The 71,186-nt window shown below is 46.2% G+C and overlaps 1 protein-coding gene and 2 long non-coding RNA genes across 4 annotated transcripts; 2 read left to right on the top strand and 1 right to left on the bottom strand.

Annotated features, from left to right (window-relative positions):
* Positions 1-13,462: 13,462 nt before the first annotated feature.
* Positions 13,463-17,600, top strand: LOC125164236 (uncharacterized). Its single transcript, XR_007151692.1, has 2 exons — positions 13,463-14,138; positions 16,160-17,600. It is a non-coding gene; the product is annotated as an uncharacterized LOC125164236 (long non-coding RNA).
* A 6,345-nt stretch (positions 17,601-23,945) lies between these two features.
* Positions 23,946-26,743, bottom strand: HAND2 (heart and neural crest derivatives expressed 2). Its single transcript, XM_047857323.1, has 2 exons — positions 26,072-26,743; positions 23,946-24,711 (listed from the first exon to the last, which is right to left on the bottom strand). The coding sequence occupies exons 1-2, from the start codon at positions 26,624-26,626 to the stop codon at positions 24,613-24,615; spliced, it is 654 nt and encodes a 217-aa protein (XP_047713279.1). The 5' UTR covers positions 26,627-26,743; the 3' UTR covers positions 23,946-24,612.
* Positions 26,744-38,421: 11,678 nt separating this feature from the next.
* Positions 38,422-44,230, top strand: LOC125164089 (uncharacterized). 2 transcript variants are annotated; one of them, XR_007151636.1, is made up of 3 exons: positions 38,422-38,701; positions 39,769-39,819; positions 42,426-44,230. It is a non-coding gene; the product is annotated as an uncharacterized LOC125164089 (long non-coding RNA). The 2 variants fall into 2 exon arrangements; XR_007151637.1 differs by having other exon boundaries at positions 39,765-39,819.
* Positions 44,231-71,186: the final 26,956 nt, after the last annotated feature.

The raw sequence follows: 71,186 nt of genomic DNA, 5'->3' as shown, positions 1-71,186 counted from the left end.
TTGGCAGCTGTTAGATAACTTCCTGATCTACAATAAAGTTCATGTGACCTAGAGGATGTTTTCCGCAATTCTGTTGCCTGGCTACCTTCCTCTCTCTCCAAGTCTGCGAGTTTGAGAGATTTTTCTGGGTCCGCGTTGAATGGCGGTGCTGGCTGAATGCACGCCCTTGAAGGGGTCCTGACAGATGGCAGCTGCTCAGGTTGGACAGGAGCAGTCCAGGTCTCACTGATCCGTTGCCTCCTCAGTTTTCACCTGCAAGGTGACATAGAGGCTCCCCTTTTTGCGATGGGGAATCCAGGTGTCCCCCATTTCTGGCACCCAAACTGTTTGTTCCAGACCCTACCCAGATGGTGCAAACTAAACTTTTTTTTCCCCCTACGTAAAGTTCCAAGTGCCTTACTCAGTCCCAGTGTCCTCAGGCCACAACAGCCAAGTTTCTGCAAGGCAGTCTCCCATAATCAGTGCCTAACCACTATGGAAACACATGCAAGATGTTTACTTTCTTTAGTGGGAAAAAAAAATGCAAAGGGAGCCCGGCTAGCTCTTCAAGACTCCCTGGAAAGCGTTGTGCATTGAGAGAGTCCCAGATCCTAGCAAAGGATCAAGCAGGTGTTACCTCTCAGTCCCTGTGGCCAGCTAGTCCTCACATCCTCCCACTCCCAGAATGCCTAGTCATGCATGTGCGGACTGGCCCACAGGCAGGTGAGTAGGAGGCCGTGCTCCATGGGCATCACAGGTCTGGATATTTGCACAGGTTCTGGCCTGTTTGAGGGACCATCCTTTGGGTCTGTAGAATGTGGGCTTCCCTGAAGTGCAGCTGGAGGGGGTAATAGAAGTAAGTGAAGAGCAATAGCAAGAATGCAGAAATCAAACCTTGCCAACTAGGGTCAGAGAACGTACATGGGGGCAAGTTCTCAAACTTGCACTGGTGAGATGCAGAGGTCAGGGTTTGGAATTTTGCAGAGCTGCTAGTAACCGGTGGGGGGAGGGAGGTGATCAACCCAGCAACCATACCTCGCCGTGGGAAGGGGAGCTGGAAGTTTTGTCACATTTCTTCTAGAAAGAAACTGCATCTTTTCTCTAAAGATGAATAAACAAATGCACTATGATGGGGATCATCAGGGCTAGGAACGGCACTTCCAAACCCCTTATTGGGCAAATGTCCCAGTTTTGCAAAGGCAGAAATAAACTCTGAGGCCAAGATGCCAGCTCCAGTCTAGAAGCTAAGACCCAACCCAGGTATACCTGGCCTCAGAAATGCACTAAGCACTTGCCTCTGACAGGGAGGTCAAGCGGGATCTTCTCCGGGAGCTGTGGATGCATCCAAACTCCTGATGGATTCTGGGGGCAAGGTTGGTCATCATCAGCAAAGGAGAGACTTACCTTAAACCTACCGCTGGGAAGGAAGTGGGAGTAGTAAGTCTTCTTAAGTACGCCAGGAATGTCTCCCATTTTCTGCCAACCCATAAGCACATTATAGTCTAATTGTTACCCATAAGTGCCTTCCAGCCCTGCATAACTACAAACTCTGAAGCTCAGAGCCTACCTGTGTGCTCAACTTTGCCTGACATGGAGTGGATGCCAAAGAAGCAGCTATGGGCTTTATCATCGGTGCAATCCCCAGCTCGCAGCCATCTCGCAGAACCCAAGCTGTCCCAGTTTTCTCATTTGGATCCATTTCTTTTTGCTCTTGGCATAAGAAATCATTCTGGTCACTAATGACTGTAATAAGATCACTCTGGCTTAAGTCACCCAGGATGGCCTGGAGCCCAGAGGCTCCCCTGGGGTGGTGGATGCTGGGCCCCTCCGTATGGGTGGGGGAAGGGCCTCCATCTGACGTGGCCACACCTCCCAGGGCTCTTCTCACCTCCCTCTCTGCTGCCACCACCACCTTTCCCTACCCACCGCCAGTAGGTAAAGCCCTGCCATAGGCCAGACCATGTGAATGTGCCTTTCCCAGGCAAAGAACCCCACAGATCCTGAACAAGGGAATTGGGTTGGAGAGAACAGTGGAGGAACCCAGTGGAGACCAACAAGCCTTAGCTTCAGTTGTTAGAAATTGAGGCGGGGTTCCAAACACCCTTCCAATTTTGTGTACGAGTATTTTCCTTTTTCTTTCCCTCTCTTCCTACAGTTTTCTTGCTCTTTTCATTTCTCTCTTGAATTTACTGATTTTGTTTTTTCTTTTTATACTTTCCAGACCGCCAGAGTCTCTGAGAGGAGAGGAGATTTTATACCTGAGTCATGCCATTCTGGTTGGAGGAGGAGAAACCAAGTTCAGTTCAAATTGGCGACCTAGTCTCAGTCTCATCGTCAGGCTCTTCCACTTGGCATTCCTAAGGTCAAGTGTGGTGCCGCCAGGCATGAGCAGCAGCAAAAAATGTAGCAAACTATGATAGAGGAGAAATACATGGATGCAGGGAGGCTTTCTTAACTCCAGAGGGAGGAGGTAGAGGGACTTAACTAGCTGGCATTTAGGAAATCACCATAGTCTCTCCCTCTCCCACCACAAGGACTATAAAGTGAGTTAATATACCCTGATGGGTTGTTTTTTTTTTAAATTCTATTAAATGATCATTCATTTAGCCGCCTCCAGGTTTGGAACAGTGCTCCAGGGGCAATTAGGGCCCAGAGGTCTTAGAATAACCAGAAAATGAGGAAATGCACCTGATACCCCTGAATTTCCCTTCCATGCCCAAGGGGAACAGGGGGCTCCACAAGGGTGAGTATACCTTTAGGGACTCTTTAAAACAATTCATCCTGAACGCCCACCTGGAGTCTGTGCCCCATGCAGCTGTACTGACCAAAAGAGAAGAATGTGGGCATCTGGCTCCCTAATTCTCCTCACCCAGGCCCAGCAACAGGAGACTAAAGGAAAAAGAAAATAGGGAAGTAAAAAGACAATGGAGAGCATCTGGGCTAGGACTGTGCCTGTGTAGGAGAGGAAACAAAAATTTCCCTAAGCGAGTCTCAAATCACAATTGCTCCCCCTGCCCCTGGCCACACACAGACCTCTACACCCTCCCTCCTTGCTTTTTGGCTTTGCCTGTTCTGTCTGTCCCCTCTTTCCTTCTGCAAATGCCTCAAATTCAAACTCTAAGGCATTTTCTCGAGGGTAGGCGAGCAGTCACCAGACAGCCTCTCTGTGGATGAAAAGGAAGTCCATGACACCAAGAAGCAACTACTGAACAAGTTCTGGGAAGTAGGGGTGCCAATAAGAATGTTTGGGTGGTGGAACCCCCAGGGTTTCACTGCTAGGAGTTGAACCATGGGTTTCCAGAGCCCACACTCAGTCCTCCCCCCAATTTAGGGGCAAGTGGTCTTTTCTGCTCGCTGGACAAAGCCTGGCCCTGACAGGTGGAGAAAGGTCCGAGGCGGCACTTGGAAGTTTAGGACCATGTTAATTCCTTCCTAGGTCTCCCGGGGCTTCAAAGCCCCAGGCTGAAGGGGAGTATTTGGGCTCAGTTCAGATGCTCGTGGCATGAACAGAAACTCAGGTCCAGTGAATCTGAGTTTAAATCTTCTCAACCGTGGTGTGATGGGGAAAGAAAAGTGTGGGGTAGACTTTGGACTCTTCTGGCTGAGTAAGAGATTCCTGGCAACTGACCTTCTCATGAATATTTTGGGGGAATAGGTACAAAGGTGCTACAGCTTAAAATGGTGTCCAAGGCTTCAAGTCCTTAGAACCAATTTCCCACCACTTACATCACTCTCCAGGAATATATATTAGAGACACATGGAAAGCAGCTCATCTCTCTCTTCAAGGTCAACCAGAGACCTAGCCCAGGCTGCAGGACCTTTCGGTGTGTCATCAACTCTCAGGACGTTGCTAGAAGCAAGAGGATGGTAGTAAGGATCCCTAAAATTTGTTTGGATGCACAGATCTATGGCTCTGATCAGGTCCCTCCTCTCTGCACCTCACTGTCCTTGCAGGTACACAAGGTTTGGAAATACTCCTCTTACGGTTTGTCAGGATCGAGCAATGTACAGCCTATAAAACGCTGGACCCTTAATAGGCTCTCACTAATAGTAGTTCTTTCTCTCATGTTCTGGAAGTAGGGGCAGGCAGATTTTATTACTTCTCTTTAAAAAAAAAAATCCTTTTTTTTTTTTTAATTAAGTAAGCTCTACACCCAAGGTGCGGATCGAACACCCCACCTTGAGATCAAGAGTTGCTTGCTCTATGGACTGAACCGGTTGGGCAGCCCTACTCGTGTTTTCTTGATGGAAGAACCCAGGCCAGGTCCTGGAAGAGCAGCAGAGGACCACCCATAACTTCCCTGACTTAGATTGAGCCCCTTGGCCACCGGCCTGAGTTCTGCTGTGGTGGTGGACTCTCAGCTCCTCCCCCCCCCCCCCCCGCCATCCCCATAGCAACTAGGATCCCAGGCCCAAGCCTAGGGGAGGGCCTCGTGCACCAAAAGGGTCCCCCCCCCCCCCCCCCCCCCCCCCCCCGGTCTGCTGTAATCAGACTCTGAAAAGCTCCTGCCATAGGTTGGACGTAACTGAGTTCATTTGACAGCCAAAGGGCAAGCAACTCTTGGTGGAGAGAGCAGTGGCTTCCCCAGGCCAGCCTTGCTGCCTTGTCCTCCCCTCCAGAGCAGGCACACTAATTATGCCCCACCGGGCGCTGGGCTCTAATTCCCCCTACCCAGCGCCCACCCCTTACCCAGATTTACAGAGCAGCCTGGGATTCTCAGGACTGCTGAGTGGCTGCTAGAGGAGGAATGAACGTGGGGAGCCCTGGGCTCTGCTGTCTCTGAATCCCTTGATGCCCAAATGCTTGTCCAGGAGAAAAGGCAAGGAGGTGGTGCCTACTACCTAAGCCAGGCCCTCCTCCTTGCTTAAGGGCTACAGGCAGGCCTTGTTTTTTTTTTAAAAAACCCGCCACCCTAAACCTATACAATTACCAAAAGCCAAAACAGTCCCCAAATCTTATTTTTTCCCCCACAACCGCCCCGCCACACCTGAGGGCCCCAGTCAGCGGCAACCGCCATGGGCACCACCTTACTAACGTTTGGAGGTAGATCTAGGAAGGAAGAGAAGAAGCAAACTGCCCTTCAGGATGAGAGAGCAATATTCATTCCTATCACTAGGAGAAGGCGGATGATCTGGAGCTGTCGCCCGGAGGGCTGGCTTGGTGCATGGAAGTATTTAGCAGGTTCAGTGCTATTACTGCCTAACAGGGTGTGAAAAGGAATATGAATGTGAAATAGTGTGGGAAAATGGAGAGTTTCCAAAGCAGGGAGCGAGGCCCCTCCACTGCCCCGCCTGGAAGGCTCAGAGTCCCTGCTGCCTCACGTGCAGCGCCAGGAGGCGCTGCCACTGGCCTGAGACCACTGGGGGAACTTGTGGACAAGAGATTAAGGACCCGACGAGCGGGGTGGTGTGCAGAGTCTACAAAAGGCGGAAGGTGTGTCGGGAGTCAAGCTGGCAGCATAGGGGAGAAACCTAGGCAACGCCTTATTGGCTCTCCCTGCCTGGCTGAGGAGGCAGACCGCTGGCAGCTTCTCGGAAATTCACCACCTCCCTACCGAATGCACCGATAAAGACGGACTTCTTACTAATTTTTTAATTAATTTTATGAAACAGCCTATCAATCCACTGAGTAAAAATGACAAGAAGAATGCGAGTGCTTTCTGCAGGAGGTGGGAGTAGAGGTGAAATGGAAAGGTCCTCGTTGATGGAAATTTCTCCAATTCCAGATCGAGAGCGCACAAACCCGACAAGCATCCCTACACTACCTCCGGAAGACAAGGACTCCTCCCCGCCGTCTGACAATAATCCCCCATCCCGGCGCACACAGGGGTTTAGACTCTCCCACCTCCCAGGCCTCGGCAATCCCAAATCCCAGGCCTCCCAAACCACTGAACGGCAACAGGGGGAGCCAGACCCCAGGCCGCGCCCCCAGGCTAGGTTGGTGCCCAAGCGACTTCCCCTGGAACGGGAGCGGGGCCTCCAAGGACAGCACTAGAGAAGCCTGGGACCAGGGTCTCCCTGGTACAACGTAGAACTACCTCTCAACCCCCACCCCAACTCGCCCCGAACCGGGCTCTGGACCGTCGTCCAGGTCTTTTCCAGACGTGAACTCTGCTACCAAGTGACGCCTCTGCGCTCGGGGCCGTCTGGCTGGAGTAGCACTCACAGCCCGGGAGGCCGAAGTGCGAATGCCTCCCTCTGGGACAGGTACCACTGCATTTGTGGGGCGCATTGCTAGTCTGGAAACGCTTGGGGTCGGGAGAGATAGCCCGCCTCCCTTTTGAGAACATTTCCGCAGACCAGACTGCACCGGGGCAGTTGGGCGACGGGTGCAATTGGCCGCAGATAGTACCAGGTTTGGAAACAGACCCCAGCATATAATTCCAATTCCCCAGTACTAAGGCCTATTCCAGAATCGGTGGCCGCGGTCACCCTGGTTTTCTCATGCACACCATTCAACGTTCTAATCGTAAATCAAAGTTCCAGGACCTGATTTTGAGAGGGGCACCCATGAGAGAGGAGGTGGGGGGGGGGGCAGGACAGACAAGCAAACGCTCGCGCGGCGGGAGAACGGGGAAGCACCCCGGTACTCGGGGACCTCGTCAGCCTGAAAAAAAGCCCTCGCAAGTCTCCAGCCTCAGGTTTCTGCCCCCCGAACCTCCGGAGTCGAGCCCCGCGCTCCTCGTCCCGGGAGCGGGAAGGACGGGACGCGCGGCCCGAGGTGGAGTCAATGCCTGCGGCCCCAGCACGCGGCCAAGCCAGCCTCGGCCCCCGGCCTCCTCCACCCGCGCCGGCGGCACGACCCGAGCTCTCAGCTCCTCCCCCGGGCCCCGCGCACCCCTGCCCTGCGCCTCGGGCCTGGCGGCGGCCGGCCAAACCGCCTTTCTTTTCCTGCCTTCCCCAGTGAGCTCACTTCCTCCCCGCGCCGCTCCCTTGCGTCAGCCGGAACCGGCTCCCGGGCCGGCCGCAGCGGCGGGGCGCACAGACTCCGGGCGCGGCGCCTTCTCCGCGCCCCTGTCCTTCCCCGAGGCGACGTCCGTGAGCCGAGAGAGGCTCCACTAGCAGGAAAGGGGAGGTCGAAACCTCTGCGAAGAGACGAAATGGCTTCATCCGTCGCCAGACTTCGCGCGGGCAGGAGCGCCGAGAGAGCGAGGCCCGCCCGGGCAGATTCGTCGTGACACCGCCTTGACTCGGGCCCAGCAGCCTGCGGCTGTCTTCTTTCCTTCTCCCCCGCTCCTTGTCCCCTTGCTCTCCTTTAGTCTTCACGTGCGTTAAAAAATTCATATGCAAGCACGTTGAAAAAGCGACTTCGCATTTTAAAGTCGGCAGCAGCGGAGGGAGAATTACAAATAGGATTGGGTTTAATTAGCTGGTAATTCTCTCCGCTTGCCCCCATAATTAAACAGAGATTCTAGAGCGGCTTCAGGGCTCACAAGTGATTATTACAAGCATATTTTACATTTACATTAAAGTGCTGTCCCCGGGGTGTAATCCAAGATCTGGCTCCATTTATTCGGATTTCGAACCTGAGCGCTGAAGCCAGAATACTGCTCCCCAGCTATGTTGTGGGATGGCGTGGGGGGGGGGGGGGGGAGAAGCTGTTGTTTAGTTTCCCTGGCTGATTTTCTATTTTGTCCAGTTCTGTTTCCGGGGCGAAAGAAAACACAGCCGAAGGCTGGAGAGCCTTCAGCCTCAGATCCCACCGACACTCACGCCAAAAGAATTAAAAAAAAAAAAAAAACCCCATCCTTTTTTAAAGCATGAAATTGTGCAAAACTCAGAGCCACCTCGGTGGTTCCCCACCACACACACACACAGGGGCACATCCAGCCCAGACACTATCGGCCCCACAGCGGATGGGGCTGCCCTTCGCGTGGACTGTCTCCCGGTAGAGATCCGGAAGCCCTGTTTCGTGACTACTCAGTCCCTCCACTCCCGCGCTCTCTTCTCCCCCATTTCATCTTTGTCGTCGCAGCGATCTACCCACCTTCCTCCCTCTGCGATTCCCTGCGAATCGGCGCTACTTCCCTAGCCGAGCCACCGCCTCTGTCGGGTCCCGGGACGCGGCCAGCCCGGAGCTCCAGAAAGGCACTGGAGAAGGCCTGGGGCCGCGCTCTCCCCGGTACAGCGTAGAACTATCCCCCCCCCTACACCCCACCCCAACCCCCGCCCGCTCACCTTGGAACCTCGCAATGCGAGTCGTCCCCCACCCCCACCTCCGCCGCCTGACAGTTTCCAGGCTCCAGGCGAAGCGCGTGTCCGTGTTGTCACCAGATCCACGAGGGCTTTTGATGAGAGCTGCTTCCCTTTTGAAAACACCATTCCCTTTCCCCAAGAGAAAAGGATCTATTTTCCTGGACTGGTTTAAACACACACACATACGAAAAGTATCTATGCTGTGAAAACATCGGCCTTTAACAGTTGTCTTGGAGTGGAGTAAAGACTTTCAGGAAATGATGGAGATAGGCCTGCTCAAGTAACCCATCCCCCAGACTGTCATTTCTCTGGCTACCTCTGCTCTTGCCTGGCCCTCTGCATCATTTTTTTTTTCCTTAAAACTTTTCCAAACGTAGCCTCTTCCTTATTTATGCCTTTATCTTAAAGAAAAGATCCCTGGGAATAACTACCAAACCAGAGGAGAGGCTCTCACCACTCCCAGTTTCACCAATTAGGGGCACAGGCTGGCTAGGTACCAGGAGCATCTTTGAGCCCAAGTCTACTCATCTGGAAAGAAATGCTTAGAAGAGATGAATTCTAAAGGCTGATTTCCACTCTTAAATTCAATACTTTTCGGACACAACGTTTCTTCTTACTTCTGAACTATTGAAGATATACACGTATGTACATTCCAGGAAGGTTCTGTGACAAGGTGCAGACGAAGGGGACATTTTAAACTTGTGACGTTACCCTCTTTGGCTGCTTCCTCCCAAACCAGCTTTTCCCTCTGAGCGCAGAAAGAGAACACCAAGGATAGGTCTCCTGAACACAGCCAACGTCTAAGTCCACTTGTGGTCACATGATTCATTAGGAACCTCAATCCTCATCTGACCCTGCCAATTCAAGCACGCCAGTGAAACCCCATAAAACCAGCCAAGAGGCTGGCCAACATATGCACACATTAATTAGAGTTATGTGGGCCTTTGGCTTGCAGCCTGATGAACGGCTCCAGGACTTCAGGGGGCAAAGGGTTTGGGGTCCTTTTCACCTACCAATGCCCTTTGGTCCTGCCAGGGCATCAGCTGAACATAGTGGGTGATCTGAAAGCCAACCCCCTGAAAGTTAACCACGGTCACTAAGAGTAAAACCTGGCAGTGGGTCCCTGCAAGGGACAGGCAAGAATTTGTTCAAAGAAGATAAAGAAAACCAGTAGTGAGCCTTTTTGTTATTACCGCATCTGGTTTCATTACGAGAGAGAGAGAGAGAGAGAGAGAGAGAGAGAGAGAGAGAGAGAGAGAGATAAGAGAGAGAGAGAAGGCAGGGGAAGCCCAAAGTGAAAGAAAAGAAATTTTTAGCATTTATACACTTAACCACACTCTCTGAACACACACACACACACACACACACACACACACACACACACACACACACTGTAATGACTCTAGTTTATCAAAAACCTGAAGAGGCTTCCAACCCCATTTACAAGGATAATGGAAGGTTTGGTGAGGAGGAGCACGTAGGCTTGAGCCAATTTAGCAACCACAATTCTGGCCAGGTACCAGAAAGTCACAGAACATCCTAGATAGCAGAACTGGCTCCATCCCTGGCAGGGGGCCCCACGCATGGTACTTTTCCTACAAAGGGTGTCCTTTTTACTCCATCCACATCTGACTCCTTGATAGAGCACGGTCAAGGTCAGTCACTGCCAGCCAGCAAGACCTCTTAGGCTCTCTGAGCACTGCACTGATATATATCTCTCTGCTCTGTATTGGGAGCGATCACCTCTGGCTTTATCATCGTCTCTTGTTGAATTGTAAAGGACAAAATGCCTGGGGTCTCTCAAGTCTGCATCTGCTTACTTATTACACTGCAACATGTATCTGTTGTTTTATGATATGTGTGCCCGTCCCAGTCCCTTTCCCCATTAGTTATAATCCATACAAAATATCTACAGGCTAGAACATGGCAAAACCTCTCTTATAGGGGGAAGGAATTCATTACTTATCTGACGCGTAACAATTTAGTCCTTTCCAATTCATGTTCCAATGTGTTTTCCTCCAGCGATGAGGAGCCATATCCCCACAACTCTAGAATGTTATAACCTCACTATTTCTGCTTGCTTTTCTTCCTTCCCTTTTTTCCTGTTTCTTTATTCTTTGGACTCAGCCACAGAGAAAAAACAACCCAGTTTGGAGCTTTAGAAATCGTTTGTTCTGCATGTGCCCCGTCTTTTCCTTCCCAGATACTTTTAATTACAATCAGGAGGCATCTTACACCCTGGCCAGATTGTATTCGGTTGGAGCCTCTTTATAGTTCTTCAAAGCTTCTAGGGGCGCCTGGGTGGCTCAGTCGGTTAAGTGCCTGACTCTTTGCATTTCGGCTCAGGCTGTGATCTCACAGCTCTTGTGTTCCAACCCCACGTCATGCTCACAGTGAGGGACCTGCTTGGAATTCTCTCTCCCTCTCTCTCTGCCACTCCGGGTGTGCCCCATCTCCCTCTCTCAAAATAAGTAAATAAACTTAACAACACAAAGTTCTTCAAAGCTTCCAGGGATCTCTCCCCACCCCACCCATCTCAAGCCCTCCAGATCAGCAAAACGGATACACATGTAGTAACTTGCATCATTCTAGATCCATAGAGATTATATTCCTATTGGCTTTTCTATGGATTGGGGAGCTCAGGAAAGATATGCAACAAATGTACAATGGGAGGAGCACCTGGACAGATATTGACAGTAAGACTATTCACATGTGCCTTTTGGTATATTTTTGAGCCATGAGAATGTACTGCATAGTCCTTAGAAATTAACCTGATCAGGACATATATGAGAGATGCCAGATGCTAAATATATGTAGGCATAATCTCACATATTAGGGAGGAGGATCTAGAGGAGATCTAGAAAAACATGCAATAAACTTGCTGTTTTGCTTCATGGGTCATAAGCTTGAAATAGGACTAGAAAATAATATTTTGTGCAGATGTATGCAGAAGTATAAAACTTTAGGTGAGCAACATGCACAGTACTTGTCTCCTCAAATATTCCTCTCCTATTCCCAGATGAGAATATTTGTCAGTTTAAAGCTATTTGCTCCTCCCATTAAGTCAGGTTTCACATACTTGTTGGACTGGCTGAGCCCTCAGTCCTAAGTACAAAGGTTAAGCTAGAACACAACCGAAAAAAGACTGAAATTTCCTAATAGGCACTTGAAAATGGACAATTTGCCTCCCTTGGATGAAGAGGACAAGATCCTTCCCTGGAAATGGCTGCCCTAGGTGGCTCCCCCTCCAAGCACACCCTGACAGTCTTCTGAGGTGGGCTAAACACCTTGTCCTAGGACGTCTACTCCTTTCCCTAGGCTTTAACCAGGTGCAAAAATTTTTATTAGGCAAATTCTATGCAGGAAACAATATTTTCAGGCTAAATTAAAAAAAAAAAAGGAGAGTATAAATTCCTTTAGTGATGTTAACACAACCAACCCAATCCACCCCCAGGTCCTTAGATGGCCCTTGAACGCCATAAAGACTTGAAGTCCAAACTGCCACGCTCTTTAAACAATATTCAAACAAACCACTCCACCCTACTGGGGGATGCAGTTCATCAGCTAACATTAGTGTTTACATCTCCTGCGGTTTTTCTTGTTGCATAGCCCCTGCTAGTAAACAACCGAAACCAATCTCATGGCAAAGGTCAAATTGCAAAACAAAAGGGGCTTTTATTTTTTTTTAATTTTTTTTCAACGTTTTTATTTATTTTTGGGACAGAGAGAGACAGAGCATGAACGGGGGAGGGGCAGAGAGAGAGGGAGACACAGAATCGGAAACAGGCTCCAGGCTCTGAGCCATCAGCCCAGAGCCTGACGCGGGGCTCGAACTCACGGACTGCGAGATCGTGACCTGGCTGAAGTCGGAGGCTTAACCGACTGCGCCACCCAGGCGCCCCCAAAAGGGGCTTTTAAAAACTCTTATTTCAAGGTATGGTATATAGAAAACGAATAGGGAATAATCTTAGCTCTACCCACCTGTGTTGATAAACAAATCCTCCCGAAACACACAATCAGATCACCTTTCCCCACAAAAACAGGTGGTTAACTACGTGATTTCCAAGGAGGTATTCTTTTATTAGAAACCAAGAGAGATTTCAGAACATGGACCAGGAGAAAGAACTGGTCAATGTTTGTGAAACCCCAAAAGGTGGCATTTGGGGAAAGGGGAGGGGGTAGGAAGGAAAAGGAAGGGAGTTGAAAGAGCCCTTGGTTTCCCCAGCTGTTCCCAGAAGTTGGAACATATGGTGCCAGGGCTTTCCAAAGATGACAAGGGATAGGCAGTAAAAAATTTTTCCCCCCTAAGGCATGCCTTTACCCAAATAAAGATACATCTTCAGGCTGGAGACATTTCTTCCTTCCATAGTGGAATGGGCACAGGTCGCTTAGAACCAATTCTTATCATTTAGTGAAAATAATAGTGATTATGGAAGCAGCAGAAGGAGTCAAGGTGTTCATGCTAAAAAAACTTCAAGATCAGGCCTGGCCCGGAGTGGAAATATCCAAACTGGTTCTTCATATTTCACGTTTTATAGACAGAATTTTCCCTCAAGGATATACTTTCATTAGGTCATAAATGCACCAACAGAGGAAAGAGAGCGCAAGAGGTGTGTGTGCGTGTGTGTGCGCGCGCGCGTGCGAGTCCGGCGGCGGGGCGTGGGTGGGGGGGAGTTGGGAGGTAGGGTCTTGGGGCGGAGGGGTATGCCACCCCTGAGGAGAGCAGAGTTCAGGGACAGGCGAGTAGAAACCATCCTCCGTGAGGCTTCCTAGGGCTTCTGCTTCGTTGTTTTTAGTTCTTACATTTCTTTTGGGTTCCACCGGAGCACCTAATTGCCCCAAGTCCAAGTACTTGCTTGCCTAAAGACCACAAGAAGTGGGATGGGGGAGAGAAACGTGGTTTTCAGAAGTTCATTACAAATTTAACTCGTGGAAGATTTTTAGTTGGGGCCTCAGTACCTGAGCCTAGGTGGCAGGGAAAGAGATTGTCTGACGACTTTCGGTTCCCGCTGGACCCCATTCCTGGACTGGAAAAGTTTACCTCCCCCAACATCCAAGAGATGCGACTCCGTGCTCTCAAAGGCGAGGGCTCGCCTCGTCTGCGGCCCCTGTTGCAGTCAGGAGAGAACGTTGCAGACTGGGATTTGCCCTGCCTCAGCTTAGCTAGCCACGTTGGTTTCTTCCAGCACATTTCTCAAGAGTGAGTCGGAGTTATGCAACCAGCATCATTAGCCTGTATCGAGTCCCAGAGAATACTTAAATCCACGGCACTGATTTCACACCTAGAAGGCTGTAGAAGTTTCGAAATTATTGTAAAACACCACCCGGATGTTATATTGTCTGTTTAGGCCAGATTAGCAAGACACACGCGCGTATTCTACGTTTAAATCACACCCCGAAATGCGGAGACGATGTTTCTATGGGATCTACACGCGACAGAGAAAAACTGGAACAATTAATTATTGCTCTCTTTTTTGATTTCCTGTTTCTAAAGAAAGCATTGGTATCAAGGACGAGTTAGGTAATGTGAACTAAAGAGCAAGCAGGTCGCTGTCGTTTAGACCTAATCACAATTCGTAGTTCAAGCAAAACTGCCTCTGACACCGTGTATATTCCGCAACTCCTCTCCGGCTGCCCCGGCAAGGACGCCCCCAGGAGTATTTATTCCTAGGGCTGGAAACAAAACAACTAACCCGGTCTGCTGCGTAAGAGAGCGCTCCAAGATGGACTGCCGGAGAAAGGCATTTTGACCCCGCTGGAAATTACTCATATTGACAGACGCCCAGGGAAGGTAAATTACCCAGCGCGCTGACGTTACGCAGAAGCGCGCCCTGTTGCGACTCCGCCGCGGCGCCCAGGGGCCAGAGGCTCCTAGTTCGCTCCCCCAGATTCCAACAAAGCCTCGCTTTGCTTCGCTGGGCCTGGGATTTCAGCGTGAAGGCGACGGAGAGAGCGGTAAAAAGGTGCCAGAGAGAAATCGGGCGAGACAAAACCAGAAAAGCAATGGGAAAGAGACGTTCTGCGCTGTAGCGCAGGAGAGCTGTTGAGCCGGGGAGAAAACCAGCAAAATCCGCAGGGGAGGGAGTGAGGGAGGAGGCAGGGAGGGAGAGTACCGCGCAGCTCTGGGCTCCCAGGTCCGCCACTTGGGAGGTCCCGGCCCCAACGCAGGCCGGGCCAAACGTCCCCCCGGGAGGCTCGCTGCTCGGGCGGGGTCACAATTACACCTCGGCTCCAGGCGAGGACTTAAAAACCAAGTGGCGGGGGGCTGCAGTCTGGAAGCAAGGCCCTGCGGTCATCAGAGGGGGGCCGGGCCAGTGCGCAGGAACTTTTTACAAGGCGTGTGGGTACAAGGGGGGAAAAAATCAAAATAAACCACTTTCATCCAGCGTGGGCCGTGAAAATAAAAGCTGCCTTATAAAGGGGGCGAGCGGGAGTTTTGAAATTTAGTGTGTGTTTTGCTTTTATATAAAGAGTTTTGTGGTTTTACCTGATAACCTAGGGGGAACTGTGGGGAAAATAACTGCTAGATTTTTTTTATTATTATTATTATTTCGGAAGAGGGCTGCAACAGGAGTTCACAGGTTTCTCCCAAATTAGCTTGTGTCCCCAAACTGGAAACAACTGCATGCGTCCGTACAGATCATTATACAAATTGGGGGACAATGCTCGCGTGACCGGATTATTGTTGACGTAAAGCGGGATCCACTGGTCTCACCTCTTTTCTTTTTAAAAGTGAGTCTTGAAAACTGAGTCTGCAGAGGAGGCGGAATGGAAAGCGTCAGAAAGTGTAACATCTCATTTTTACTGGCGATTGGACTGGAATCCTTCTCTAAGAGCAACCCGCATGGCTACAAAATACCCTGCTCAGGGCGCAAAGACCGGGCGAAACTGGCCGGGCGGCTGCAGGGAGGGCGCCCAGCCAAGCCCGGCTCTGGCCCTTGGCTCAAAGAAGGGGACCTGACAGCCGGTCCCCTCCTGGGCAGGGTAGGGCTGGGGGAGGCGGCTACCTCCTCCCGGACTTGGGCCTCGCGTCTGCGGTATTTTTAGCTTCTCTCTCTGGGTTCCCTAGAGGCTCTTTTGTAAACCGAATGGAGGCTCTCCAAACTGCCCTCACTTGGAGGGGGTGTGGGAGGAGGTGGAGGCGGCTGCATGGGTATTTTGAAGGGGAAAAAAATTGCTTACGTTTACATTAAAGCCAAAGTCTCTAGGTTTTTGTCCTTCCTGCCTTTTCTCTTTTTCGCCCCCCTCCCGGCCCAGGCCCAAGGGAACACGGCAAATTCCATACCCCATACCGTGGGGGTATGAATGGGTAGGATCTAGACATTTAGAGCAGAATCAGAGTGTCGTGCGCCCTTCCTCTCCGCCTTTCATCCCGGCTTTCCCGACCACTACTGCTCCCGGGAGCCGGCCTAGGAATCCTCGGGAAGGGTAGGGAGGAGAGGAGGACTCTCTGTCGCCTTCGAGGAAGCAGGGACACGCGGCATTTGTTTATTTTTAAAATAAAGGCTTATAAATAAGTCCAACTGTTTCTGCAACTTAGTTTCCAACCCAGTGTGGGCCCAGGGATGCGAACCTCGAGACCCAGACTGGCAAGTCTCAACCGGGCAGATGTTTATTACTTAGAACTCCAGGTCTCCCTGCGCCCCCTCTCACCTTGGAGATGCCCTAGTCCAGGTTCCCGGCTGGGGTCGCAGCCAAGACTTTCATGTCCCGCTTCTCCCCATCCCGGATCCGGCTGGGCCCCGGACGGCTCCTGTACCTGGCCTTCACACCGCCTCGCGATCCCTGCAGACAGCGCCATCCCCCCCCCCGCCGACCCCCCCCCCCCCCCCCGTTCTTACGCTCGATGCTGCCCCTCGAAATTGCCCAGGCTGGCGGGACGGCGCTCCGCTGTGGAAAACAAGGACGGGGAGGCAGGAGCCAAGAGCTGGTACTCTCTGCTTCCGCCTTAGAGTCAATCCTCTCCCCCATCCCTTCCCCACAGGGAGTGTTCGGCCTTGCGGCGCACCCCAGCTGCCTGGAGTGCTCCACGTTGCCCCCACGTCCCAGACGCCGTGCCTCTACCCACCGGATTGCCTTCGGGGCCCCTCGGTGCTGTGTCGACCGCGCGGCGCCGTGGGTCGTGCGAACAGGAACCGCCAGGCCCACCAGATCTGCGCTCCTAGCAGCCGGGTAGCCTAGCGTGTCGAAGATGCTCGGAGGAGGAGGAAGTGCAGAGAAAACAGAAGAGGAAGGAAAAGGGGTGGGGGGGGGGGCTGACATACACAAGCACGCAAAACTGACTTTGCTGATGGACTTTTTCAGTTTCACACGAAGCGACCTGTAGTATCTGGAGAAGGTTTTTGAAGACGTTTAGGAGGGAGGGTGAGTTTTCTGCTGAGAAACTCAATCTGCCATACAGTAGCGGCCCCATCTGGGATCTGTCACTGCTGACAGCACCACAGGGCACAGACGTGATCTTCTGCACAGCCTGCACTCCCCGAAATACCCTCCTTAATCAAAGGATGTCTGCGCGCCGGAGCTCAGCTGACCGCGCCGGGAGCAGAACGGTCAGCAAATCCACCCCCCCCCCGGCCCGCCCCCTCCCCACGGACACAACAACGGCCCCTCTCCTCTAACTAGCACATTAATTAAAAGCGGAAAGGAGACAGAGGCTGATGTCATTGCTCTCAGAAGATCATAAACGTAAAAGAGTCATCCTGTGAGAATCCCTGAAAATGACTTTAATGAATAATTTCAGAGACAGTTATGGCTTTGGGTAATTACTGAGCGAGAATATGAAAACCAGATTTGCAAAGCAAAGGCGATGGTCAGGCGGCCCGGCGGCGGCCACTTTCTCCCCTTAAAACCGCACCAGCTTTCTTCTCTGCCAAATTCTAGTTACAGACTTGGGATGCATGTTCGTCTTTAAAAATAAAAGCAACAAACACGCATTTTTCTGTTCCTGCATTTCTTCCTTATCCTAAAGGCAAACGGGTCAGCTCAAGGCAACCACAACCCACTTTGGGTAGAAGCCAACCAGGCACTGGCCTCAGTGGCCATGGGCTTCCATCTTTTCAGGAAGGAGCTATTAACCACCACTTTGGTTTAGAATGATTTTTTTGGTGGGGGGGCTCTTCCGTAGGTGACTTACAATAAAAGTTGAAAACTCTGCCCCGAGTAAATAAAAAACCTGTTTGTTTCAAATCCTGTCAGCTGTTGGAGCAGCAAACAAGTGAACAGCGAATGACCCCACTTCTTACAGAAAAATCTGCAGGTCTCCCTAAGTCTAGTTCTTGTTTGCCATGATGATTTCGTTCTACAATAAGGAATGATGTTTTGAAACACTCCATCTGGTCACTGGGATGCATCAGGCTGGGCTTGGTTGTTCATGATGAGTTGTGTGCAAGAAAGTATTAATAAAAAGGTATTATAGGCAAAAGTAATGTGGGTGTTTGTTGTTAGTTTTGTTTTTTAATGGTCTGTATGATTCGGAAAACTGCCCACTTGTCCGAGTACTCCATCATTAAGGAAGATCTTGGAGAAGCCACTTACCAGCACCCATGGCAAACTGCAGTATGCAGCTATTATCTGCCCCTCCCCCCTAAAAGCAGTTAGGCCCCTCCTCCTCCAGTCATTAAGGATTCAGTTGTCTTAAAGTCCCTTTCTCCATTCCTAGCCCCCCAACTCTCCCACTCACTGCCCAGCTGAATGTTTTCTTCCCCTTCTGCCAGGAATAAGGGTGGGTAGAAGGGGGAGCCAAACTCTCTCAAATGTGACATTTTCACTGACTTAGGAGGAAATGGTCCTCATCCGTTGTAGATTACACGAAGACACTTTGGAATTTAGTGTACTGAGTTGCCTCAAAGAATTGAAGAGGGGTGAATGTTTGGGAAATTTTCTCTACCAGATTCCCTGTTTATTGTTGATATCTCCCCCCCCCCCCAACAGATCTTCTTGTCACTACCTTCAAATCATGGGCTATGAATTATTTTCCCTCTAGCTAAATTCACTGTAAGCACTGGCTTGGGCTTTGCAACCTGTGTGTAAATAAATAACATCTTCTGGGTTTGCTTTGAGTCCTTGCATTGCCCGATTAAATCGAGATGTAGGACTGATCCATGATGTGGCCAGTTCTCTCCCCGTGGAGACTCTGAATCATGCAGGCCTTGCCCTCCCCTCCCCCATCCTTGATAAAGCCATCCTCATCCCCAGGGTCCAGTGTTTCACAGCGGTGGTTGAGAGAGAGCCCAGACTGAGGAATCGGCTGCATGCCATAGGTGTGTGTGGCCTCAGGCAGTGGTTCCTGAACACCAAGCGGTGGGGGGGGGGGAGGGGGGAGGGAGTTTTGGAAGTTTTGGAAGCTGAAGCCTTCATTTCTCTGACCTGACCTGCTGAATCAGAATTTCTGGTAAAGGTGGGGTGAAAATGAGGCCTGAATTTATAATTTTATCAAGTTCTTCAGAGATTTTGGGTAACTACTGTGATCAGCTCCAACCTAAAGTGCTCTGGAGTTGGATTCATCCTAGAGATCAGACGGTGCCGCAGGACGCTAAAGTCGGAGGTCCAGGGGGTCGTCTCCCCTTCTGGAATGGTACAAATGAAACCAGCCTCTGCTCTGGGCACTGGGACATAGTAGGAGACAAGCTGCTGCCAGTCGTTGTTTCAGCCCAAACCACTCGCACTGGGGAAAGCGGGAGGGTAGACAGAAGAAGGTTTAGGGTCTCTGTCCTTTGGATCCATTGGCCTTTAGCAGCAGGTGCAGAAACAAAGGTTCGGAGAGGTGACCTGTTTGGTAGATAGCGTCTGTCCGGACACCTCAGTAGGCAGAAACTCCTACTATTTTGGCCTGAGGCCTGTAGGGCCCAAGCGGGTACCGGTGCGGAAAGGGCAGCCCCAAGAGCCGCCTCTCTTGCCTCTTGCCGGCACGGGCACCGCGGCCCTGGCCGCAGCTGTTGGTGTAGGAGAGCGGCACCCTTGGGGCAGGGAGAGAGGAGCGCCCGCAGGTCAGGGCCCGCTGTGGGAGGCTTTTCCAGGCTGAAAGCACCAGACGCAGCGAGTTGGAAAATTTAAACTGAGGAGGGGGCCAGTAGAAACTGTAACTGGCCCCTCCTTACCTCCAACAAGAAAAACAAAAACCTCTTCTGGGCTAAAAATACATATTTAGAAAGTCCCTGTGCGCAAGCAGGCGGCGCGTTCCAGCTGCCGGCCTGGCCCAGGGAGGACTTGGCCGCGCGGCCGCCGATTACACCCAGCTCGGCTGGGATGGCTCCGAGCCGTCTGCCCTGACGTCAGCGAGGCTCCGGGCCCCGCCGCGGCGAGATAGGCAGCGCGGCCGGGCGCGGGCGCGGCGCTAATCACTCCCAGATGTCCCTAATAGCGGAGATAAAGACGGACGGAGCGGCCGGGAATAAATTTGTAATCAGGGCTCTACCATCTGATCATCAAAGCGGCCCAAATGCCGGGAGAATTTGAAGGGAATGTGTGCGTAGGGGGGTCACGTTTAGGGGAGAGGCGGGGGACGGGATCCTCGAAGGAAACTGACTTGGGCAGGGTGGAGCGAGAACAGGGAGAGAAGTCGAACTTCTGTGCGCGTGTAAGTCAGATACAGTGCACTTTAACTTCCACGAGCCTGACTGGCCGAAGCCGCGGAGCTGTTAGAGGCCAATTAGAAGCCGGCAGACAGTAGCTGTGCGGAAAGTACGCGTGGGGCAGAAGCTGGAGGGTAGAGCTGCGCGCTCCGAGCTGTCCAACCCCCGGAAATGTGCGATTCGTTTCCTCTCCTGGAGTTACCCCCTCTCCCCTCCTCCCCTTTCTAAACAGTTAAAAAAAAAAATGCTTCTTTTTCCCACCTCCCCACCCCCCTCCCCGCTACCCTGTAGACATAAACCCTACACCAAGGTTGAGCTTGCTCAGGAAGGGGGATACTGGAGTTTCGAGCCGAGGTCTGAGGGCGGCTCTAAGGTCTTTCTCTCCGAGGGATCCACGGGCTGCTACAGGCCAGGAATCCAGTGCGTCGCTGAGACTCGTTAGTGCCTATTCCTCGCGCAAGGGGATGGACCGTAGGTGTTGGGCTGCGTGGAAGGAATGGGTTTCCTCAGGTCAACAGATCCAGAGAAGACCAGCAAGGCCAAGGGTCCAGATTCGGCCCTCCACGAGGCCTAAGCCGTAAGCCTCCTTTGCAGATCATCTCCGCTTGGCACCTACCACCAGTTCTTTTTCCAAATCCAGGCGCGTGGGTGGGACTCGCGCGCAGAGAGAACGAAAGGCGGCTGTGGAAGAGAAAATTGCGATCCGCACGCGCAGTGTTAGACACAGCATTTCTTTAAAGCTACAGGGATAGTTGAGAGGTTTCCCGCGCTTTGTAGACCCGTAGCGCAAATGCAGTTCTGGCTATTGTGGCATCCTTTGGCCAGTGCATCGTCGTCTGCGCGCACACCTCAAGCCCTTGCAACCGGCTGTGGTTCTCTCTGCAAAACTGAAGTCTCGGAAGTAGCTTACAGGTCTCCTTCCGCTCCCGGTGGCTTTGATTTTGAGCTCACTCTCACCCTAGGCACCCCTTCCTGCGAAATCGGCACACAGCTCCCCCTCCAGCTTCCTTATCAACCGGTGGGATACCAGCTCTGTGATCCTCGCCAGCAGCAGGCAGCAGCCAGTAGTGGCATAGATGAGGAGGAAGGGATCGAGCCACCCTCCACCCAGACTCTCGCCCACTTGCTACCCTCTCTGGCGACAGGGCTGCACCCACCTCGTCGCGGGGACGACCAGACCACCTGGTCCTGAGATGGGCGGCCTAGGCCAGGAGGCCCACCCTCCCTAGGTGCCCAGACCTAAGGGCTAACCCACTCCGATTCTAGAGCTTCCCACCGAGCCCCCAGAGGGTCGGGCGGGGATTTAGAAGGCAGGAAGAACCACTAGTGACGTTGCTGTCTTATTTTCATAATTTCGACCTGAAAAAAAGCTCTTAAAGCTGCCGTCGGTGTCCCAGCTGGGGGAGGGGGCGGTGAAAGTCCTGGAAAATTGGGACTGGGAGCAAGGAGGGTGCTCAGGTCCCACTCTGTTGAGTTTTCCAGGTTACTTCCCAAGAAGTTGAGAATGGGTCTGTAGGAACACGCGCGTGCGCCCCCCCCCCGCGCGCGCCCGCGCGCGCGCGCGCGCACACACACACACACACACACACACACACACACACAGCGGGCGAGCCCTCTCCCCGCCAGGGCTCAAGGGTTATCAGGCGTTCGGCCTGCGAGGCGGTCTGGGGCCGGCCCCTGACAGCCAGATCTACCATCAATTTACCTTCCGCCGCCCCAGCTTCCCATTTAGCTTTTAACGTCAAATCCTGCATTTTTGTCGGCTCCGGCCTGTCTAGAGAGCTTGTGATTTCGCTGCAGGAGTGATTGCTTTTAACAAAATGGCAGCAACCACATTATCCGAGCAATTAAAACAGAGGCCTTTTAGCCGATTCTGCAAGGCAAGAGGTTGGAAACTTTTTTTTTTTCCTTTAAGCAAAGAAGAAAGGGAATTAAAAGAGAAATGAATGCGTAGAAGAGAAAAACATGGAAACTCGGAAGACACTCCTGCCCAGCACAGCACTCACTTCCCGGTACTTGACAACGTGGGGTAGGGATGTTGGGTAGCGGGGAGCATTGGAAAGGTTGGGATGTCCTGGGAGACCGTGGAGATGGAAAATCTGGGGTGTCTTGACACTTAGGGTGTGCATCCGGTCAGTGTTTCGGCCCCCGGAGGCGTTGGGTCTGCTGGACGTCTGGCCGGTTGGGATTTCCCACAGGTTGCAATGTCGAGATGGTTGAGGTGTCGCGGCCGGGTGCTGCTGGGCCAGAGGAACTGCGCCGGCAGGCAGGAGAGGAGGCGGGCAGAGCCTGGCCCGGGCCAGACAAAGAGGACGGATTTCTGCAGCGCGGGTTTTAAAGCATGCGTAGCAGCAAGCTGCCCCATAGCGATGCCGCTGCCAGGGTCTTCTGGATCTCCTCTGCTGGTGTTTAATAAACCAGAAAAAGTGTTAGACCTGCAAAAGTGCATTAAGGCCCAGATGGTAAAGGCAAGCGCAGGCACACTTGCGTGTTGAAGATAACTTCTCTCCAGTTCCTGTTTTAAAAACCTCACCACCTCCGCCACCACTCACTCCACTGTTTTGGTAATCTCTTTTCTTCCACCCCTAGGATGTTGAAGTCTCTCTCTCTCTCTCTCTCTCTCTCTCTCTCTCTCTCTCTCTCACGGATTATAGTAAAGATGCAAAAGGCCGCTGGAGACAGGGAAGGGAGAGAGCCACTCAGTCAAACCATCAGGAATCCCGAGAGTAATAGAAAATCAGGGCGCGCCTCCCTACGCCCCCCCACCCCGTGCTATAAACAAAGGCAAGTGTCTGTAAACACATCCCGCGCCCACCACGTCGGCCCAGCGCCGCCTGACCCGAGGGGAGAAAGTTCAGATCGCTTTGGCCGAGTTGTTCTAACCCCTCGCCCTCGCGTTGTCAGCTGCCCGCAGAAGGAACCCACAGAGCCACTTGCTCGTCTCTCTCCCAGCACTTGCGAATTTGCCCGCTGCAGGCGGCCGGCTCAAAGTGGGCGCCCGCGAGCCGTGGGAACCTCTGGGGTATCGGGGGGAGGGTCTGTGCCTGGAGCCGAGGTGCGAACATCACCCGGAGGATGGGTTCCAAGATGGAAACCCTCTGGCAAACCTCCCTAACACCAGATTTATATACGTGGCGTTTCATGAAACAAACCGCTTTTTAATACGTTTCACCTTTCTCCACTCCGCGCCCCCCCCCCCAACTTCATCTCTCCCCTCCTCCCTCCCCTCCCTGGCCTGCGGAGTCCTTTATGGCACTTCAGTTTCTCTGGTTCCTAGAGCAGATTCCGGCTCTAGCCGAGACTACGGGCAAAGGAGGCCTCAGGGACTTCCTTTCGGGATGTGCTGGGACTCCTGGAGACCAATCCTCAGACGGGTAAAGTCCCCCGCGGCTGGTAGCCGAGGGAGGGAGCCTCTTGCTCGGCTGGCCTGGGGCCGGGAAGACTTCAGTCACCGCACAGTTAATATTGAGTTCCTTGTAGCTCCTTGTAAATCCAGACCCACCCTTCACCCCCCTTTAAATCCTTGGTTGTGTTAGCGATTTCTTACTTGACGTAAAATTCCTTGTTACCTAATCATGCACCTTCGCCCCCCCCCCCCCAAAGCTCTTCTCCTCCCCTGGCCGGCTCAGAGGAGAATCCCCCTGATGAAGACTACAAGCAAAAACCTCCTCTTTTCCTCTTTTTTCTTTTCCTAGATGAAAACCTTATATTTTGAATGAAAGACTTTAAGACTATTTCCTGCGGCTGCAATAGCGCCTGGGATCTTCCTCAAACCTCCTCTACCTAAAAGGTGCTCCCCAAACAAAAACCAAAGTCCCCACAGAATGGCATCTGGTTGATTTCAGGAAAACAAGGACAACTTTCTACCTTTCCAGAGAACTGCCAAGGTCCCTCGGCCCCAGATCCTCCTACTACAGACCACTCAACCTTCTCCAGGCGGCTGGGGGCTGGGGGGTGGGGGGAAGGAGACAGGACTTGCAAGGAGCCCAGGTCCTTTAGTAGGATTTTCACCAAGGCCACTTCCCTGGGAGGGCGGGAGCTCACGTTGATGACTGATCGGAACTACCGACTCTTTCAAATAAAGTTAGAGGCAATCATGATAATTTAGTTTACTTCTGAATATTTTAAATATTATGAAAACAAGTATAACAGTTTTGTTTTCAAAACTCTTCTGAGGTATCAACCATTAAAAGATTGGGGTTTTTGTAAAAAAACACACAGTGGTTTATTGAATACTTACAACGTTTACACCTTCAATATTAATTAAATTCCACTTAGTTTTAGAGGACGGAAGTGCACAAAACAAGTAGCTGTTGGAAACATCTTCGAATAGGGAACGACCACAGATGAAAAGACAGCACTAGATACCGACCCCAACTGAAATGTTAGCGGCCCCGTTTTCTGCTTTGAAATAAAACTTTATAATCCCCAGGAATATTTATATCCAAAGGCCAAGTATTAAAGATACACTTTACATACACACTATTGTCTGCTGTCTTTATCTGGAAGGGGTTGGGTAAGTGGGGTGGGAGCAACGCTGGTGTCTACACAGCCTTGAGGGAACATTCACACACAGAGAATCTACGAGACGACGGGATCCCTTACCACGCGGGAGTGTCCTCTTCATATTAAAATATGGAATGCTTTTCTTCAAATATCCACTTTTTTTTTTTTTGGAGGGGGAGGTGGGGAGCGGATGCCTCAAAGGGGGGCAAAGAGAGGGGAGGCAAATTGCACATAAATAAACCGGATGATTCCAAATGCAAGAAGTCCTCAGAGCGGAGCGTGGAGAGCTTGCCCGGAGTCCTGGGTCTGCTTCCGGCTCCTGGGCCCCGGCTCACTCGCGCTCTCCTCCTCCTCCTCCTCCTCACTGCTTGAGCTCCAGGGCCCAGACGTGCTGCGGCCAGCCCGTCCGGCCTTTGGTTTTCTTGTCGTTGCTGCTCACTGTGCTTTTCAAGATTTCGTTCTGGGCAGAGGAGAGGTGAAGGAGAGAAAAGTGGAAAGAGAAATTCAGAAAGGAGACCTGGTTCCACGCCACCCCCCGCACTTTCCAGGGAGAAAAGGAGAGAATGAAAGAACGAGTAAGGGATGAGAAGGGGATGGTTTCAAGTCAGCCCCGGCAGGAAAACGACGAAGGTTTGCGCAGCCCTAGCTACCGCCCAGGCCTTCCACGCGCCTGCAACGCTCAACTACCGGATAGGCAAGCTTATAAACAACCAGCCGTTTCCAAGTCGTTTATGGAGGGGCTGGGGGCCTTTTCTCTGACTCCAGATGTAGGGGCGCGAGCGGGGGTCGGCGCTAAATCTGGTTTCCCTGTTTTCAATCGCAATCCCAGATTCGAGCTCTAGGGTAGATGGGGGAGACTTTCTTCTGCCCTGGCCTGGGCTGGCCGGCAAGGGGCTCTGGGCCACCAACTCGGCAGTGCCTCTCCTCCAAGGCCTCTGAAATCCCCAGTTATTCCAGAGGTCACTCGATTATGCACAGACTAAAGCGCCACAGGCCCCAAAGAAGAAAAACTAGACAAATGGGATTATTTCCCAGGTCCTGCATGGCACTAGCCCTGCTCTGAACACCACCAACCTGTGGGCACTTGGTCGGAACTGGAGAAAACTGCTTTTCAGTTATAGTTCTGTGTTCCTGATAACAACAATGACAGCGACCATATTAGTATTTACTGTTTGTCTTAAAATGCTCAGGGGAATAAAACAAGAAAGACCCACGAAGTACACTCATCTGGGAAGTTTCAGTACAACCTCATCGCCAAAGAGAAACCGGAGCTGCATTTTGAAGTTAAGAGTACTTATTATTTACGTTTACCTCTATGTCTTCTGAGCACTGCGATGAGAACAGCCTTAAAACTCTCTTACCATCAGCGGTGGCCTAGTTCTCCAGGGAGGGATAAGGGGCCGATAGTGGAATAATTGGAACCTAGCGCTTGCAGGCGACTTATTTTAGAAATACCTGAAAGCAAGATCGGATTGGAGGCCAAATGAAGGCTCTAAAAGACATGGAATGACTGGGCCAGTGCAATCGAAAGATCAGGGGGGACCCTGAGTCCGAAAGGCATGCCCGAAGTGCCTGTGGGAACAGCGGTAAACCGGAGGGAAGATCACCAGCGCGGAGCATCCCCCTTAACCTCCTCCTCCTGCTGCCGTCCGTCCTCCCCCATCTCCTCAGCTTCTTTCCATAACCTGGTTTTAACAACTTTGGCTTAGGATGCTGGCAAAGGAGGGGGGATGTCATTGCTCAGCCCAACTGCAAGGAGGCCGGTGGTACCGCTCCCCCGAACCCCGCACCCCCTCTGCCCCCTGCCCCCTGGTACTGACCAGCTCCTTCTTCCTCTTCTCTTCTTTCACATCTGTCTTCTTGATCTCCGCCTTGAAGGCCTCCGCCTCGCCATTCTGGTCGTCCTTGGCCAGCAGGTCCATGAGGTAGGCGATGTAGCTGGTGGCCAGGCGCAGCGTCTTGATCTTGGAGAGTTTGGTGTCGGCGGGCACGTTGGGGATACACTCGCGCAGTTCGGCGAAGGCGCTGTTGATGCTCTGAGTCCTGCGCCGCTCCTTGCGGTTAGCAGTGCCCCGGCGCTTCACCGGGCGCGGCCCCCCTAGGCCCGGGGGCCCGGCGCCCGGCGGCACCCCCCCGTAATGGGAGTGGTCCAGGCCGGCGGCGCCGCTGGCGTACTCGGGGCTGTAGGACAGGGCCATGCTATAGTCGGGGGGCGACATCTCGGGGTGGCCGATGAGCCAGCCATGGAAGTAGGGGTTCTCCTCGTGGCTGCAGCGGCTGGCGGCGGCGGCAGCGGCGGCGGCGGCGGCGGCGGCGAACGGATAGCCCTCATGGTGCACCACCGGGTGGTGGGGGAAGCCCCCCACCAGACTCATATCGCCCTCCGCGCCCCTCCACGCGCCCCAGCGTGCGCGCAGCCCCGCCGCGCCCTCGGCCGGGGCCCCCGCTTCGGCGCTGGGCGGCCTCCCCCACCCCCCGCCCCCCAGCCCTCGGGCGCCCGGGCCGGCCCGGCAGCCGCAGAGGGGGCTGCTGCAGCCCGGGCCCCGATCCCCCGCCTGGCCCGCCGGGCCTGCCTCAGCAGCACTGCGGCCGCCGGCTCCCCATAGGGCGCGGCGAGCTGGTCCCGGCACCGTGCGCCCCTGGCCGCGGCCGCCGCCGGCTCCCGCCTGGCTCCCCGGCCCGCGCGCCGGCTCCTGCTTCCCGGGCAGCTGCGGGGAGGCAGAATCCTCTCGTGCTCATGCAAAGGTGCCCGGGCTCCCGCGAGGCTGCTTCGCGGAGTCGCCGGCCTCCACCGCGGCCGCGATCCCGGCACCGAAGCTAACTCGGAATCCCAGGGCGAGTCCGAGCCGCGGGTGGAAGAGCCGGCCCGGCTCTGCAGGGAGGCGGCGGGGTCGGCTGCTCACTGTGAAGCTACCTCCGTGCGACCCTCCCCTTCCCGCCCCTTCCCCTCCCCCCACCAGCCCGGTCTGGGTTCTTGGGCGCTTATTGTTTTAATGAAATTTTTGGTTGTTGTTGTTTTTGGTCCTGGAAATGTGATTTTAGCAGCGGGTAACGTGTCCTCACTCCTCCCGGGCTCCCTCGGAGGGTTTTCAGAGAGGTCTCAGTGCATCCATTTTCTCAGATCCTCTCCTTCTTTCAGGGGAAGGATCTGGGGCCCTGCGGGCGCCTCGGAGCGCGAAGGCGGCGGCTCGGGTTCTCGGCGGGGTCCGCGCAGTGGCCGAGGGAGCTCCTGGGTGGCGGCGGCGGCGGCGGTTCTCCTGGGCTGGACGCCGTGAGGGGAGGAAGCGGATTTTCCCAGCAAGATCTCCATGTACAGCTACATCTTTAGGGCTGCTCGGGTTAATATATGTCGTCAGAGGCTCCTCACGCCAATCCCGGGGCGGCAGGGGCGGTGCCTCTCGCTCTCCGCAATAAAACTTTTTGATGTTCTCGTTGCTAATTGTCGAAGTCCTCTTCCAGGATTGGCTGCCCCTTCATAACCATAAGATAATTAAAACGAGGGGGGGGGCAGGGTTAAAAAAACTTTTTTATCAGCTAGAGGTTAATGCAAGTGTTTAACAGATGCTGTCCTATTAAATTATCCCCCCCCCCCCAAGTCTGAAATATTGAAGAATCTCAAACCAGGTAGAGTATCACTCTGCTTTCTTTTCTGGTTAAAAACAAACAAAAAAAGGTGGAGGGGACGCAGATATTTCTCTTGGAGGTGTTTTTGTAGGTAACCGAGGCAAGAAAATCAGCAGGCAGCCGCGTGCTATTTTTGCGCGGGGGCCGAGCGCAGAGGCGGCGGGCGGCGGGGTCCCTGCAAAGGGGCGGTTGGGGGCCGGCGCTGTCTTCTCGCCGAGGCGCGCAGCGAGCGCGGCGCGGAAAGGCTGCGTCTCCGACCTGGGCGCAGGCTGGGAGTGCCCGCCTCGAGGTCTCCTTACTTACCCACCACGGTACCCTGGCCAGGGCCGTCTGAGGTGGCTCCTGTTATCGTGGCTGCTTTTGAGGATCATGGTTAAGACCACCGGACGGACGGTCAAGCCGGTTGTAAATACCCTTCTTTCCATGTTCTTCAGGGACACCAGCCCCAGCGACGACCTTGGACGATTTCAACGCGCAGGCACCTCGATCCCCCGAATTCGTGGTGTGGCCGGTATCACTGTTCCCCTGGTTTAACTAGCCTGTTTGGTAAGTAACTGAATATTTTTTACAGCGTGTTCAGAGCTTATTTTCCAGTTTTTATGAACAAACATATAAATATATCTCTGCATTCCTGACTCTCCCATAAAAGCGGGCATCTGTGGAAAGCAGGTTTAGTTATCGGAGGGGAACCATTAAACAGCAGTTTAAGAGGCAGAGCGGGAGGACGGCTCGTGGATGTTTAGACTGCTGGCCTTAGTGATCTTGAACGCATTATAACGGAAAATGGATCTCCATTTGTAAGTCAGCGGGCCGCGCGGGGCACCAGGGCCGCGGCGCCCGCGTGGCGTGAGCATCTTGAGGAAGCTGGAGAGAGGCTGGGGCGGGGATGGACAGGGGCAGGAGCTGAAACATCCTCAGGACTTGGTTGGGAGTCGCAAAGGGAGCCGGCTATGCAGATCAGGATGCGGCCCGAAAGGAGTTTGGTGTGGAAAAGGGTGTCAACCAGGACCCCACGCGGCCGTAAATTAGAGGAAGCCCAAGGCAGGGTGCACAGAAGCGTGGGCCGGCCAGGGCGGCCTGGGACTCGCCACTGGGCCTGGCTGGGGTCACCCAGGGGAGACCTTTAACTCCACCTTGGATATTGTACTTTGGAAGCAGGCAGAGTCAGGCCCCAGGCCGCCAAGGGAGCCCCACCCCACAAAGGGAGCCCCACCCCAAGGACTCGGAAAGGACAGTCCATTCCTTTCCCGCTGGGCGCTTTCGGCGGCGGCGGAGTCCACGGTTGGGGATGGAAAGCGAGGTCAGTGCTAATGGCGGGAGGGGTGGTGGGGGCGCCCACCTCGTGTGCTGCGGGGGATGCAGGGCCGGCTCCCTCAGCCTTTGCAGCCCTGGGCAGCAGCGTGGAGAAATACTGTTTACATATTTCCGTGGCTGGGCGTTAGGACAGGGGAAGATCCTCGGAGAGGGGCTAGGAAACCCAGTGTGGGAGTGAAGTGTCCGTTGGGGCCCTTTCCCTCCCCTCCGAAAGGGGTCAATTTCCCTGGATTCGCCCAGCGTAGCATTTTAAGGCAGAGAGCAGGGGGTGGGGAGAAGCTGAAATCAGATTTGTTGGTAAAGTGCCACTTGGGCATGGATCAAAATAGCGAGCTAGAAGCCCTCGACCCCCCAACTTGGATGGGTCTGAGATTTTAGCACAAGCAGGGTGTTTTAAAGACCTTGTTCTTCAAGGAAAGAATATAGGTAGTGTGATGGGGTTCTGTTTACATTTTCACCAGGGAGGCAAACCCTGAATGTGTAAATAACTGGTAGTTCAATCCTCTGACATGTGATACTTTTTTTTTTTTTTTTTAAGTCTGTTTATAAGAACACATCCAGGCCCTGGAAGCAGGTAGACAAAGTATGATGGTGGCACCCAGGCTAGCAACAGATAACTGCTCAGGGAAAGAAGTTGGTAGGCTGCTTTCAGACCCAGAGGGGAGTTTTGGGAACTGAAAGGAAGAATGGCTGAGTTGGGGACTGGGATGCTCTGTCCATCAGAGGTGAGTGGCCTCAGTGTCGAAGCCATCAGACTTGGCCACTTTCAGCCTTCTCATGCTCTTTTAATTGAAACCAAAAATGGGCAAATCTCCTCATGGCCCCAGATATCACGGCAAGTGATAAAAGAGATGGAGAGCACGGGACAGAAAAGAAAAAAAAAAAGTCGTAAAAGATGCTAATCTGAGCATCAGTCCTCACTGACAGTGTCATTATCAGTTAATTAATGCTGTGCAACAGTCTGGGGCTTCATGTAGCTCAGAGACCCAGACCCAGAGACCACATACTGCCTCAGAAAGGCAATTTGGAAGCAGGGGACAAATGGGTGAACTCCAGCGTCCTTAACTGTAGTTATTAACTCACAGAGACCAGACTGGCTGAGGGCCATTCTCAATTCACAACCAAACGAGTCCCCTTTTTTCTCATAGAGTCCTCTTTTGTACCTTTTGCTGCGGGTCTAGTGGGAGTGCTGGGTTAGTCTGCTGCTTTGGAAAGCTGTGAGGCAGATCCACCTCAAGTTTGCCCCCTCCCACCCCCCCACCCCCCAGTTTAGACGATTAGACAGTCTTTGCTTTCTGGTGGTAGTGGGGGAGGGGGGAGAGTGATGGAGGAGAACAGTGGGAAAAGAAAGGGAGGAGGGTGAATTTCCCAGCTGAGATGTCAGCCAGGGACTGCACTACTGTGCACGCTGCTGAGCTGTCCCCCTAAGGGCACAAGTTCCAGTACTCAAAGGGCGCAAGCATCTGAGATGCTGCAGGCTGTTGGCCACCCTGGGTGCCTGCAGGAGGAATCCTAGTGAGGGTGTACTAACTTGCCTCTCCTTTTCTGAGGCCATGGGCTGAGTTGCAACCAGTCTTACCCAGGTGGGCAGCCCCCCGTTTGGAGACATGCTGTGATTCCTTGTCCAGTCTCCACTGTAGCTGATGGTCTACCCCTGTACCGCGCGATACGTCAGCCTCCAGCTAAACAGACAGAACCGGGTTCAACAATTTGTTTTGCGCCCATGTCTCTTGGCTCTTTCCCTTCACTCCCACCCCTTCCTCTGGAAAAGACTCAAAGAGCCTGGGAGAAGCTGAGAACTAACTCCCTTGCAAACGTTTTGGTCTTGTGAGATATTCCTTTTAAAATCAATCTGCTTTAAACTAAATATTTTTTTAAAAAAACTTCAGTCTGTTTTTAGGGAAAATACAGATCTCTCGGAGGTATTTATTATTACAAAGGCAAGGGCAGTTTGTATCTTATGTTTTGCTCATGAGAACTCAAAATAAACTGGACCTGAAAAGAACCAGGCCAGAGGGCCATAAACACACATTTTATGTTTACGGGAATTATGGCTCAATTCCCTTCATCGTTTTTCAAATCTCGTTTCACCTTATTTTCCTGACCAACATAGTTGGAGCGATGGGGCATTCCTTTAAATATCTATAACGCTCTTATATAAGGTGAACCCCAGAAAGTGCCGAGAACTCCAGAAAGAACACCAGACCCAGAAGATGGCAGAAAAAGAAATGTGTTCTCGGAGAAGTAACCTCAGCCTCACCTGTTCCAAGGAAGTTGTTTCTTACGACACCCTGATGGCTTTGCATTTTGTCTGAATTAGGGTGGGATTGAGTCATTTTATAGGCTAGCCACTTGGTCTTAGAACCTTCAGGACATGAAGAATAAGGCATACTGTCTGAGTGGCGGCAAAGGGTCTCCCAACTCGGGTTCCATGGTCCCTCCCTTTCTGGTTTGCCTTTTGGGAAATGGTTGTCTACAGACATGGCAAGTGACAGTGACTCCAGAAATGTGGGGGTGCTCAGAGGATACTTCTATAATGCAGGATCACGTTCAATTGGACTCTTATATCTGTTTCACAAGAAGTTGCCCATGGCTCTTATGAGATTTTATTTGTTCTGAGCACTTTCTTTTTGCATTTTGGGGTGGGGTGGGGTATTTGGGGAGTGATCCCTCTCCCCTCTTCTTTCCAGAGCAGATCTGTGGAGATGGGGGGGGAGGGGCTGATTCAGCTGCAATGACCGTGGAGGGGCTGATTGCTTACGCCTCCCTTCAGTCCAGTGTTTTTGTTTTTGTTTTTGTTTTCAGTCCAGTTTTGATTAGGAAACATTTAAGTCAGTGGAGAAAATGGGACTTGTTTGGTGCCTCCCCTCCATTTAGCCTTTCTTTCATATTCCCTTCTTCCCTGCCAGCCCTTTCCTCTTTCTCTCTCTCCCTCCTTCCCTCCTCCTCTCTACCCCCCCCCCCACCCCCTTCAAATTTGCCTTTGAGCAGTGCTTGGATTTCTGAGGTTTCTGATCCCTTCAGGTCATTGAACCTGAAACTGGTGAAGAATAAGATACTGGCTTCTCCTTTAGTCCTTTAAGAAAAATAAGTATTTTTGTAAAACACTGAGATATAATTGACAAATAACGCTGTGTAAGTTTAAGACATACAATGTGCAAGAAAAATGTCACTGTCCAGTCTTACAGGTAGTGGGAATTTGCATTTTCTTCAAACGGTCCCTGACGAGATCTTCATATTAACTGGCAGATGAGCTGCTGCTGTGGGAGGTTTTCACTGATACCTGGCCAGTTATCCAAGTTAAAATACTTATTCCGACAAAAGGGAACAAAAGAGAATGCACCTGAAAGGGCCTCCCTAGAGGCAGCAAGATGTGTATATAGGAGGTGCTATTGATGTTGTTATAAGAGGTAAGGTAGATCTGATCATTGCTGCTTTCTAGTAAAGCATAGATAGTTTAGAGCACCAGTGGTGTGAGAAAATACATGCCACAGGATTTCTCCTAACTACTTTGTTTCAAGCAAATTACATACACACTGGCAATATTTTCTTCCAAGCTGGAAGGAAAGCACTCCACATTGAGATGACGAGGAAGCAATTGTATTGCATCCACGGTCTATGGGAAAATAAGCAGTCGTTAACTTCAACTAGTCTGCAAGAGGGTTCAGAATGAAATACAAAAGCGAATGGCAACTTAAAATGTGGAGCTTTGGACAAGCCATTTAAGTGAGCGAAGGTTTTGTTTGTGACTGGAGGCCCCATGCATTCCCAGTTGTAACTGCGGTGTAGCGAGAATTCTTAGGAAGTTCTGTTCGGAAGCTTCCTTTGCAAATTCATGTCGTGTTTGTTTGTTTGTTTGTTTGTTTTGTTTTGTTTTTAGCCCTGGCAGTTTCTTGCAACCCTTTTCTACTTTATTCTAGGGCCTTTGCTTCTAGACAAGGGACTTGAGCCAGGATGGTTAGGTTTCAGGTTAACAAAAAGAAACCCTTTTATTGTCAATATTAATAGCAAACCTCGATTTTTACAAGGTTTAGGTTTAGCGGCACGAGCAGATCAAAAGCAGCTTAGCTTGATTTCTCAATATTCTCCGGAGCTTAGACAATTAGCTGCAATTTTGCGTCGAACGAAACAACACAAAAATGTTAGTTACCAAAATGTTAAAGTTAGTCTTTCGGCAAGGATTTTACCTGTGCACAACGTGTCAGAAGCTAATAAATTCGTCCACTGAACCTGAGTTGAGTTTTGAAGGAAACGCCTTTAACAAAATGTGTGAGCACACTGTCTTCATTTGCAATGCCACGGAGACCTGTTTCAGCTGTGTGCATTCCACACTTGCCTTTCTGGCTGGGTAAGGATCCGGCAGACTGAGGTCTCTCTGGTAATTTGGGTACACCGAGTCTCCAGTTAATGATAGATAATCAGCCTTTGGGTCATTCGGTCATTCTCTTATTACAAACCCCTCCTGCTCTCTCTGATCTCCTTTCAAACTAAATTTCACACAAACAAATAAAGCAAGACAGGGACAAGTTCCTTAAAAAAAAAAGAGGGAGAAATATTAGAAACTCCTGATACAGAACTCTAAACAAGGAAAGGCAAGCTAAAAGAGGATAGGAAAGAACATCTTATCAAAATGAACATGCTGTGTACAAAACATTAGAAGAGAAGGCTCTGGTTTCTGTTAAAGTGACAGAAAATTAAAATAAAAATAATTGCAGGCAGAGAAGTTATAATATAAACAGAGAAGGCAGGATGCTTGCTGGAAATGCGCAGCACGAGGAGGCTAATTTGTTGTTACAGATTATATATCTGCACCGTGATAGGAGAGGCGCTACTTTGTTCTATTTTCCAGAAAAGAATGGCTTTCTTCTTAGTACTTGTGTGAGTGCTCACTTAAGTTAACACAGGCCAAAACCTCGAGGAACAAAAAATGGAATTGCATTCTGCTTGCGAAGCATCCAACTTCAAAAGAAGGAATTGGTTGCATACAAAAAAAAAAAGCAGCATTCCATTCAAAACACATTTAGAGGGTTCACTAAATTGCTATGACTGATGCTTTTTTGTTTTGCTGACAGAAGGTGCAGATCATTCTCGGGGAAGTCCAACCGTAACCAGCCCTCCCCTGCCCTCTGGAGTCTACGTTTTCCAGCCTACATCTGCTTGTGACTCCAGAAAGAGACTCCAGATTGGCCAAGGTACATCTCTGACCAGATCCCTCTAGGAAAATCTCAGGAATGCGTGACTCTAATTGTTCAGAACTCTGGTGAGAGTGTCCCTAGTGCCATTTTGCTGCCCCTGTCTTTTTGACAATCCCTTTTGGCCCAAGTCCAGGTCTCCGGAAGGGTCAAGGTCTAGCTGCCGGTGTCAAGCCCCAGCCCCAGCTTTTCAATCCTAGGAGAGGTTGGAACTTTGGCTCAGGGCTTGAACAACTCACAGTTCTCCAAGTTAGAGGGGCAGTCCTGAAACAGCAGCAGGTGGTGAAATTGTGACTCCGAGATTGTCCCGGACTGAAGTCTGGCATTCCTTGACTTGCTAGCATAGCTATCAAACAATCCATGTCTGTCCCATTTTAAAGAATCCACACTTCACTGTGTTTCTTCTAGGCCCAGTTTAAATGCCACCTCCTCCAGGAAGCTTTTCCAGGTATTGCTTTCCCTCTCTCTGCTCCCCCACATTAAGTCCCCTCTCCAGTGCACCCCCCTCACATATTCTCCGGTAGACTCCAGTGACTGTGGGTTCCTTGAGAGTCCAGTCAATGCATTGGGCCCAGCTTGTGATTTAACGGCTGGTGTCAAAGGGATGACTTAGAGACAGTGGGTGAATTCTGTGTATCCCAATTGCAAGTGGATTGCTTTTCTTTATTTTGAAAGCGACCAGAGCTAGGAGGTGGACCTTAGGGAACGGACCTTCCTCGGGATAGATCCCACTTGCAGTGGGTCTGAGCCATCAGCATCAGCGCTGAGAGTGAAAAACCCAGCCCCAGCCCGGACCTCCCCGGGTAACCCCTGTCAACAACTTGAGCGCCAGAGTCACAGCTGGGCAGGGCGGACTCTCAGGCACCCAAATACTGGCTGCGTGATCTCGAACCAGGTCATCCGTCTCTGTAACCCTTAGTTTCTTCATCTGAACAATGGGTTAATGACACCTCCTTGAGGGTGTGTAGGGAAGATTAGATGAGATCAAGATGCACTGGAGAGCGAGACGCCTGACACACAGGCTGCGCTCAATAATTACTTATGTACTGTCTCTTCCTGCCTCTTCAGCTTCCTCCCCTCCCTTCCAGCCTTCTCAAGACCTAGCCCGACGACGGCGACGGGCCAGGTGGCGTCGGAGGTCACCGCTTGCCTGAATGCCCCGAGCCAAGAGCAACCGCGGTTCCGCGGGGATCGCAAGGGCCTCAGGCCTCGCAGGACCGTGGGCGCTGGAGAGTGAGATGTGGGGCTGCGGCCGCCACCCGGGAATGTTGGGGGACAAGGGGCGCTGCTCCAGATTTAGGCCGCCGGCCCTCCAGCCCTGCCTTGGCTGTTGGGCCGCCTCCTTCACCTTAGTTAAGTTCTCCTTTTGCTCCCCATTCCCGCTCGGGGTGCCCGCCACCAAGGAGGCCGGTTCGCCGCAGCTTAGGCCAGGGGAGGTCACTGTTCTGGGGCGGGATGGATCCCCAGCTTCCCCCAGCTCGTCTCCGAGGACTTTTCGCCGGAGGCGGGCAGGAAGGGGTTAAGAGCACCCCTCCCCCCGCCCCCCGCGGCCAATCCAGAGCCCTGGGCTGCGGGCGAAGGCCGCCGCTTCCCTCCTGAGGTCTCATTAGGGAAACCCTCACCGCTATTTTCAACATTTCCTCAATCAAGTGCCTTTAAATAGAGCTGCACAAACAAATTGGCGGCAAAAGCGTAGATCTTGTCACGATTGAGACCAATCCAATATTTCAGCCTTGTTTGCTTTGCAATTACGGCTTGGCTTGTGGCTGCGGTGCCACCGGGGCAAATCTGCAGCCGCCCGCTTTCTCCTCGGCACCCTCGGCGGGCGGAGGAAGCGACCCGCAGCGCCGCCGGAGGGAGGGGGGTGGCGCTGGAGGAGGTGGCGCGAGGGCGAGGGGCGGGTGGCGGAGCCCTCCCGAAGCCCGCGTGCGAAGGGCGCGGGCCCTGGGAAGGAGGCTGGACTTCTCAGGTTCCTGGCCGAGCCCCTGCGAGACATACAGTAACAATAAAACGTGCGGTACGCCTGCAGAAACCAGTGTCGTGTCCTTATCCGGCTCCTTCCCCCCCCCTCTTCCCTTGCCCCCCACTTCCGTCTCCATTGCATCTTTCTTCGGTATTTGTTAGCGGTTACCGGTTTCCCCTTCTTTCTTGCTGTTAAACTGCAAGCATGATTTGTTATGTTTTCCATAGCTGCTTATTCTTGACTTCTTGTGCAAAGGCACTTTAAATCTGCTGCAGGAAGAGCAAAGCTCCAAATGGTTTGGATGGGCTCCTGCAGGCGCCTGGCTGCCCCCCTGCCCTCCCCCTCCCCCACTCTGTTCGTGCGGGATGGCTCTGGTGTAAATCTGCCGCTGCGTGCGTTCGGTCACCGCGCCGGCCAGCAGAGTTTGTATCAGCAGAACAGTAGTTAACTCAAATCAGGTCCTAAGCCTTGTATTTCACAGACAATTAAGTCTTGGCTGCTGTTGAGCAAAATTGTAATATTTACTCTGCTCTGTGCTGAGGAGCACTTTTAAAGTCAAAAACAAATACATTTCAAAGAGAAAATATGATAATAAATCTCTTTTTATGGATTTTCCCTGCATAAGTGGAAACAACGTGATTTAAATTCCGACGCCTTCACCCTCCTCTCAGGCACAGCTGAGGTTGTACAGATACTGTCTTTTAACACACACTCTTCAGGTCTGGGGGGCGGCACCTGCATTTGTGACATTCGATTTCGTTTCCGAGGTTTCACACCCCACCCTAACCCACGTAGGCAAATGCAACGAGGATTATGGAATAATTAGGTCTGGGATGGGAAGCCCATTTCCACACTGATTCCAGAGAGGTGCACATGACTTGGGTCATTATTTTATGACTTCATATTACCTTATAAATGACTACCCATTTTCCTCTCCTGTTGGCTTCTGAAGGAGGTGGGAGAGTTGAGGCAGAGAAATATTTTTAGGGGACTCTGGGGTACACGTTAAAATATGCTTCTTTATTATTATGTCAAAATGCATAAGGTATGGACCTACATTTGTTTGCTGGTGGGCATAAAATAAATTCATGGCTATTCTAGTTAATCAGCAATCTCTTTAAAGCTTTACTTTTTTTGGGTTTATAATCCCACCTAGATTGTAGCGTCATTCTTCAGGATCACCCTCCTATGGTAACATTTTTCATTTTCAGTTTTATTTAAAGCAAACCTCAGAAATAATGGTTTCATAAAGTTGTGCAATGTCAAAGCCACACAATAATATTTCAAGTTCATATGTCATGCATGCCCGTGTATCTCTCTCAAGAAATAGGAAGCGGTAGCTAGAAAGGGTACCATTTCATGAGAATTCTGTGTTCACCAAAAAAAAAAAAAAAAAAACCAAAAAAAAAAACCCCAAAAAACCCCAAACTGGTCTGGCATATTATCCAATGCACAAATTATAATATTACTTTCATGTGTGTTAATCTGTTTAGTATTAAAACTGCTATGTCTTAACCATTAACATGTTTTACCACACTGCTTTCAAATGGGTGATCTCAGATAATTATGAAGATTTTGATGTTAATCCCATGTTAAGTGAACAACCATGAAAATAACCTTAAAGCATTATTATTCTAATATAAACGCCAACAAACACAATTATAGAGGGAACATGATTACTTTTTATCTGGCATTATCCTATAAGGATATGGCTACATTCATTTCTCTTTAAATCAGAGCAGTTTTCAATTACTTTTTAATAGAATTTTTTTCAACACTGCATTTCACAGTATCTATAAACCACAACAACTTTGTGCTGACAGATACATATTTTTTCAACATTGTTATTCATTAGCTTCTTTGAAAACTCACTAAAATAGAATAATATACAAAAAATATCAAAATATAGAGAACAATTATTAGGTTCTACATATTTATTTAGGTAAGCCAATGTTATTAAAATTGAAAACATGTGCCTGGCATATAAATGTTTCTTTAAGAATTCTTTTTTTGGATGCACAGTTATTATTTTTTAAACCAACTCAGATTTTCGAGTACTGAATTTTCGCTCTAAACAGGCATTGCATTGTTTTAGACAGTAGCGCCTGGAACAATACCACTCTTAGTATTTTAGACTTCCAAACAACAATTGGAATTGGATAAATGCTTTCAGCTGGGAGCACTTTCTTAATACCTTTGTAGGTAATAGGATTCCCTATTTGTGTGGGATGACAGATGGACAGTGGGATGGACAGACTGCCTACCCGTTGTGGAATCTACCAGAAAATGAAGTTTTTGAGTTCGTTTGTGGTCCGTCTAAAAGAAATTCTGCTAAAATGCGAAATCAGGAAAATCGAGTGAGTGCTTTTTCTAAGTACTTTTATGCATGATGGTTTGAAAAGGGGGATGAAAAATATAAAAGGGAATGCAGAAACATAAAATCTGGAAAAGATAATTTCCTTAGACGGGATCTGGCTCTTTTTCTTTTCTTTTTTTTTTTTAAATATTCTTTTTTCAACGTTTATTTATTTTTTGGGACAGAGAGAGACAGAGCATGAACGGGGGAGGGGCAGAGAGAGAGGGAGACACAGAATCGGAAACAGGCTCCAGGCTCTGAGCCATCAGCCCAGAGCCTGACGCGGGGCTCGAACTCACGGACCGTGAGATCGTGACCTGGCTGAAGTCGGACGCTTAACCGACTGCGCCACCCAGGCGCCCCCCCTTTTTTTTTTTTTTTAAATATTCTTTTTTCAACGTTTATTTATTTTTGGGACAGAGAGAGACAGAGCATCTGGCTCTTTTTCTATAAACAGGAGGGTGATGAATCGGATCCATATAATGAAATAGATTGTTTTTGTTTTCTTCAATTGGGTGATTTTTAGAGTAGACTTTTCACTGGATGAAGAAGCCCAATTAAGGAGATATATGTAGATTTTTGTATATAGGGAAACGCTAGCTTCCATGATTTTTAAATATTGCTTTAAAATATAAAGACCTTTAATCCACTGTACCATTGTTCTTTCTTAAGGAATACATGTCTAAAAGCAGTGAATTTTTTCAAACTGGTATTAAACTGGAATTATGAAGTATATTCATGAGATGATTTTCATAAACTACCAAGTTGCTGAGAAAAAAACTGAAAAACAATTTTTTTTTCAGGAACAAACCAGGGGACTTTCTTATTATTCTGGGATAAATAGAGCAAGAAACTGCCTCCTTACATTCCTAGTAATTATTTTCGTTTTTCCAAACATTGTTCAGTTCTATGCATTTTTTTTTTTACTATTCAAGTAAAGATGATATTAACAACAAAATTACAGAATCTGATAGAGTGACTATTTTTGCTTTAATACAAATATAAATTATATATGGGCTGTTTAAGCGCTTAGTTGTTTGAATGCTGAATTTTTCTTTTTTCAGATAGAGTGATACTTAATGAAGTGTTTATAACGATAAATATGACGGCTCGTCAAAGGTAAAACAGTCATGAGACCAAAGTAGTTTTTGAATCTGTGGGGTGTGAGCTGCACTTTGTAAATTTTAGTGCCTTTAAATCATGACCTAGGTTTTTTTTTTTTTTTTAAGTTTATTTTGTTTGTTTGCTTTTTTGAGAGACAGAGAGAGACAGAGGCAGAATCCCAAGCAGGCTCTGTGTTGTCAATGTGGAGCCTGACACAGGGCTCCAATTCATGAACTATGAGATCATGACCTGAGCTGAAATCAAGAGTCAGGTGCTTAACCGACTGAGTCACCCTGATTCCCTGTGACCTAGGTATTTGTAATGAGGATATCTTGAAGGGAACGTCAGGAGTCCTCAAGGTACACAGGCAGGAGCACACAATCATATAGAGAAACTTGCCTTCAGAAGAACATTCCCAGCCTGCTCCCTTACCCCCCAACCCCCTGCCCTGCTATGTTTCTACTTGCTATATTTTATTAAAAGTCACAGAATTTTAAGGGTTGCTGTAGTTCAGTGGGCTTTTCTCTCCTTAAATACTTTAATATCATATGATATTAATATAGCTACGTTAATGATTGAAAAGCTCACTCAGCTGTTCCTGTTTTTTGTCCTGTTGTTCACTCTCTGAACCTGTGGGAACAACTGGTTTACGCACTGAATTTTTCTCATTGCCTTGAATAATAGTTTAGCTTATAATCTCAGATACATATGAGTAAATAGTAAGCCATATACCTTTTATTATATTATTGTTTATGCCCTGCGTCACGTTAGAAAGAATCTAAAGCCATATTTTCAAGAATTGGAAAGATACATTTAAAAAAGTCTGGCAAAGTAATCCCTGTAAATCTAATCGTAACTAATTTTGATGTTTATTACAAGATCAATGATGTGTTCTGGCGAATGTTCGATCCCAAGATGGAGCAAAATCACATTTAAAATGAGACAAATTTTTAAAATGAATTTTGAGTAAATTGTTAATAAATCATCATAATAATACATGGAAATTAAGCTATTATTATGCATGGAAAGCTGCATAACACGGTGATTAAGGGCAAGTCTCCGGAGTCCCGAGGCGGTTTTGAATCCTGACTACAATATGTTTCAGCGTGTGATCTTGGGAAAATAGCCATTCTCTGCTTCAGTTACCACATCTACAGAAGGTGGATAATGACTGTAGACTGTTACAGAGTCATGATGAACATGTGGTGAGATGACTCCCACGAGGCTCTTAGTTGAGGGTCTGGCATAGAGTAAATGCTTAATAAACATTAGCTCTTCGTTTTGGCGTAGCTCTACAACATTGAAAAGTGGCATGCCACAGGTACCTTTCTGAGTTGACAGCCCACAGATTTCACGGGGATTTGTATGAGAAGCCTACATTGGTTTGCAGACCTCGATGTCGACAGGGTAAAGACAATGACTTCTGTCTGTCTTCAGAAGTTCTAGAAAGGTATGGCGAGATGGTCCTAGGGATAGCAATGGCCAGACTGGAAATCTAGCTTACTGCCATCTTGGCCATGTGTAGTGTGGTCAGCGGGTGCCTGACACAAAGGTCTAAACTGAGGAAAATGACACAGGAAGGAAATGAAATACTCTAGGCCCAATGGTCTCCCCATTGTTTTAATTGAGCACTCTAACAGTAAAACATTTAAGTACATATTTATTTGCAAATTATCTATCTGCACTACTCTACTGATATATACATTATAAACCCACTCAAAAAGTGAACTAAAAATGGGCAAGATAAAGAATTGAACAATAGGTTTAAATATTTGCAGGTGAGATAAAGTCAGTATCATCAGGGGAGATAAATTTAGTATCATTGGCAGTAGATGCAAATCCACGTAATAAGTGGTCTTGGTCATTGGAAAATGCTTTGGTTGACTTAATGGTTGATTTGTGTTGTCATTGTTTCTGCCTTGTTTTGTGGCTGACTAAAGCTCTTCCAGTGTCTGTTCTACCACTTTCTTGATGGTTTATGTCCGTATTTGAATTATCTTTAATCCGAAGTTCATTGTAGGGCTCTTTTTCTTCAAGTTTTTGAATCTGTGGGGTGTTTAGTTGTTTAGAGAGAGCATGCACACACACAAGAGAGCAGGGGAGAGGCAGAGAGAAGAGAGAGAGAGAGAGAGAGAGAGAGAGAGAGAGAGAGAATCCCAAGCAGGCTCAGCATTGCCAGTGTGGAGCCCAATGCGGGACTTGAACTCACGAACCATGAGATCACGACTTGATCCGAAACCAAGAGTCGGAGGCTTAAATGACTGAGCCACCTAGGCACCCCTGTAGGGCTTTTTAAAAAAAAACTTCTGTCCATTTGGTGAAGATGAGTTTGGTTAAAACTGGATTATGTAATCTGCGTCCACCTAACTGAGCCATTTAAGCCATAACACATCTCGGTCTATGTGAGCTTGTGTGGAGGCCACTATAAACTCCTCCATAGTAGAGACTTCCTCCTTCCCTAAGGATACCACGTGCGCCTCAGGAATATATTGTCCAGGACCAAGTGAAGGTGTTGGTGAACTCATTTCTAATTGTTTACATAAAAACATACATTAAGAGAATTTCTAATATGGTCTTCTTACGCCCCATTCTTATGGTTCCTGGCATTTCTCTCCTTTGAGGTTCTACAGCAGAATGAATGAGACCCTTAGGTGCCCTGGACTTTGTTTTCGACAAACAGGGTCTGATTCTGTCCATTCTGAAGATAGAAGAGATGAACCGTCGGTGGCATTGACTGGAGAGGTGAACTAATTGTCCCAAGTTCACACAGATTGTAAGCAGCAGAGCTGTGTTTGAACTTGTTTTCTGCAAGCAATATCATGCTATTTCTGTCCCATTGTCTTAATTGACTGTGGAATTGTATTCATATTTGTCTGAGCTGAAGGGAGATGGAGCTACAAAACTGGACAGACGCAATGGTTCTAAGTGGTGCTGGGAAGGGATGAAGAGGAAGCAGGTACGTTGGGATATATAAGGATCAAATGGAGTAATGTAAAAAAAGGACTTTGCATTTATTGAGCACTTATTTTTCCCCTGTGCTAATTACACACACTATTCCTTTAAAACAGTTCTTTACCTCAAGGGATAGGTTTTACATATAAGGAAATGAAAGCTCAGAGGTAATTTGTCTTAAGTAATTTGTCTAAAGCGCACAGGTTTTAAGTTGTAGGGTTCAAACCAAAGACAGTGGCCATTAAAAATACATATTTTCAGTATCTGGGCAATGTTGACATAACAACATATATTAAATTTGAAAGCCTCGTGAACTGTTTTTGTCCCAAATTGGCTTTCTGTCTTCGGCTAAAAATCAACCGTGACAGCACCAAATGCTGGCGAAGATGCGGGGAAACTGATCACAAAGACGCTGCTGGTGGGAATGTAAAATGGCACAGCCAGTCTGGGAGAGAGTTTGGCAGTTTCTTCAAAAGTAAATGTGCAGCTATCATGTGATTCAGCAATTGACCCCTGAACATTTATCCCAGATTGATGAAGACTTCAGTTCACAGAGAAACCTGTACGTGAGAGCTTATGGCTGCTTGTTCATGACAGCCCCAAACTGAGAACAACTCAGAGGTCCTTCAAGGGATAAACAAACGTAACCATTCCGTTAACAGTGAAGCATGTAGGGCTCATCGTGGAACATCCATAGCATGGAATACTATTCAGCAACAAAAAAGGAATAACTTATTGGTAAGGGCAACAACCCAAATGGATCTCCAGAGAATTACACCAGGTTAAAAAAAAAAAAAAGGCCACCACAAAAGGTTATACCCTGTATGGGTCCATTTCCATAACATTCTTGAAATGACCAAGTTTTAGAAATGGAGAAAAGATTAATGGTTTACTAGAGGTTAAGCAGCAGTGGGAGTTGCAGGAAGTGGGTGCAGCTAAAGAAAGGCAACAAGAGGGATCCTTGTGGTTATGCAAATGTTCTGTATCTTAGCCATATTAATGTCGATATCCCGGTTGTGATATTTTACTATAATTTTGCATGTTACCATAGGGAGAAGCTGGGTAAAGGGAGCAAGGGGTCTCTATTATTTGTTACAACTGCATGAGAATCTATAATTACCTCAAAATAAAAAGCTTAATAAGAAAGTCGGCTGACCTTCAGTGGCTTCCAGAACTGACCTGAAAATAGGGGAAAGTTGGGATTGAGAATGGGAGTTGTGAACTTTAAGAATTATTTTCAGTGCACCACTCAAACGGGGTCTGAATTTTTTCCTTCTGATCTTTATTATGGATTATCATGCAATTCTTACTGCTATTTTGGGGAAGAAAAAAATGTCGCCTCTTCATCGTAGGACTTCTAGTTTGCAAACCATTGTTATTTTTTTTAGTCCATCAGCTGTCTCACTTACATAGTAGAATATGAAACTAGATGGGCGCCTGGCTGGCTCAGTCAGAACAGCATGGACCTCTTGGTCTCCTGGTCATGAGTTTGAGCCCCAGGTTGGGTGTAGACATTACTAAAAATAAATAAATAAAACAAAACAAAACAAAACAAAACAAAATAAACTTAAAAAGATGAAACTAGGTTACATTGGGTCTTATTGTCACATCTATTCTTAAAGTCACAGAAGAGTATTTATTTATTTTTATCCTTCTTTTCTCTTTGTCCTTTTAAATTTATTTTTTCTCTTTTCCCCCATATTCCATTTGAACTCATATTTCCTGATACTGTACTATTTAATCAAAAAAATCCAATAAGTGCACATGTTGTAGATGGAATTAGTGATGTCATTCTTAAGATGCAGAATATAAAGATATATTGATTCTCCACACAGTACTGCGTACGTGCAGTAGGCTTGGATGTTCTGATTTTTGGAGAGGTATAGTGGAAATTCTATGTGTGAATAAAAAAACAATGATTTGTTGAGAAGATAAAGGCACAGTCACAGGACCCTCTGCAAACACCTGCCAGTGCCATAGAGTGACTTAGTCATCACAGAGGAGATACCGTCACCGCAAATAGGGGTTCCATCGTGAGAATTTCAGGACATATTCTGGGGAAGGGTTAAATAAATCAGGGGACTTGCTGACAGCAAGAGGTATCTTTGAGTGGCTGATTTGTAACACAGCATCAGAGAATTGAAATGAGTCCCAGGTGGTCTTTGGGAGCTGAAAAAAGTCCCAATGAATTGGCCAACATCAGCCCAGGATTCATTTCGACATCATTGAGCAGTCTCTAAGTGATGGTTTATCAAATACCACGGAGGGGCAGAGAGAGGGAGACACAGAATCCAAAGCAGGCTCCAGGCTCTGAGCTGTTAGCACAGAGTTGGACGTGGGGCTCAAACCTACCAACTGGGAGAGCATGACCTGAACCCAAGTTGGATGCCTAACCAACTGAGTCACCCAGGAGCCCCTAAAGTGCATTTCTTTCTTTTCTTTTCTTTTTTTTTTTTAATTTTTAATGTTTATTTTTGGGAGAGAGAGAGATCGCGAGTGAGGGAGGGACAGAGAGAGAGGGAGACACAGAATCCAAAGCAGACTCCAGGCTCTGAGCATCAGCACGGAGCCCAACGGGGACTTGAGCTCATGAACGCGAGATCATGACCTGAGCCCAAGTCAGCCGCTTAACCGACTGAGCCACCCAGGCACCCCTAAGTGCATTAAATTCTTAAATTAAATTCTTAAATTTTTCAGTCACACTGAAAAAGATTTTTTTATTCTAACGATGTATTTAATCCCTTATTCTCTTATAATACTGTATAATACAATTTATTCAAGAATGCCATAGTTGGATGCTAAAATGAAGTCTTTCAACTCAACCAGCTTGCAGTGGAATGAAAGATGTCAAAAAAGACAATTGAGGGACACCTGGGTGGCTCAGTGGTTAAGCATCCGACTTTGGCTCAGGTCATGATCTCCCGATTCATGAGTTTGAGCCCTGCATTGGGCTCTGTACTGACAGCTCAGAGCCTAAAGCCTGCTTCAGATTCTGTGTCTCCCTCTTTCTCTGCCCCTACCCCCCACCTCTAAAAAATAAATAAACGTTAAAAAAAGGTGATTGTCAGGAGACTATAGATGCTGGAGAGGATGTGGAGAAACGGGAACCCTCTTGCACTGTTGGTGGGAATGCAAATTGGTGCAGCCACTCTGGAAAACAGTGTGGAGGTTCCTCAAAAAATTAAAAATAGACCTACCCAATGATCCAGCAATAGCATTGCTAGGAATTGACCCAAGGGATACAGGAGTGCTGATGCACAGGGGCACTTGTACCCCAATGTTTATAGCAGCTCTCTCCACAATAGCCAAATTATGGAAAGAGCCTAAATGTCCATCAACTGAGGAATGGATAAAGAAATTGTGGTTTATAGACACAATGGAGTACTACATGGCAATGAAAAAGAATGAAATATGGCCCTTTGTAGCAACGTGGATGGAACTGGAGAGTGTTATGCTAAGTGAAATAAGCCATACAGAGAAAGACAGATACCATATGTTTTCTCTCTTATGTGGATCCTGAGAAACTTAACAGAAGACCATGGGGGAGGGGGAGGAAAAAAAAAGGTTAGAGAGGGAGGAAGCCAAACCATAAGAGACTCTTAAAAACTGAGAACAAACTGAGGGTTGATGGGGGGTAGGAGGGAAGGGAGGGTGGGTGATGGGCACTGAGGAGGGCACCTGTTGGGATGAGCACTGGGTGTTGTATGGAGACCAATGTGACAATAAATTTCATATTAAAAAAAAAAAGGTGATTGATACTACACAGCCTGAAAAAAAAAATTGCGGCCCACATAGACATTTCCAGCTGCTTACCACGAGGAAGTGCCAGGGGATCCAGGGGCCATGTGAAACAGGTGAAAGCCAGAGGACAAAAAGTCCTCATCCCATATCTATATAAGAGACTGTAGCATGACTGGTCCACCTCAATTTATAGTTTTCCCAGACCAAATAGACAAAGGAAACACAAACAACAAACACAGTCAAAATCCCCAAACCAACAATAATACAACAAAAACTTTCATATGAGCCAAAACAGAAATTTGGCTTTTATGAGGTTGATTCGAGGTCAAGGAAAGAATGATCAACTTTTGAGAGGAAGAAAGAGATCATCAAAGCCAGGGGAAGCTCAAAGTGGGGTTTAATAGCAGCTATCGTATTGCTCCCAAGCCTTGACCATTTCTGATGCAGCTGTTTTGGTTTAAGATGTTCCCATTCCGGTCCCACTAACACGGCCTTCCACAGTGACCCGAGTGCACACACCCAGGCACTCGGGCCTTTCTAGATAACCGTAAACCCCTCAGAGAATTATTGCAGGGGCAGTGTAAATGGAACCGATGAAATCCAATATAGCATTTAGCTGAATCACTGTCTGAGGTTAAACCCAGTGAACAGCTAGCAATATTGGGAGTCTTCTCATACCTGTCAAAGTTGCACTGATGGCATTTTGTGAAAATTATGCACATGTGGGGAAGTGATTTTTTATGTTTAGTATCAGCAGACTTTGGGTTAGTAACTTGGATGCAACTTTATTTATTTTTTTAATTATTAAGAACAAGAGTGGTGATAAGCTTCTTGCCCTGGAGAATATTTCTAAATGTTATAAGACATTAGGCCTTTTGGAGAACTCGTTTTACTGGGTGGTGGACCTTGTCTTCTCATTTGCAAAAGGAAGATGATTTATTACAGGGTAAATGTTTGCACAGAGCAGTGAGCACCTCTAGGAGAGTGTGAAGTCCTAGAAGTTGGTCAAGGTCTTGCTCTGCCCCACCTCAGGAATTAGAGGTTGGGGGTGCCTGACTTGCTCAGTCGGTAGAACGTGGGACTCTTGAGCTCAGGGTTGTGAGTTCGAGCCCCACGTTGGGCATACGGATCATATACAAAAAAAAGGAATTAGAGGTTGGAATAATAATTGTAATGACACTGTATGTCAGGCCCTTTTCTTTTTTTTTCCTTTCAAGATTTTATTTAAGTTCAAGTTAGTTAACATATAGTGTAGTATTGGTTTCAGGAGTAGAATTTAGTGATTCATCACTTACATATAACACCAGTGCTCATCAGAGCAAATGCCCTCCTTTTTGTTTTTAATGTTTATTTATTTTTGATAGGGGGAGGGGCAGAGAGAGGGAGACAGAGGATCAGAAGCAGGCTCTGTGCTGACAGCAGAGAGCCCAATGTGGGGCCCGAACCCATCAACTACGAGACCATGACCTGAGCCGAAGTCGAGTGCTTAACTGACTGAGTCACCCAAGTGCCCCAGAACAAGTGCCCTCCTTAATGTCTATCACCCAGTTAGCCCATCCCCCCACCACCTCCCCTTCAGCAACCTTCAGTTTGTTCTCTATAGTTAAGTTTCTAATGGTTTGCCTCCCTCTCTGTTTTTATCTTATTTTATTTTTCCTTCCCTTCCCCTATGTTCATCTGTTTCGTTTATTGAATTCCACATATGAGTGAAATCATATGGTACTTGTCTTTCTCTAACTGACTTATTTCTCTTAGCATAATACACTGTAGTTCCATCCGCATCATTGCAAATGGCAAGATTTCCTTCTTTTTTTTTTTTTTAAATTTTTTTTAACGTTTATTTATTTTTGAGACAGAGAGACACAGAGCATGAAGGGGGGAGGGGCAGAGAGAGAAGGAGACACAGAATCGGAAGCAGGCTCCAGGCTCTGAGCCATCAGCCCAGAGCCTGACGCGGGGCTCGAACTCACGGACCTCAAGATCGTGACCTGAGCTGAAGTCGGACGCTTAACCGACTGTGCCACCCAGGCGCCCCAAGATTTCCTTCTTTTTGATGGCTGAGTAATATTCCGTTGTATATCTATATACCACATCTTCTTTATCCAGTCACCAGTCAATTGACATTTGGTTTCTTTCCACAATTTGGTTATTGTTGATAGTTGTCAGGCCCTATTATTATTATTTTTTTTAAGTTTATTTATTTTGACAGAGAGAGAAGGAGAGAACAAGGGGGGGGGGCGGGAGGGGCAGAGATAGAGGGAGAGAGAAGACAGAATCCCAACACTCTGTGTTGAGGTCAATGAGGGGTTCAATGTCATGATTGTGACCTCATGACCTGAGATGAAATCAAGAGTTGGATGCTTAACTGACTGAGCCACCCAGGTGCCCCTGACAGGCCCCTTGTTAAGTGCATTTCCCATATTAACTCATTCATTTTTCACAGGTACTATGATACAATTGACCCTATTTTACAGATGAAAAACCGAGACCACATAGAAGTTACTAGGGTCACACAGCTACTGAGTAACAGGAAGGAATGAAACCCATGCAGACTGGCTCTTGATTGCATTCTCTTATCCACTCTCATTTGTTCACTTGCCACTTACTAATTGAACATCTAGTATACCACAGGCATTGGGTTTTATGTATGCAATACTTTAGTGAATCCAGATGGATGTTTGTATTCTTTGAGTTTATAGTCTATTGGGCGTGAAGCTAATGACTTACTATATAAAGTACTTGATGTTATGAGAAGGTATTAGTCAATATTTATATGGCACATTGAGGGGCGCCTGGGTGGCTCAGTTGGTTAAGCGGCCAACTTCGGCTCAGGTCATGATCTCATGGTCTGTGAGTTCGAGCCCCGCGTCGGGCTCTGTGCTGACAGCTCAGAGCCTGGAGCCTGTTTCAGATTCTGTGTCTCCCTCTCTCTGACCCTTCCCCGTTCATGCTCTGTCTCTCTCTGTCTCAAAAATAAATAAACGTTAAAAAAAAATTTAAAATATATGGCACATTGATTGTCATATGAGCTCCTTAATAAAAATAGGTAGCCCGACTCCTTCCCACACAACCTTGGTTGTCTTTTTCCTTCTGCTCTCCACTGAGTGTGTAAGAAGGTCAGCTCACTTAAATGTGACCCCTCAATGTCAGGCACTGTCACTGTGCCCTGATGTGTATCTCAGGTCACAGACAAGGTGGGCAGGTCCCCTACTGGGATATAAGCTGTGCCAGTAACAATGGCAGTAGAGGTGGAAGTTGGGGGCAGGGTGATCTTAGAATGCATTGGTGTTGGGCCATTTTTGATGTAGAGTCATACAACTCTGGAATATCACTCTGCATTCACCAACTCAGAGATGGCTTCCAGAGGGGATTTAGGAGAAAACTCCAAGAGTTCTCTTTTTTTATACAAAGGAAGGTCCAAGCCAGTTTTTCTAAAGATATAGTCACATCTATTATCTTTCACCTCTGCACAACTAATTTTGCCCGGATCTTTTGGAAACCTTAAAAGTATTTCGTCTTGGGATTCAGACTCAGAATTATGTGGAATAGATTACATGAAGCAGATCTGAGCCTAGTTTTTGAGACTTTTATCGTGGACTAAACTTTCTATTTTTGAAAAAAACATCTGGGATCTCCTCTGGGGTGCACCCTTTTGTGATTATGGGTTGGGTTCCCCAGTTCAGGTGATTGAGATTCATTAATTCATTCTTCAGTAAGTATTAATTGAGTGCCTATTGTATGCAAGACCAAAAACAAATCCAACTTGAGATGCTAGAGTTCACTGCTATTCTTAAAAATCCAAAGACAAAAATGTTAACTTTAGATTTATATGGGGATTTAGGATTAATAGGAAATAAGTAAGTTACAGATTGTTCAGGAAACAATTATTTATTTTACTCAGGAGGAGGATATTAAATTCTAAAACATATTGATACGTATAAGCGCATTTGGTAATAAAAACAATTTAATTTTTATAAGAATATTTCTAATCACGAACACTGAGATCCAGCCTCTTCCACATGTGTAAAATAAGTTAGAGTTTTTTTTGTTCATACTAATGATAATGGAGGTGACAGATGTGGATACAGTGAATTTGTGGTTGAAGGCCCAGCTGATCAGGATCTGTGTTCTGTGGTTTTTGTCACTCGTGTGTGATTAAACCCTATAGAATTGAGTCTGTCCCCATGTATTTGGTTTATGAAGAAAACTGGTAATGTGATCTTGAATTAATGATCCAGTTTCTTAAAAGGGGAGACTATTGGCCTAACACCTTCCTAAATTGTAGCTGTCACCATGTTTAGTTTGGTTCTAATGGGAGCTAGGCTGGAGAAAGGAAAAGTTTTATAGGAAAGGTTATGTGATATTAATAAGAACCACATTCTGTTTGATGTTCTCTCAAATTATACAACTCTATCTTACTGAAGATTGTATCATTCAAAAATAATAAATCTTTCTTTTCTATGGCCCACAAATGATCAACATTTTGGATGATCAAAAACATTTTGTCCTAAAGACATCCCAACTTCTAGCTCAGCTTTATTTTCTGGTGCTGATTTATAGCTAAAAGCACCACTTCATATTTTTTCAAGCATCAAAGTCATAATGTATTTTACAAATACTCAAAAGTGCTTAAAATCCAGGAACCTCTGTATTCTTATTTTTTTAATTCTCCTATAAAAATGTGTTCAAATTGGTTAAACAGATGACATCCTATTTTTGAAAAAAACAAAAACAAAACAAAATGCTAAGAACATTCACCTTAAGGTGAAGAACTCATAGGTTAGATTTCATTCTGGAGTGCACTTTTACAATCAAGTAATTAATCTTTGAAAATGAGAGTATTTGAAGGAAACAAAGGAAATCTTAACAAGATGATCTCACAAACACTGGTTTGGTAGACATCTCAGAAGAAGAGATGCTCCAGAGGGTTAATAATGAAAGGCCTTAAAATGTTTTACAAACATAGTTTTTTTAATTTTGCAAACTTTGTTGGCTATCTTAATTACAATAGCCTTAAGAGATAAATACTTCAGAGTCACCTGGGTGGCTCAGTGGATAAAACATCCGACTCTTGAACTCTGCTCAGGTCATGATCCCACAGTTCGTGAGTTTGAGTCCCATGTTGGGCTATGCACTGACAGCACAGAGTCTGCTTGGGGATTCTGTCTCTCATTCTCTCTGCCCGTCCCCTACTTGTGCTCTCTCTCTCTCTCTCCCTCTCAAAATGAATAAATGAACTTAAAAAAAAAAGAGATGAATACTTCAAGGAGTGTTTCTTCATGACTATAGGAATTGGCACAAAAATTATTGGTGAGAGGATGGGGGTTTCAACATTAGTCACTTTCAGTCAGTCATTTGTTGCATGGCGGTCTCCTTCCATGCTTGTGGAAAAATACAGCAAATTATAACTTGCGGAATCTGTCCTTTGAGCTTACAATTTCGTTATGCTGAAAAGGACTGGATTGGTGAAAAGTTGAAGGAGAAATCGAAGGAATCGTAGATGAAGTATTGAAGTTGTCTCTGGTCGTTATCTGAGACATTGTGTTAATAACATGAAGGTAAGTGAATGAAAGGCCATTATGGGGTAGAGTGAACAGGTAGGAATTTCTCTCCTTACAGCTTTTACTAAACCTTGGGAGAAAGACCCATTTTGGAAAGGCAGAATTTGGGTACAAGAAGGCGGAAGAATACCCTCGTTGGGAGAAGAGTTTCTTTTTGGAGCCAGACAGGCTTCAAAGCTGGGTTCAAATCTTAGTTCTGTTGTTCTGTAGCTACGTAATCTTGGGAAGCTACTCAGCTTTTCTAAGCGTCTTGTGGACAATATAATGAGTGTTTTCAGGTTTAAATGAGATAAAATACAGAAAGCAATACACCATACACACATAATAAATGCCTATGCCCTTAATTGGAGAGAAACAGAAGAAGGAGAGAGCCACCTATGTTCATGGAAGGATGGGAAGACTATTAGGAGTCTTGGAAGGAAGGATGAAGTAAGAGAGGTGACATGAGATAATGTGGAAAGATAAATCAGGATCAGATTTAGTCATTCACTTGTTTCTTCATTCAATTATTTATTGTGCTCATTTTATATGGGAAGCCCTCTGCTAGGTGTGGAGATGCAAAGACAAAGAAGACTTAGCCCTGAATTTCTGCTGGATGTCAGGGTAAGGAACTGGAACTTTATGCTGAGGGGAATTATATCTTTCAAAAGGGAAGGAGTTTTAAAATGGTATTTTTGGATGGTATTTTTGGAATATGTTTCTTGTGACCCAAGATATGAGTACAGTTGTTGTCTCCTAGTGGTTGGGGGTTAATGTTGTGCTTGTTGTGTTTGTAATGTTGAGCAGGATCCTGATGGAGAGTCCATTCAAGTGAAGGAGGAGGAAGGACTTATGGATGGAACCTTATTTCATCCCTTGACATAAAACCTTGGCACTGAAACTACTCATATGGCAGTTGTGGTTAAATTTCTCACTAATCTGGAATTTTCCACACTCAGTGAGTATTGCATTGGGTCTACAGTCATGGTGACCCTTGAAACTTGGCACCAGAATAACTGTGTATTCAGGGCTAAGGAGAAACTTGATAATCTAGACATAGTGCCTCTCTCCGTGACTGTACGTTCTATAAGTGGAAGTCCCCTCCCTGTTAGTAGATCTCTGTAACCAGAGGCCCTGTGACACACAAAACACCTGGATACTCAATGGAAAATTGTAGACTGGCTGAGCACAGATGTTTTTTTCATGAATCTTTGCCCGGATACACAGCTTCTGTGTCTTCTGGCCACAAATTATTGGCTCCTATTCTTACCTATATCTCTGTCAGCTACTATTTTTATCTCTACTCCTCCTTTCAGTCCAAGGCTCAGCGGAACACAAATCAGATGAGATGTGGAATCTACTGCTTTCTGGGATCCCCTAATGCATTCTGGTTAAGTGCCATTTTGATGGTCAATTTCTTTTTACTTCAGGGTTGGTACCATATTGAATTGTGGTACAGAACTTTTAAGGTGATTATATTTTGGTTCTCACCTTGCAAAATGCTGCTGGGGCATGAGATACAAGATATATAGGGGAATGGGATACAAGATATATAACTTAACAAGAGCCATAATACCCTCTTTTAATACCTAAATACCAGCTTTCTGTTCATTGTTGTATATTGTATTATACCTGGCTTTGATACCCATACACAGACATCTATCTACACAGTGTTCAAACTTCACTTTGTGTGTGTGTGTGTGTGTGTGTGTGTGTGTGTATGCGGCTGTTTAGCTCAGGTGGCTAGGGCATTGAGCTAATGAGAACAAGGTCACAGGTTCAATCTTTGTGTGGGCCAGAAAGGTTTGCTTTGTTCAGTGGCCACAGACCTGGTCCAGCCAGCTGTCTAGCATATGTCTGCCCCAGGTCATAAGACGACATGGCAGGAGTGTGTGGATGGACAAGAGCAAATCCATCATCAGCATTAGAGAAAGCCAAACCATGCACGTGTCCTACTAATGGGGGTCAATAATGTCTCATTTAAATGAGGTTGACATTTTAATACCTCTTGCTGAGAAGGCCTTTTGAACACCAAGTTTAAGCATTATTGCTTTTTTGGTGTAAATTATTTTTAATAAATAAACCTCAGATGATTACACATTTCCAAATATAGATTAATGGCTTGAATATTTAAATAGTTGGCTTAGTATTAAAAAAATTCAGTATGAGTATTCAGTTACCTTCCCCTTTTTCTTAAAACCTGTTGAAGCCGGTGAAAGACAACGTTATTTAGTTTTTCGGAGAGTGGTTAAAAATCATTATCTTTGTTTAAGAATGAAAACATTTATATTAAATTTTCTGTTAATTAGACCATTAAAACGTTAGCAAGAAGCAGCTATAATTAACTCTGTATTATTCAACATTTTGGTCATTACCCAGACCACACATCCCACCGTTCATTCCTAGGCACACATATTCCCTCAAATTACTTCACTATTTCGCATCATGTCTTGGATCAAGATCTACTCCATTCCAAAGTGCTCTGCCTCAGCTGTTTTCCCCAGCCAGATCTTCATGAGCACGGAAAAGGCGTTTGTTACAGAAGAGGGGAGGGCAGAGTACAGAGGGAAGTTTGGCAAGAGAAAGATGGAGAATACTGTTATTGAAGATTCTCTTAAAATCCATTTGTTATTAAACAGACAATAAGATACGGTAATGGAAATATATATTTGCAGTTTTTTGAGTAGATAATACATTCACAAGGTTAAAAATGAAAAACATAAACTATCGTATTATGAGAAGTTCTGCTTCCTCCTCTGTCCCTCATGTACCCAATTCTATCTCCCTTCTATGGCCATTTTTGTTAGTTTCCAGTGTACTCTTCTGGAGTTTTTTTTAATGCAACTATATCTTAAACCCTCCCCTCTTTTAATGAAAGGTTAACATACTATAAATAAATAAATAAATAACTAAATAAAAATAAATTTGTTTATTCATTTTTGAGAGAGAGAGAGAGACAGACAGAGCATGAGCAGGGGAGGGGCAGAGAGAGAGGGAGACACAGAATCTGAAGCAGGCTCCACGAACCCTGATCATGACCTGAGCTGAAATTGGACGCTTAACCAACTGAGACATCCAGGTGCCCTGGGTTAACACGCTATAAACATTGCTCTTATTCTTGCTTGTTTTTTACTCAATATATCTTGGAGACCATTTTATATATGCAGAATAGTCTAATTTCCCCCCACAGTTGTAAAGTACATCTACTGAATCGATGTACTGTAAATTATTTATCTAGTCACCTGTTGATGAACTTTGATATGGTGCCCAATATTTTCTATCACAGACAGCAACGTAATAAATTATTTTGGAATGCACTACACAGAAAGCATTCTTATTCTTTAACATCTGCCTATTATCCATTGAATGGATATACCATGATTTATTTATCCAGTCCCCTCTTGGTGGACATTGAGTTTCCAATTTTTCATTTTTTTCTAGACAAGGTTGAAATAAATAACCTTATACATGTATTATACGTGTGCAGGGACATAGGTAGACTTAATAACTCAAAGTAGGATTTGCAGGTAAAAATGGAAACTTTAATGAGGTAAAATCATGAAAAACTTACCACGTTGTATTTTCCGCATTCAGTATTTTCATGTTCCAAGTTACCTCTACGCCTAAGTCATTTTTTCCTGGTAGTAGAATGTAAATTATTTTGCTTTTGCACTTGACATGATAGTGTAGACGCTTGAAGGATATGGATTCTAGAGCTATAGTAAGAATTAAAGAACTGAGGGAAAGCCAACAAAGAAGAAGCTTTAGAATAGTGTGACTGGGGGGTTACAATTGTCCTTTGGGCAATGCCAGAGCCAAGCAGCGAATTTAAAATGAAAAAAGTCTAGATAGCCTGTTTGAGATGACAGAAAATGACTTACATAAAAAGTATGAGCCCGTGACAACTGCATGAGTGAAATATTTGGTTGTGAATAATATTTTTCAGTTAGGGGTAATTTTTAGATGCTGTTAGCTTTGCGAATGATGGGGAAAATTCTTCTGTCACTGAGGTGGAACTTTTGTGAGAACAAGTTCGTGCTTATTAGCATGTACCACTTAAAGAATGGACTATCTCCAGGTAATTCTATTTGATATCCAATTAAGTATGAAATGAAGAATTCTAACAACTGTTTTAAATGAAGAAATAAGAAGTAGAAAATAAGGCGAAATTCAGGGAGTACAGCCGAAGAACACTTTCCTGAGTAGTTCTCAACTTGCTCTCTACACGGATGACTGAACCTTGTAGTTAATTGCCTTTGGACATTTCTTGTTGTTGTGACCTTTACAGAAGGAAGTTAAGAAAGTCATGGATGAAAGACTGAGTTAAGGTAGGACAGTGTATTTCTGGGTTATGGCAATAGGATTCACTACAGGGTTTTCATTCATTCATAAATCAATTTATTCAGTTCACTGATTCATCTATCTCGTGTCACCTTCCGTATTTATTCGTGGATAATCATTGTGCTAAAACTCTGGAAAATACCTCAGAGTCTTGTAGGAGAATTAAGAAGTGCACAGGGGAGAATAAAAGCATTTTAGAAAGCTATGGCAGTTCTAAAGAGGAAGACATTGCTTTCAGTAAGCAAGAGACAGTGGCATTTGTCCAGGAGCACAAGACAATTGGAATAACAAAAATGCAATGTAACATTTTACTGACAATACACTGATTTACCCGAAGTCTACATTGACTGGATAAATTGTCGGGAGCTGATGAAAAGACTATGCCCTGCCAGCTGCCCCCCCTTAGTGCTGGGGCTGACACTTTGCATACTTGCCTAATTTGTTTCCATGCTGTCCAGTGGGGCTGGATGGACTGTTTTGGGTGTTTCTCCAGATGCACAGGATGGGCAGACTGCTTCAGGTGTAACTCATGATCCAAAGACTCTTGTTTCATGGTTGATTTTTTTTCTGTTTTTAATGTTTATTTTTGAGAGAGAGAAAGATAGCACGTGTGCATCAGTGGGGGAGGGGCAAAAAGAGAGGGGGACAGAGGATCCAAAGGGATGTGGGCTCTGCACTGACAGCAGAGAGCCAGAGGCAGGGCTGGAACTCACAAACTGTGAGATCATGAGCCAAGCTGAAGTAGGAGGCTTAACCGACTGAACCACTCAGGCGCCCCCATGGTTGATTCCGTCCCTTCATTTTTAGCATTCGTTTTGTGGTGAGCTTAGCCTGCACCTTCTCAGGCTGTCTCAGTGTCAGCAAATGCACCACGAAACTAGCATATTTGATAGAGTTGAGGCAAGCACAGTCCCAGGCTGCCTAGGCATTTTCCTCATGCACCCCCTTTAAACTATCCATTCTGCCCCCTGTTGCTAAGCTATCATGGCTGCATCGAAATAGTTCTTTTGAGCTTTGCCACAAGTAACTCTGGAGAGGGTCTTGAGGAATTTGGACCTAGAGAGGGGTGTGGGAAGAAAGAGAAACCATTCCAAGTGGAAGAAACAGGACAAGCAATAAAGGTATGCGCACAGGAAATTGCCAAGTGTGAGAGGTGGGGAAACAGTTCAGCAAACTAGGGAATTTGAATGGGAATGGTGGATCTTAGGCTCCTGTCTTCCAGCTTGCTACTCTAATTGAGACATTTGTTGCTATTTTTTTTCAAGAAAAAGAAGCATACATGATTGTCATTTAAAAAATGTACATGTTGCATTTGTAATGTATGAATTGCATTCAGTATTAAAGCTGGCAATGAAATGAGAGTGATATACTTAAAACGTTAATTGGATTTCTTGGGACACCACTAGAGGGACAACTACGATATTTGTCATCGCCTTAGATCAGATTTGTCCAATTAAACTTTTGGCAATGATAGAAAGGTTCCATATCTGTGCTAATACTGTAGTCACTAGTCCCATTTGACTCTTGAGCACTTGAATGGGGCTAAAGCAAATGAGCAACTGAAATCTTTATTGTGTTTGATTTTAGTTAATTTAAATTTAAGTGGCTGCATTGGAACTGGTGGAGTTCTAAACTAGGTATTCTAAACACGTAGAAACATAGTGCCTAAGAGCTGGAATAGATCTTAGTCTGCCTATCTGGCACTTTGATTTTACAAATGAGGAACCTAAAGCTTAGAGAGTGAAACGCCTTGTCCAAGGGCACATGGGTGATAGGCAGTTGGAACCGGGCTTCCTGATTCCCTGTCTCCCAGGTTGTTGGACTTTTCACCCCACATTCTGCCTCCCCAGTTATGACAGAGTACTGTGGCTGCACATAGCTAAAGATGAGAAAGTGAAGTCAAGCTTAGTCCTTCAATTTTTTTTTTTAACGTTTATTTATTTTTGAGACAGAGACAGAGCATGAACGGGGGAGGGTCAGATAGAGGGAGACACAGAATCTGAAACAGGCTCCAGGCTCTGAGCTGTAAGCACAGAGCTCGACACGAGGCCTGAACTCACGGACCGCGAGATCGTGACCTGAGCCGAAGTCGGCCGCTTAACCGACTGAGCCACCCAGGTGCCCCCAAGCTTAGTCCTTCAAATCAAGAGGCCAAAAGTATGTGCTGAACATTGGTGCCAGGCACCAAGGTCAGGAGGGAGGTTGCTGGGGTAGGGAGCTGAAAAATGGCATAAGGAGCCCCCAATCAATTTGAGAAAAAAGGAAATGTGTGTGTGTGTGTGTGTATGTGTGTGTGTATCTGTCCATGTACGAGGTAGTATATATGGTCTAGGTGAGCAAAATCCCAGACAGGGCTATAAACATTCAGGGACAAGACTTAATCTATATTAACATCTCTAACACAGAAGGTAAAAAAAAATGACATTAATGTCATTCCAACTTAGCAGTGGTTGACATGAAGCAAAGTTCTCATTCATAGCTGTTTTTGTATTCTTGCATTCTGTATTAATTATACATGTTCTTTTGTTTAAAATGTAAAAGGAAAGTGGTTTGCTTCAAGATTATCTTACTATAGAATGGAAATTGTATAGAATTGATTAGTATTAAGGCTAGATCTGTGTTAGATCACAGAAAGGCAAATAATCATAAAAAACTATATATCTGAATCAGGAGAAGAGTTTTGGCTGTTATTATCTTGTCGGCATAGCTGGAAGACCAAATCCTCACTTGGCTTACCAAAGTCTTAACCTAGTACTGCACAACAACATTTCTGGATTTTTTCCCCATTGGTCGGCAAAACAAATGAGACCTGAGTGCTTGTAGAACATTCCAAAGAGTCAACAAAGAGAAATGGAAAGTATTAGAAACATGATTGTGTTTGGAAAGGCAGGCATTAAACCTAAGTAAATGGGGAATGAAAAATCATCTATTATCTGAAGTTGAAGTCCACATTGTGGATGTTTCTTAAAAATTTTTGTTTGTCTGAATTTATAAAGGTAATATGTGCTTATTGTATTTAGCTAGGAAAAAGAAAGAGAAGATGAAAATGCAAACAAAAATCACTCCTAATCTCATTCAGAGATGGCCATTGTCAATCCCTGTTTTCCTTCTTTGCAAACATCTAGTTTTAAATGTTTAGGAAGTTATTATAGAAAGTTTTGTATCCTAATTTTTCACTTCACGTAAATCAAGTTTTGAATGGAGAATTTTTTGAGTGGGAAACTTTTACTAGGGAAGCCCATACAAAATGGGAAAGACATTCAGCATTTCTACCTCTGCAGACCTTTAAGGATGTTAATAAATTATGTTTGGTAATCAGTTGTTAATGACTTCCAAAAGTTTTCTTTGTTGGCGTGCTTTGGTAAATGGATTAAATAATCTGGCTTGGTATCTTACTCCTTCACCAGCAGTTGATATGAACCATCCATCAGTCTACACCAGGTGTTTCTTGAGTCACCAGAGGCTGACAGTGTAGAAAACATTGAGTGAGTTCAATTGGCAGGGCCCGGATATTCTCCCTTGTCTCCTTTGCAGAGATCTGATTTGGTCTGTGGGGCTTCTGGAATGGGCTTCAAGGGTCATCTCTTTCCAATGAAGGACATTTATGTAATTATGTTGTATTATATGGATTTTTTCCATTTCCACGTACAGGGCTGAAAATAACTTCATACGCTGTTTTGTTCAGTCCCCAGAAGGGATCCCCGATTTGGCAATTTTGTAACTTTGTAGTGTTTTTTTTTCTTGCTGCAAATGATCCATTAGACATATTGCTAAAAATGTTTGATCCAACTTGAGTAACCTAAAATGATACTCAGTATTTACTAATCTTGAGCGTTATAAATCAGTTTCTCATCCTCAGAGGAATTTTTTTAAAGATGTTGTTTCCTGCACAATTATTGCCTCCTTTGATCTCACACTACATTTGGTTTTTCAGATAAGAGAGACCAATAATTCCTCAGCTATAACTTCAGCAACATAGATAACTATCATGCATTGTGTGACATGCAATTCATTATTCAGTTGTGGATAACCACCACGGTCCTATATGAAAGGTTTTACAGCTCATCTCTTCATGGCTCACTGAGTTAATATAACACTTATGACTATTTTAGGGTCCAGGAGCAATAAAACAACTCTTTATAAAATGGCATATAATATTTAAATTAAAACATTTTAAGACATCTTAGAGGAAGAAAATACTATAGTGAAGTAAATCTCCATATGTAGCTTAGTTATTTTATTTTATTTTATCCAATAAAGGGGCCTCCTTTCTTTGATGTGTCTAGTAATTCTCATTACTGCCTCCTGGGTAAACTAGATAAGTGTGTGGAAGCAAGAGTCAGCCTTCAGAAATCTTATGATCAGCATTCACTGATGTTTCATCATCTTTCTTTATCCACTTAATAGTGGACTGTTGGGTTATTTGCCCTGCCTAAAGACCTCTTTGGAATGTAACAGAAAACAAAAGATTGGTTCAAGATCTGATCACATATTTAAGGACAATCTTCCTACAGTTTTCAGCTCACCAAATAGAGAGTTGGCAGTCTGGACATGGCTGGAAGAGCAGTTTCCTAATTTTGAGTCTTTGGCAAGCCAGAGTTCCACCTGCTAAAATTTAACAGTGTAGAGATTGTTATCCAGCGGGGACATTTGCAACTTTCTGCTTGGTGCTCAATAAAGCAGGCTGTATTACTGTGCTGGAAAAATTTAACTTGCTGTTCATTTGAGTATTAATCTATCAAAATATTTCCTGGACTTATTTTACAAACTAACAAAAGAGCTATTATACCATTTACCATCAGAAGGTTCTTAGTTCATATTGATAGTTTTAATTCCTTAATTGAATGGTTTTACTTCCTAGCTTAATGTAGACATTATTTTCAGATTATTAGTGAACTAAGAAAAGGTTAATTTGTAAGTTGAATTGGATTTTTGTTACAAGCTGAAAAGCCTTTTTGTAGCCCAAGAACATTTTTTTCCTGGATTCCGATTCTCTCTACCACCCTTTGCCCGCACTGCTCTGCCCTTGAACGAGGGTCCCCCATCTCTTGATTTCTACTTTTCTTCAGTAAAGTGACTACTCTGTCAAATAGCCTGTGCTCACTCCTTAGGACACATGGGTTGCCAAACATCTTAGGAGGGATGCAGATGTTTAAAAGTGATGAGAGCTAAAGTTTCTTAGCAAAGTAAAGTTTTCTGGCATAGACACCAGGATAAAAGTCTAGTCACTTTACAACACAAATCTGAACTCCAGCTCAAAGAGACTTTTATATTGTTATTTTTGGAAAAAATCATTTGAGATGATACTATACGGTAAGTTCTTTTCTTTCTTTCTTTTTTTTTTTTTCAACGTTTATATATTTTTGGGACACAGAGAGGCAGAGCATGAACGGGGGAGGGGCAGAGAGAGAGGGAGACACAGAATCGGAAACAGGCTCCAGGCTCTGAGCCATCAGCCCAGAGCCCGACGCGGGGCTCGAACTCACGGACCACGAGATCGTGACCTGGCTAAAGTCGGACGCTTAACCGACTGCGCCACCCAGGTGCCCCTCTTTTCTAATGTATCATAAGATTCCAGAACAAAACCTTATAATTTTTTTCCCAGTGATTTCTGGGGCTGAGTTTTTTCTTTTTTTTGTGTGTGTAAACTTTTTAACAGAGGAGGTTCCAAGTTTGTTTAAATTTAAAAACAAGCTTTCCAAGAAAGGTAGACTTAAAGAAACTAGTATGGTATAATTGCTACCTTGAAAACGCCAAACAAGAATTGTTTTGAATTTTACTGTCCCTCCTTCCTCTTATTCAAATCTAATTTGTTAGTGTGTGCATGTGTGTATGTGTGTGTGTGTGTGTGTGTGTCTGTGAGTGTTTAGGGTCTGTAGGTATGCATGAACTATTAAAAACAAGAAACTTTAATGGAAGGAATGACCATAGTGAAGACACATCTGCACAAGCAAAATTGAGAGTTATTTAATAATTATTAAGTGAATTTGGACTATATAGAATGACATGATGGTTGATTGATCTTGGCACCAAGTTCCAATTCCTTCAAGAACAATTTTTTAATGTTTATTTATTTATTTTGAGCGAGAAAGAGAGGGAGCATGAGTAGGGAAGGAGCAGAGAGAGAGAGAGAGAGAGAGAGGAGAGAGAATCCCAAGCAGAGAATACTCAACACTGTCAACAGAGAGCCTGATGTGGGGCATGACATTATGGACCATGAGATCATGACCTGAGTCGAAATTAAGAGTTGGGTGCTTAACTGACTGAGCCACCCACGTGCTCCAATAATACTTTTTAAAATATGAAGATAGAGATGCCTGGCTGGCTCATTCGGTTGACCAATTGACTCTTGATCTTGGCTCAGGTCATGATCTCACAGTTTGTGGCTTCCAGCCCTGCTATGAATCCCCCTTGAAGTATCCTGACACTATCAATATTGGCAACCTGAGCCGACCCAGGCAAGGTTTGGTCAGAATAAAAATCTCTACTTGATAATGACCTTTTCACAACCCCCTTCTTTGTACCTGCCCACATGGACTGTTTGCCTTGCTGAGCTCTCAGCGTTCTGAAATGCAAAGAGCAAGATTTTTAGAACTGGAAGACCCCAGTTTAGAATCTTTTAGCCTGGGACTTCGGAAAAGTCATGTAGCTTCCCTGAGACACAATTGTTTCTTATACAAAAGGAGTTAATAGCATCACCTACCTCACAGGGCTGTTGTGAGTAAAAAAAAAATTGGGTATGGGCAAGTGCCTAATAATTCCTGACATATAGTAAGTGTTCAGTACATTTCATGTTCACAGAATATAAAGGATTAATTATTACTGATTAAATAGTGAGCTTTTTTTTTTTTTTTTGCAACATGGCATCCACCTTGTGGTATGTTAAGGTTATCTCATTGGTAGTCAATGTAGTTCAACAACAGGTATCTATGTTATTGTTTATGTGTGTCACCTGATCACACTCAAATGAAAAAAGGAATAGATGGTACGCCTCTTTCCAAACTGAGTGGAGATGGCCCTCGCTGCCCTCAGTTCCTTTTTTCTGGACATCTTGATTGACGTCTGATTCCTTGCCTTGCAGTGGCTATTTGTGCAAATATTTTTATTGGGGGCCCTCTGGGACCTCATGCAGACTTCCCACACCACCACACATCCATAATCCTCAGCATAACCAGAAAGTCATTTCTCTTCTGAAATTACAGTAAATCTCAAAGGCCTGGGAGATGGAAAGGGCTGGAGTAGAGAAATGGCTGCTTCCCTTTGGTTTGCCTGGCCAGCCATTTTCTGCCATTCCCCTCTGAGAGCTTTAGGAGGCCCCCAGTACGGTCTTTGTGACCTCCTCCGACATGCCCTATGTCCTCTTTGTGGTGGGAAAGCCTCTACCTTCTGTTTGAGAAATCACTCCTGTGATACATCCAAAGCTCTAAAGGGGAAAGGGCTATGTCAAGGACAGACACTGTTCTCATTTGGAGGTTGTTCGACAGCTCGAAATCTCAAATGGTGTACCAGTCTGGGTGTCCTAATGGAGGCTGAGGCCTCACATGCTACAGCCTTTTGAGCTCTCTAGCCCCATGTCCGTGGTGGGCAATTCTTTAAGGGATAAAGCTTTGCGGCCTTGAGATCTTTTGCCTTTTCCATCTCTGCAAGGTGCTCCATTTATATAATTGTTGGCGGGTGCCTGGATTCAAGTAACCTTTGCTATGTTGTGTGACCTGTAGTCCTATCTTCATTATTTAAGCAGGCATAATAATAATAACTCATACAGCTCTGCGAACATGGAGGGAGATGTGAAGGGAGATGTGGCGTAGGTGCTCAAATACATGCGCTTTACTACTAAACATAACAAAGAGAAGTTCTTTTTTTTTTTTAACATTTATTTATTTTTGAGACAGAGAGAGACAGAGCATGAACGGGGGAGGGGCAGAGAGAGAGGGAGACACAGAATCGGAAGCAGGCTCCAGGCTCTGAGCCATCAGCCCAGAGCCCGAGTCGGGGCTCGACCTCACGGACCGCGAGATCGTGACCTGAGCTGAAGTCGGACGCTCAACCGACTGAGCCACCCAGGCGCCCCAACAAAGAGAAGTTCTAATAAAGATTATAAGAGCTTCAGAATCAGGTACCTTCTTGGGGTTGAGCAAAGATAAACGATCTGATGGAGACACAGGATGAGCTTCCCCATCCTGGTTCTGGTAGTCTCTGCCTTACCATGGTGGGTTCTACACTTGTTCCGGGGGTTTAAACCACTAGAGGTTAGGACAATTGCAGGGGGCCCCAGCTGGGGGGAGGTGGTCAATAGTGGCAGGATTTTCTTCATTGGTTTCTCAATGAGCCGTAACTCTTTCAGATTCACTGCTCACATATGGCCTCCAAGCAGATCTGGCAGTTTCCATCCATGATGCAGGCTGGGAGAGGTAGGGTCTGGAAAACTCATAAAAGCAGACTGAGTGGTAAAGGAAAATCAATCTTCTCCTGCTTTGGACCAAGTGGATGAGAATCATTCTCCCTGATTCTCCATAAATTGGAACAAGGCTTAGGACACTAATCCTACTGTAATACCATTTGAAGATGAACACTGACATTTGTGACATTTAAATAACAGTTCAGGTCTGCTATTAAACCAGGGCCTCCAACTGTTTAACCTTTGCCCTTGTGTACTATTACCCTTGGTCTAGTGCATGCAAATGCGTTTATTAATGTGTTTCAGCTTTCCGACGACACGTGCTTATTTAGTGTTGCTGGATACGCTGCATAATGTGAACTATACTTCACCAAGCACAAAATTTATTTTAAAACTTTTAAATATCATATTTTCCAAGGCTCTCTCTTAGATTGGTTTTATTCAGTTAAAACTAAATAAACAGTTGAGGTGATTAACCGGAGACTTTTCCGTGGGTGGAGGAAAGTGTATTTCTTGAACTAAACAAAATTATCTAGAGAAATCCAAAGTCATTCATTCATTCAACAAAATTTCTTAAGTGCATTTTACCTGTCACATAAAGAAGACATGCCTCCTGCTCTTTTTTTTTTTTTTTATGTTTGTTCATTTTTGAGAGATGGAGAGCACAGGTAGGGGAGGGGCAGAGAGAGAAGGAGACACAGAATCCGAAGCAGGCTCCAGACTCTGAGCTGTCAGCACAGAGCCCGATGTGGGGCTTGAACCCATGAACCGTGAGAACATGACCTGAGCCGAAGTTGGATGCTTAACCCACCTCGACATGCCTCCTGCTTTAAAAGAACTGTACCTAAGGGATTTTATACACCTGCTCACATAGTTCTGTACCTTAATTTACATGTATCTTACCTGACAAAATCCTTACTGGTTTCAAAAGAGCATTTCCTCATTAGTTTGAATGGGGATGTGGCTCTTTCCCACTCAGAGATGATATTTTTAGAAAGATAATGTTGGTATTAAAGTCAGGAATAACCTCTTCATCTCTTGGCTATTTTCCTAAACAGGAGAAAAGACTTCTTGTTATATTCCTTATCATCACATACCATTTTCTGAGTTATCAACAGGTCTGCTCCACATGTAATGAGAAGTGAGTAGGGCCACTTGACTATTTAAGGTCACTTTGATGGCTGAGATTCTAGTTTGGCTTAATGTTAACTTAGTCCCAAACTGGCACATGAGAGACCGATGGCTGAATGACTGGTTCTGTCAGTTTGCAGATGTGTGAAATTCACAAGCCTCAGTTTCCTCATCCATAAAATGGCTTAATAATATCTACCTTGCTGAGTTTTGGGAAGATCAGAGGAAATAATTCTGGGAAGATAGCCAACATAGAGCCTGATGCCCTACAACCCCTGTTCTGGTCCCCATACTTTTGAGAGACCCCCACCTAATCCCAGCCCTCCTCCAGCCCTGCCGCGTGTCACTGCACAAAGCTTTCCTTTCTAGGATGGTCGTTCTAACCTGGGAGTGATTTTGTCCCTATGGTGATATTTGGCAATGCCAGGAGACTGTTTGGTCGTTACAATTTTGGGGCAAGGGATGCTAGTTGTGTTTAGTAGGTAGAAACCATAGATACTGCCAAACATCCTATAACACATGGAAAAAACTCCTCCGTACCTTGTGCAACAAAGACTTATTCAGGGCAAAGTGTCAATAGTCCCAAGCTTGAGAAACTTTGCCCTTGATTCCTAGGACCCTGAAATTCTCTCCCTAAATGGCCTATTTCCAGGGTCTGTGCTTCTCATCCCCTGGACAAAAGGGGTGGCTAATGTAGATGTGTAGGATGGGGTGTCCACACATGCTGTGTAAGGCCTCTCTCAGATGCCTGGAGTTGGGGGAAGGGGCGTGGCTCTTGGGCCAGCTCTCTCCTACCGTCGTGTCTCAGTGTGGAACTCTGAGGAGTCTGGGAATTCTAAATTGGCACCTGGCTTCCTAAGTCGTTAGGAAGGTATATTTGTTAATTTCAGAGAATAAGATATATTTCATTTAATGGCTTGTAAGCTTGATCTATAGCTTTAAGTACTTATATGTATAATATGTGGGCCTTTGTTTCCACTCTTGCTCTGGATCCCACAAATGTTGGGAAGGGCATGCCAATTAGATTTCCAAAACTCTGCATCGTTCCTTTTCCGTGGCTGGGGTCACCTGGTCTCCTTCCCTCAGGCTCAGTTTTAAGAACTTGCTTTACTTAAGGCAGATGATGCACGGATGGTCCTATTGCCACATGCCCCATGTGCTGAGGCTCAGCACATTTCTTTCGATCGCTGGTGTGTTCCAGAGTTTGTGATCTCTTTTGCAGTTGGACTATTTATGGTGACCATCCTCCCGGTGACCTCTTTTCCTGAGAACTTCACTTCAGTGCAGGCATGGGCCTCTGGCAGATGTGTTAGTATCATCTGATGCAAGCAAAGCCTTTCAGAATCTTTTCCAGGGAATTAGTTTCTGCAAATGGCTGTACCTCAGTGCCGTAAACATGACAGTTGCTTCTGGACAGCTATATCCCACCACAAAGAAAGGCAGTAGGTAGAAAAAGGAAGAGATAGAGAGAAATGGAGGCCTGCCTGGGTTCTTGATGTCTTTCCAGTCTCAGAAATATGTCTGGGTTCCATCAGATACCTCAGTTTCTTCCAAGAAACTATCTTGTTTGCTTAAGCTGGGTTGAGTTGGTTTCTGTTATGTGTAACCATAGGGCCTTGACTAAGACCCCATCTTTCAAATTCTTCTTTTGGTAACTTGTCCCAAATTTTAGTGCCTTGCTTGCATCAGATTTGGCCTTATTCTCCCCAGTGCACTGACTGGCAGTGTGGAGGATGGAACCCACTGCTGGATGTCAAATTCTGCCTGTTGCGAGAGCTTTCCCTCATCATTTAAAGGTGGGGATTGACTCCCAGGAGCTGTCCAACATCAGTGGATAGATCTGGTTCTGGACTCTCCTAGTTGCAAGAAACAAGACCATTAGGCCATGTCCTTTGGTGTGATGCTCCTTATTCTCTAGAAATTTACAGCTTAAAGCTGTGTCTACATATTTCCAAACATCCTAAGCAAACGAATAACGGTTTGGAAAATTCATGAACAATAGATAAGGAAACACATTTTCACTTGGACACGTGCAGTGTTTTAGACATAATCTTGAATATACACCAGTGCCGAAGAATGGTAGGAGAATATACAAATGAATATTAAGATTCATTGATATTCACTAATATTGATATTAAGGGGCCCAGCTCAGAGGAGGGGGTTGGGGTGGGGTTGTGGTCTAGAAATGTGTGCTTGTGAGTGAGCGTGTCAGTCTGCTCCTTTCCAAGGCCTTTTTGCATGTTTTCTCATTTAATCCTCACTATAACCACAAGTCCATTTTTACAGATCAGAAAATGGAAGCCCCTGTTAATGATGAAGAAGGAATTGAAATTCAGGTCTCTCTGATTCCACAGGTATGGGGGCAGCAGTGAGGAACCCAAGTTGGGAAATACAGGAACCAGTGATTCTCTTGCAGAACAGACATGTTGGGAATGACTATTTTTTAAAAACTGTCTGTCTCACACAAAAAATAGATTCTCAGAAATCATGTAGAAATTCTGTTATGTTACCTAACCGTTGTGTTCTTTTTTCTCTCTCTGTTTGTTTACCGGAGGATTTAAGCCAGCTTCCACAAGAGACTGTTGATTCATTAGTTCAGCCAAATTTTTGTTGAGGGTGAAAAAATCAAAATGGCTTTTAGATGTAGTGTAGTTAAGACGGTTGACTGGAGGGTGCCTGGGTGGCTCAGTCGGTTGAGCATCTGACTTCGGCTCAGGTCATGATCTCACGGTCCGTGAGTTCCAGCCCCCCGTCGGGCTCTGTGTTGACAGCTCAGAGCCTGGAGCCTGTTTCAGATTCTGGGTCTCCCTCTCTCTGACCCTCCCCCATTCATGCTCTGTTTCTCTCTGTCTCAAAAATAAATAAACGTTTAAAAAAATTAAAAATAAAAGCACTAAAAAAAAAGACGGTTGACTGGATTGCACACTCTCCCTTCTGTTCTTACTGATATTCTTTTAGTTTCTTCCCAGGAGTTTGCCATTGTTTTTGTCTTATTTTTATCTGTGCTACTCAGTCAATGACCAGTTTATTTGGATGGATGTGTCTGAAGTTTTCTTGTGTGTAGACTCAGGATGGTTGTCCGGCTAATCTGAACATCCATGCTAATGTTATTAAGATGACAAAAAAAAAAAAAAAAGCAAACAAATTCCAAAAATCAATTCCTTGACCTCCTACACATTCTATTTATATATTTACAGGCTTAGCCTGGCCATAATTTTAAATTCAGGAACCAAACCCAATTATAGATCTGTATGTAAAAAAAGATGTTTCGAATAAGTTTATCATGATCCAGAGAATTCTATGCCAACAGTTTTCTGACCTAATTTTGTTTACTCCTAAAATTCCTAGTCTAATGGACACATCCAAGATCATTCAAACAGGGGAATCTTAACTATGATTGCTGAGTAATTAGATTTTTTTTTCAGAATTACTTTACCATGTATTTTAATCAATAACTAGCAAAATCTAAAGTCCTGCAAATCCTACCAGTTACAGGAGAAAAGTAAAAGACGAGTTAAAGACCCATGTCCACAGCAGAAAAAAATGATGAGTTTTTCCTCACTCAGCAGAACGGGATGCTCCAAATATATTGTTTTTCCCCTCCTGGAGTTATTTATTGGCCAGAAGGGAGGTGGACAGGACTTCTTTGAAGTTAAACATCTTGCTTGGATGAGCAGATATGTTGCATCAAATCAAAGTAATAAAAAGACAAAATGCTTTATTAAATCTTCTTTATCACTATATTGTGCTCCAATAGGATGATCTAATTAAAGGCCAGTTAAGCCTTTTTTCATCTGAAGAGGAGTTCAGAAGCTTTCATTATTAAAAGGTTTGCACAGAAACAAATACATTGCTGCATTGCTTCCAAGTTTCTCCGTGGTGCCTCCTTCCTGTTTTGCTCTAATTGTTATGGATGTCTTGGCTGCCACTTCACGGTTTGATGCTAATTAGTCTTTTTCATCTTCAAAGGACCTGTAAGACACTAACATGATTAACATTCATAATACCACTCTGAGGTAGGCACTGAAGGTGTTTTGGAGACAGAGAAACAAAAGAAAAGAATTTAAAGTGGTATCTATTTGGATGCTGCTGCTGAGTGCTTTGCTCTCTGGTTCTGAGCTCCCAAATGCCTAAACTGGCTCCTTCTTTACCTCTGTGCCTGCCGCTGCACATCTCTGTCAGATGCTGCCAGTTCATTCTGCATTACGTGACATTTCTTCCAGTCATCTAACTACCATCATCACCATGAGAAAAATATATACAAATCAGGGAGAACTCGATTAGCGATTGCCCCTCAGTTGGATTCTCTCTAGGTCACCTTGATTTAAGAAGCATGCACTGAGATACTGACTCGCGTTTTAATTTGATTCCTCGAAAATATCGTTCTTGCATAGAACTTCATTCAGTTTGGACTAAAGTGGAGATCCAAAACTAGCAACTGATACAGCTCTTTGGCCAGCCAAATTGTTTCACACTTTTCTGCACTTGCAAATTTTGTGAAGTTTGTTCTTCCTAGGTCATCATGGACTCCTCTGTCCTCTATTGCTTTATACAGAGTTTAGTCGGTGTGATTTATGTTACCTGCCCAACTGATGAAGGCGTTTGAGTTTGCTGACTAAATAGAGAAGGGAAAGATTGTCTTATTCCCCCAAACCACGGCAAATTTGGCTAATTGGCAAAACTGGTACGTTGTTGAATTTCTTGGATATCATATCACTCCTGCCCCCAAACGATCTCTCTCCTTTCCCTGTCAAATCCTTATTAATTTATTTCATTTAGCATTCTCAGAGGAAAGTAATCTAATAAAGGAATCTACACGGAATTGTAAATGACTGACACCAGGTGGATGTTTTGCCCTCTAGAGCTACTGAGAGTTTAAAAGAGAATGGTAACCACACCTTCATGTCTGCTTTCTGCGAAGCTAATGGAATTTTCTTTTTTTTAAATAATGGCATGATTGGAGTCTCTCAGGTCACATTATATACTTGTGATTATTGGCTTTTACACTGTGTGCATATAAGACAAGTCCCACCCAAAAGCCTATTTTTTTTTTAAATTCAGATTTCTATGTCAGAGTCTAACATATTGGATGAAATCAACAAGTAAGTCCTGGAAGGTCAATCTAAAACATTGCTTATTTATTTAGGCTTCTGTCTGTATTAAACAGAGAACAGGAAGAGAATGTTCTGGGGTGGAGGCATAACAGAGGCTAGGCAGACTCTCTTACATTTTTTTATTTCCATTTTGAATTTGATGCTGACTTGTCTGGCTCTGAAAGA

This window comes from Prionailurus viverrinus, chromosome B1, assembly GCF_022837055.1.
Source record: "Prionailurus viverrinus isolate Anna chromosome B1, UM_Priviv_1.0, whole genome shotgun sequence".
NCBI classification, from domain to species: Eukaryota; Metazoa; Chordata; class Mammalia; order Carnivora; family Felidae; genus Prionailurus; species Prionailurus viverrinus.
The sequence above is the reverse complement of the archived record's forward strand: the minus strand, read 5'-3'. Positions and strand labels throughout refer to the sequence as shown.

What these genes read in the sequence shown, in the direction of transcription:
- HAND2 (XM_047857323.1), bottom strand. Translation starts at nt 26,626, where the DNA reads ATGAGTCTGGTGGGGGGCTTCCCCCACCACCCGGTGGTGCACCATGAG. An exon ending in AGAAGAGGAAGAAGGAGCTG is followed by an intron (nt 24,712 to 26,071) that starts GTCAGTACCAGG and finishes TCCTCTGCCCAG; the next exon opens with AACGAAATCTTGAAAAGCAC.